General features: G+C 36.4%; 2 protein-coding genes and 1 long non-coding RNA gene across 6 annotated transcripts; 1 reads left to right on the forward strand and 2 right to left on the reverse strand.

Annotated features, from left to right (window-relative positions):
- The first annotated feature begins 9,733 nt into the window (after positions 1-9,733).
- On the forward strand, positions 9,734-40,807 carry LOC132631855 (uncharacterized). The gene is made up of 3 exons (XR_009579125.1): positions 9,734-10,554; positions 39,459-39,525; positions 40,401-40,807. It is a non-coding gene; the product is annotated as an uncharacterized LOC132631855 (long non-coding RNA).
- Positions 40,808-43,738: 2,931 nt separating this feature from the next.
- LOC132634015 (putative two-component response regulator ARR13) lies at positions 43,739-54,297 on the reverse strand. Of its 2 annotated transcripts, XM_060350345.1 has the most exons (14): positions 53,910-54,297; positions 52,763-52,915; positions 49,518-49,964; positions 48,894-48,970; positions 48,166-48,435; positions 47,788-47,988; positions 47,652-47,712; positions 46,757-46,975; positions 46,461-46,675; positions 45,804-46,335; positions 45,461-45,538; positions 45,192-45,257; positions 44,183-44,260; positions 43,739-44,093 (listed from the first exon to the last, which is right to left on the reverse strand). In XM_060350345.1, the coding sequence occupies exons 1-10, from the start codon at positions 54,052-54,054 to the stop codon at positions 46,228-46,230; spliced, it is 1,896 nt and encodes a 631-aa protein (XP_060206328.1). In that variant the 5' UTR covers positions 54,055-54,297; the 3' UTR covers positions 43,739-44,093; positions 44,183-44,260; positions 45,192-45,257; positions 45,461-45,538; positions 45,804-46,227. The 2 variants fall into 2 exon arrangements, with proteins under 2 accessions (XP_060206328.1, XP_060206327.1); XM_060350344.1 differs by having other exon boundaries at positions 47,652-47,988.
- An 11,974-nt stretch (positions 54,298-66,271) lies between these two features.
- On the reverse strand, positions 66,272-71,056 carry LOC132631856 (uncharacterized). Of its 3 annotated transcripts, none has more exons than XM_060347565.1 (7): positions 70,521-71,056; positions 68,734-68,849; positions 68,571-68,659; positions 68,392-68,466; positions 68,027-68,134; positions 67,293-67,388; positions 66,272-66,974 (listed from the first exon to the last, which is right to left on the reverse strand). In XM_060347565.1, the coding sequence occupies exons 1-7, from the start codon at positions 70,898-70,900 to the stop codon at positions 66,699-66,701; spliced, it is 1,140 nt and encodes a 379-aa protein (XP_060203548.1). In that variant the 5' UTR covers positions 70,901-71,056; the 3' UTR covers positions 66,272-66,698. The 3 variants fall into 3 exon arrangements, with proteins under 3 accessions (XP_060203548.1, XP_060203546.1, XP_060203549.1); XM_060347563.1 differs by having other exon boundaries at positions 68,734-68,888; XM_060347566.1 differs by having other exon boundaries at positions 68,734-68,856; positions 70,521-70,660.
- Between the last annotated feature and the right edge of the window lie 1,033 nt (positions 71,057-72,089).

Below are 72,089 nucleotides of genomic sequence, written 5' to 3' on the forward strand. Positions count from 1 at the left end.
ACCCGAAGGGCATGACATTATAACAGTAAGTCCCGTACCAGGTAATAAAGGATGTTTTCTCTTCATCCGCCCGGTGCATCCGGATTTGGTTGTACCCGGAGTAAGCATCGAGAATACTTAATATCTCAAGCCCGGCCATCGCATCGATCATTCTATCGATGTGAGGCATTGAAAATAACTCCTTCGGGCATGCTTTGTTTAAATCCTTATAATCAACACACATTCTTAATTTATTACCTTTTTTCGGCACCACCACTACGTTAGCTAGCCAGTCCATGTATTTTACCTCCCAGATAGAGCCTATTTTCAAAAGCTTTGTTACCTCATCCTTTACGAAGGCGTGTTTTGGCTCTGCCATGGGCCTTTTCTTCTGCATCACCGGGGGAAATCTCCCGTCAAGGCTGAGCTTGTGACTCGTCACTTCCGGTGGCACACCTGTCATATCTATATGGGACCATGCGAAACAATCGGCATTAGCTTGAAGAAACTTAAATAAATTGTTCCTGAGCTCCGAGGTTAACCCCGTGCCAAGGTATACCTTTCTATCCGGTAGATATTCGAACAAGATGACTTGCTCCAACTCCTCTATTATAGACTTGGTTGCATCCGAGTCATCCGGCAAGACGAATGATCTGGGTACACCGAAATCATCCTCTTCATTCCCTAGGTCTGACCCTTTCTGCTCCGCTGTCGAACCCGTACACTTTAGTTGCTATTTAGAGTCTTTGCCATCGACTGACTCATCATCTTTTAGATTCAGTTTTTTGGGAAAGAGTGGCGCTTCCTCGACCGCGAACATCTTCCTTGCAGCGGGCTGTTCACCTCGGATGGTTTTTATCCCCTCCGGTGTTGGGAATTTCAATAGCTGTTGTAATGTCGATGGCACAACCCTCGTGCTATGTATCCACGGTCTGCCAAGCAAATCATTATACTTCATATCCCCTTCGATGACATAGAACACCGTCTGCTGAATGGTGCCGTCAATGTTAAGCGGCAAAGAAATCTCCCCCTTCGTGGTTTCACTCGCCATATTGAACCCACTAAGCACTCGGGCTACCGGTAAAATCTGATCGAGTAGCCTTAGCTGTTCAACCACTCTCCACCGGATGATATTGGCCGAGCTACTTGGGTCAATCAAAATACGTTTTTGTGATTTAAAAATAAGAATAGAAATTACCAACGCATCATTGTGTGGTTGAATGATGCCTTCTTCATCCTCGTTGCTGAAGGAGATGGAACCCTCGGGCACTTAATCCCGGCTGCGCTTCTCACGCACAATGGTAAACTTTGTCCGTTTCATCACCGGCCCTCGAGGAGCATTTGTACCTCCGATTAGCATGTTGATTATATGCTGAGGTTCCACCGGTTCGGCCCGTTTGTGGGACTCCCTTTCCTTGTAGTGGCTTTTAGCTCGTTCACTCAGGAATTCTCGAAGGTGGCCATTTTTCAGTAACCGAGCCACATCCTCCCTCAATTGGCGACAGTCTTCAGTTCTGTGCCCATGAGTTCCGTGGTACTCACACATCACGCTCGGGTCCCATTGACCCGGATCTGATCTCAGTGGTCTCAGCCATCTTGCTTCTGCGATACGACCAATAGCTGAGACGAGATCCGAGGTATTGATGCTGAAGTTGTACTTCGATATCCTCGGTAGGTATTTATTGCTAGCTGAGCTCCCGACATCACTTCTAAATGATAGACATCGACTATTCGACGGGCGCTCGGTCCGTTTATCACCCCGACCGGAAAATTGACTGGGACCAACCCTTGATTTTTCCGACCTGAAGCTTGGCTTTTCCGAATGAGAGTATGGCCGATACCTTTCCCTCGATGGTCTTGACTCCGGATCGTAATTTTTCCTCGATTTCTCAGAGGTTTTGCTCATATTTATGGGCCCCGGGGGAAGTTCGAGTTGGTCATCCTCTACCCGAATCTTTGATTCGTATCTGTTATGGACATCTGCCCAGGTCACAGCCTCGTATTCCAGCAAGTTTTCTTTTAGTTTGAATGAGGCCGTCGAGCTCCAAGGATTAAGCCTTTTGGTAAAAGTTTGTGCATCCCATTCCTCCGGAACCGGAGAAAGCTCCATCCGTTCCCTTTGGAACCGGTTGACAAATTCACGCAACAACTCATTGTCCCTTTGGGCTATACGGAAAATATTCGCCTTCCGGGCCTGCACCTTTTTAGCTCCAGCATGGGCTTTTATGAATGCATCCGTGAGCATTTCGAAAGAAGTGATTGAATGCTCGGGCAGATGGTCGTACCAAGTCAATGCTCCCTTCGATAGGGTTTCCCCAAACTTTTTCAACAACACGGACTCAATTCCATCCTCTTCGACGTCATTGCCTTTTATGGCATAGGTGTATGAAGTCACATGCTCCTGTGGGTCCGTTGTGCCGTCATATTTCTGGATATCTGGCATTTTGAAACTCTTTGGGATCAATTTCGAAGCCGGACTTAGAGGAAAAGGCATTTGAATGTACCTCTTTGAATCCGGTCCTTTTAGAATAGGCGGAGCCCCGGGATCTGATCCACCCGAGAGTTATATGTTTCCACCCTCTTCTCAGTTGAGTCTATCCGCTTTGCCAATGTTTCGAGCATTCTCAGAACTTTGGTGGATGAACTGGCTCCCGATCCATTACTCTCGACTATCCGTGTTTCGTCCCTTCTTGGTTCGGCGATGCCTTCGACCTCTCCGGGGCCGCTTTATCATTTTTACTTTGCAGCTGAGCTATTGCGATTCCTTGTTCGGCGATGGCGGTTCTATGTTCCTGCAACATTTCAAAAATTAAACGTAAATTAATCTCATCCGGGGTATCCGGTACTTTCCGACATTGTGCCCGGGATAAAGTAATTGAAGTATGAGTATTTAAGGGATCAGTGGCCGGCTGGGTGGCATTCTCCTGGTTCACGGTGTTCTGCCGGTTGAGGCCTTCCCTCGAATCAACAGAATTTGGGTCGATGGGATCTGTTGGTAGGTCCCGTAGCCCATTGTTCTCGTTTTCGGCCACAATCTCATTATTGTTTACATGACCAGATTGCCCACTGCTTGCCATTTGGTCCGTTTTCACAGAGATCAGCAAAAGATTTCTTAATCCAACAGGTAGGAGATAGAAGCCAAGATTAAAAAATCACTATTATCCTAGCCCTACGGTGGGCGCCAAACTGTTTACCCCCTAATTTAGGTAACAATTGAATTTATAAGTGAGGTATAGGATATGTGGTAAACTTTAATCTATCTTAGGTTGATGTGAAATACTTATGGATTTGGATGCTATAATATGTATATGTGAATATATATATATATATATATATATATATATCGATGCCTTGAATGAATATGTTGTTATAGATGATTAAACTAATAAAGTTAAAAGAATAAACAAGCCACAAGATCCACTGATTCAGACTAAAAAAGGAAAGAGAGGGAAAGAATGCTTCAATATATTTTCTATTACAATGTTCTAGATCTCAAAAAACCAACCCATAAAAGTAGAGAAATGTCCTCTATTTATAGTTTTGCCTCATGGGCCTTTCATACTACACAAAGCCCTTTTGGAATAAAGAAACCCTAAAAGGATAAGATAGGACCGTACGGTCTGACACCCGTACGATTGTTAGTACAAAATGGCAGAACGGTCTTGACGCGTGGCTGTTCTGCAGCTGGTAAACTAGACTAACGGCCACGTTCAATTCGGACAGAGAAACCGGGCTAACGGCCACGAGAACTTGACTTGGCGAAACCGGGCTAACGGCAATGCAGAGTTTGGTCCGGAGACACCGGACCAACAGATTTACTTCTCTTTTCTCGGATCAGCAATATCTGGTGCAATCCCTGGTCTGAAGAAAAGACTGATCATACTGTGCTCATTTGATCTTACCCCCGGCCCCGGTGTCACTGGTCTTGCGTATATCTGGTTTTTATCGTGTACAGATTTAACAATTCATTTAAGCAAGCTTAACATTTTATGAGAAAATATTAGATCATATTGTAATTTTTTGTAAATTATTATAAACGTCATACCATAGTCTAATATTTTGTTTGTAGTGTCAGCGGCGTACAAGAATTTAAATGATAGTATAAAGAAGCTACATTTGTGTAAATCAACAAAAATTCACTATTGAGATACGCGCAACCCTAACTATTTCTTTTGTTTGTCTTAGTTTAATTGGGCACAAAGTTTAAGAAAGCAAATAAACTTTTGAATCTTGTGGTGTTAAACTAAAGATATTTTTAATGTATCATTCTTAAGGTCTTAGACATGTCATGTGCAATGTTGAAACTAAAGAGTTGCCACATTAGGGAAGAATCACTCTCTTTTCAAACATACTAAAAAGGAAAGTAAGACAAATAAACTGAAACAACGAGTGCACTTTTTATCTTCTCTGACAATTAAAACATCTTTTTAGACGTTTAAAAGGGAAGAAGAAAACTCAATGAGAACATAACGGTCCATAAATAATTGGATTTTCAGAGAGATGAATTTAGATTTTGAACTTTATGAGTTCGATATTCTATTAAAGCTCGTTTCATTGCTGGGTTAGAAATCTAGTTTTTATACCGATTTAATCATTTTCCAACACATAAATAGAGTATGAACTAAAGCTACTACATTTGCCAGAACCTATAGCTAATACACAAGGCCCATCCCTGGATACCCATCTATCCAATACCAGCAAAATAATGACATGCTGGTTACTGGACTATCTCCAAGGACATGAATAAACTCCCTCAAACATAAAATAAGTGTTGTTTACGGTTTTGGCAACATTAGAAAACTATTTAATAGCGCAAAAAAATTATGTGCTTAAATTGTCTTTTTCTATCTCCCTTAATTACCCTTTAGCTTTCCTCATAATTTTTAGAACATTTCCTGAAGTGAGAGTAGATCTGAAAAAGAAGAAATAACTATTGTCTTATTGCTTTTCTAAAACGCCATTTATTTTGGACCAAATTGGTTTAACTAAAATGATTCTTATTAGCTTTTTTGATCAAGCACCGAAATTAGTTTTTGAGAAGTACTTCTTACCAGAAGTACGTTTAAAAAAGTATTTTGATAGAGTCGCATTTTGTATTTGACTAAATCATTTGAGAAATGCTCTTGTTAGTAGTTTGTGTTCGGCCATATTTCCAAAAGTAATTTTGTATCAAAATACAAAAGAGAAAGTTATGCCAATTTTAATTTAGTAAATATGAATTTTTCATATGAGTAATCTTGTTCTAAAAAAAAATTAAAAACACTTATTTTTTGGAGAAGCTATTTTTTCAGCTTATGGGTAAAGTTGAAAAACAACTTCCCCTGTTACTCCAAACTACTTATTTCTTCACCAAAAGTTTGTCAAACATTTCGTTACCTAAATAAGTACTTAAAAAAAAAAAACAGTTTTGGCCTTTTAAAAGATTGGCCAAACAGATTATTTTGGACCGGAGGGATCAGTATTTAGAGTCAATTTCACAAAAGGCCGCACAACTTAGTGAACTTGACAAATAAAATCAGTTATCTTATAGTGGTATTAATAAAGCCGCTCCACTTATACTTTATTTTTCATAAGTAATTACTTTACCCGGAAAAGAAACTTTCTCCACCGGAAAGATAACTTGAATGGGTCCTACAAACTTAAAAGATTTTGACCCAATACCGAAACCCATCCGATACCAAATAACATGGGTTAACTACAAAAGCATTTTTTTGCACGGATTGCCCTTCTTTTGGGGGTGGTCTTTAATTTTGCCCCTCATATTTGTGTTATTTAAGTTTTGTCCTTCGCTTGGATACCTGAGGTTCTGGGTTTGAACCCCCGCTCAGGCATAAAATAAAATAATAATTTCCCAAGGCAGGGCTGGGGGAGTGTATGCCGGATGCCGGAGGGGGCAGATTTTTCTTTGCGACATATATTTTATTTTTTTTACTTTTCAAGGCAAACTTTTAATTATGCCTTAACGAAAAGTTCCGCCTTATGGGGCATACTTTTAGTTATGTTTTAACTAAAAGTGTGCCCCATAAAATATAACTAAAAGTATGCCCCATAAGACGGAACTTTTCATTAAGGCAACACTAAAAGTTTGTCTTAAGGAAAAATTCTGTCTTATGAGGCATACTTTTGGTTATGCCTTAATTAAAAGTTTGTCCCATAAGGCATAGTTCCTTATGGAAAAGTTTTGCCCCATAAGGCATAGCTAAAACTATGCCTTGAGGAAAAGTTATGCCGGAGGGGGCAGACTTTACTTTGAGACATATATATATATATATATATTTTACTTTTCAAGGCAAACTTTTAATTATGCCTTAAGGAAAAGTTCCGCCTTATGGGACATACTTTTATTTATGCCTTAACTAAAAGTGTGCCCCATAAAATATAACTAAAAGTATGCCCCATAAGGCGGAACTTTTCATTAAGGTAACACTAAAAGTTTGCCTTAAGGAAAAATTCTGCCTTATGAGGCATACTTTTGGTTATGCCTTAATTAAAAGTCTGTCCCATAAGGTATAGTTCCTTATGGAAAAGTTTTGTCCCATAAGGCATAGCTAAAACTATGCCTTGAGGAAAAGTTATGCCCCCTCCGGCATAACTTTAGTTTTTCCTTAAGGACTTTATGTCGGATTCAGCATACACTCCCTCCAACCCTGCCTTGCGAAATTGTTTTTTTATTTTATGTCTGAACGGGGATTCGAACCCAGAACCTCAGGTATTCAAGCTAAGGGCAAAACTTAAAGACCACAAATATGAAGGGCAAAATTTAAAAATCACAAATATGAGGGGCAAAATTTAAAGACCACTACAAAAGAGACCTTCAACCCATAGTGCAGCAAATAAAAGGAAACGGAGTTGTACAATTAGATTTGGTGGGTGATACGTACTGGCAATTACTAAAGTCAAGCAAATAGTGAGGCACTTTAATATTTTTATAATCATTTTGTATCCGGAATTTACCCGATTAATTTAAATTCACATCGCGCAAGATTCATTAAAGAAGAAAGTGCTCTGGAGGTTTAAAATATTCCCTTCACCTCGGTGGTGGAGACACTTTTAATTAATCTTACGTCATTTGTGCTCAGATTTAGATATCAGAGAAAGTGTTTGGAGATAGATTAAAGTATCGTGAAGAATTAAGCATACTCGATCCATACACAGGGGCAGATACCTCCTATGCTCTTTACCAAATGCACCCTTACAAACCCCTTGGGCTATTCTGTACCAATTGACATGGGGAAAACACTTTATGTTTATTTGGAGAAAATATTTATCCGAAATGGCCCTTTTATACGTTATTATACACTTTTATATATGGCTAATACATTGTCTACAGTATGTGTACGTGTGTATAAACATTATTGTCAAAAATAAGTTGGCTATGCAGATGTAAATAAAAAAATATGACCACGTGAATGTAATATTTTATGCTGGATTGATATTATCGAAATTATCCCTTAAATATTGGCACAAGAGTGAGGAACATTATCGGTGCTCTTTCCTTAACTATGGTAGCTTCTTAGAAATATCAACTTTACACGTGCTAATTAACTTCAAATCCCCTCGCACAGTCATGAAAGCCTCCAACTTCTGTCCATATATGGTCAGGGATTTTGATGCGATCTAGAATTTCACATGGCTAAGCTGAAGGCACTATTGAAGATGCCGAAAAATTAGGGTCCTTTAATTAAGTGTGACCTTTGAGTCTTTTATTTGACAAAAGATGACTCAAGTTTTTTTCTTATAGAGCAGTGGTGGCTCTTTTGAAATTAGTGTTAATGACGCTTATTTTATTAGTCCCAACTCCCAAAGTGTTCCTGAAATGCCCCTTAAGTCTTCTTCAAAGATTATTGGCGTCGAAAAGCACATATGCCGTTGTTTAAGGCTAAATACTTGCATATTCTCTTCGTAGAGTTGTGATTCTCAAATTTGCTAATCACACAGATCTCATCCGCATACAAAAAATTCACCCCCAGAAACTTTTCTAGCTAGATATGAGGTCTATAAGTATATGTTAATTTTATACAAGAAAAAGATTTACAAAAGTGCAGGTGATTCAGCTTGCAATGATCTTGCCTAAAATTATTTCGACTAATCAGTCAAGCTTTATCACAGATAGGTCTACCTTCTAAAACAAAAGTTATTAGCTCAGGGGATCAAGAGGAATGTGAGGGAAGAAAAGACAAGGAGATATATATATTTGATCTTTAAAATTGATATGGAGAAACAATTTTTTTATCAAGCAAATTCACTATGCAAGTTGCCTAGGATTAGTTTTTATTTTATATAATAAAAGCGAAACTCAAAGGAAAAAGTACAAACAAGGGGGTTAGGCCTTACCTTATTACTCCTATTGAGACGTAAAAAATCTCTACTAATTAAAATGCGTGTAAAGAATAAAAAGAAGAAAGAACTAAATATTCTACGGAAAAGGCTCAAATATGTCATTGAACTATCGGAAATGACTCATTTATGCCACTCGTCAATAGTTTGACTCATTTATGCTATCGAACTATAGGAAATGACTTATTTATGCCATCGAACTATAGGAAATGACTCATTTATGCCATCGAACTATAGGAAATAGCTCATTTATGTCACTCATCAATAGTTTGACTTATTTATGCCATTACTCTTTACCAAAATGACTCATCCATGCTATTTTTCATTAACGCCGGTTTTATAATACAAGATATGACATGTGACCTCCAATTAGAGGTCTACGTCGTTTAATTAAACCAACCCAATTTTAAATATCAAATTAAGAAAAAATTCGACCCATACACCCTGCCCACCCACAACCATAATCTAGTTGGAGACCACATGTCATATATGGTATTGTAAAACCAGCTTTAATGAAATATGGCATGGATGAGTCATTTTGGTAACAAACGATGGCATAAATGAGTCAAACTATTGATGAGTGGCATAAATGAGCCATTTCCTATTGTTCGATGGCATAAATGAGTCATTTCCTATAGTTCGAGAGCATAAATGAGTCATTTCCTATAGTTCGAGAGCATAAATGAGTCAAACTATTGACGATTGGCATAAATGAGACATTTCCGATAGTTCGATGGCATATTTGAGCCTTTTCCGAATATTCTATGATCATCACAGAGTTTATGATAATACTTGTTGACACCTAATTTTGACCCCTCCTTTTTTGTTTAATTAATTTCACTATGCTTCTCAGACGTGAAAAATTCTCAATAAATGAGTTTGGAATATTTTCACTAATTACTACACTATTTTTTTTAGATATTATTTCTCTAAAATTAAGAAAGGTTTCCATCGTTTCTGAAAAATCACCAAACATCATATTTATATATATATAATTAAAAAAAAAAGTACTAAACATCATTCTTTACAATTAAATCACTCAAAAATAGTGTTGGTATTCCGATATCAATATTGGCGTCGACATTTTCCTTTAATCCTATTTATTACTATGTTTATCATCTTCTTACTATATTTTTAAAACTTAAATACGTATATTAAACTAATTCTATTGTATTTTATATAGGTATACATTTTGTGGGAATTAATTAGTACCAAGGAGCATATTTTAATTAATTGATTGAAGTAAGAAGGGATGAGAAAATAATTCATCTATCTAAAATTTGGGCCAAATCCTATTCCTATCCTACAAAAATCTGTGGCCCAAAAACGCCCCAGCCCAAAATCCCCCGACCCGGCCCAAATCCACCTAAACTAAGTCCCTAAATCAGTAGGTTTCATCTCTAACCAAACAGCCCCCTTTCTCCCTAAACCAACAGCCCTAACCAAACAACCTCTTCAACCATCGCCGCCACCCCACCCCCCATCACGTCACTTCCGTCACCTCACCACCACCGCTTCCATCGGACCACCGAACCAAACAGCCTTCTCTCTCTTAAATCGAAAAACATTGAAATCCGTTGGTTTGAAGCTTTCATCGCCTCTACTGCTACCACGTCTCCTTTCCCTTTGATTGACGTGGTGGCAGAGCCTAAGGGGTCCAATAGGAGGTCGTTTCAACCTCTGTAGAAGAGGAACGCGATGAACCGCTGGTTTCAAGTTCGCCTCTCCTTCGACCCGGTGGGTATAAGTTCGTTCAGCCCTCAGGCCCGAAAACCATGGAGAAATCTCCATATTCGGAGTCCCAACGAATCTCCAGCCATCAAATCCTATCTGAAAAGGTGATTCTTTTCCTTCTGACCATAATTTTATCTTTTTCCAGTCATTAAAGATTTCCCTTTTTTTATCTCTCTTTCAAAATTCAAATTCAGCTTTTTTGAGGGAGCCGTTAACCCCATCCTTTGGTTATAAATAGAGCTCGTCTTAGGCTGTTGAGATAGGCAGAGAACTGGAGAGAAAACTTTGATTTACTTTAAAGTTGAATTGCAAACCCTTTTATTTTCATAAGCCTTCGTAACTAATAAAATCCGTAGTTCTTCCTAAGTTCTCAGAAAATCCTGTTTTAACTCTTAAGTTCTTTTGGCTGTATAATTTTGGTTGTTCCTGGCTAAGCAAGGACTGTTTGGAGCGGATTCGGAGACTCGACGATGACATTAGCCTCAGTTCGCTGTCTCGAAGAAGGTAATCACTCGTCTTTTCTTCGTCTTTAATTTCGTAGAAGTAGAAATGTAGTTGTTCAAGTATCTCTTGTCATTTGTTTGGTTTAGCGGACTGAAATGCGATCGGTCAGTGGTTGTGGCTGGTTGTCGATTTTGCGGACCTGAACCTGTTTATTGCCATGTTTGTTCTAAGTTCTAGCCTAAAAAAGGGTTAAGGAAAAATTTCCTATGCTTGAAGGAATTGCTAACTACTTAGTCGACTATGTGTAGTGATATTCATTTCATTTAAATAATACTATGAGATTATGTTTCTATTAGGGGGTCAATATATGGTCATATAAATGGTAGAATATGAACCTTTGAAGTTTGTTTACAATAGCATTATGGAAAATAAGCAGGTTATAGTTTTGAATATAAGATAAATATAAATCTGATTGAGCGTTGTTCATGTTCATGCTATAAAGGGTATGGTTAGTTAATGTTGTAGTGTATGTGAATAGTCAAGTCGTTTGTAGAGGATCCATCACACTCATGATAATAACTGTTTGAGCATAGTTGTTATTATTATTATTATTATTGACAATTGTTTGAGCATAGTTAATTTGGTTGCTTGTTTCCACGTGACTGTTTTTGTCACGATTTCGGAAAAAGGTAGTAGAGGCTCATGCATCTGTTTTTTTTTTTTTTTTTGTAGCATTAAGATCTTAACCTGTTATTACATTATCTACATGTGTATAATTTTGACAAGACCTTGTCACTTCCCATTTCTGGAAACTATCCTGCTGAAATTCCTATTTAGTGTAATTGAACTTCTGGTGAAATATACCTGTCCTTGGTAGACTTCCAGTGATAAATGATAGTGCGGTGCCTTTGGTCGTAAAACTTGTTCAAATCACACATCTTGTTCATGCTTAAAGAAATGAGCTAGCACATAGGTATACCATCTTTATATTGGTTTAGTTAACAACTTGAGATTTTCTTTTAAAAAAAGGGTGCCATGTGTTTCTCTTAATTAAAAACCTCTTCAGCTAGTTAAGCAGCAGGTTTTAGTCGAAATCTTTTGAACTAGTTGAGTAGTATGTTTATTTGAGGTCTAGAAATATATTATGTATGAAAACCTCTTCTTGTAAACTATCAAGTTGATTAAAGTCTAATCATAGTTAATAATAGTCACTAGTAACTTATCAAGAGGACTACATTTTTAATTTTGAATCGTTGTTTCAACTACTTCATATGAAATATGACTGAAATTTCTAACCAAAAGAATTTACTTGTTCATGGAAATGAGATGGGACTGTTCCTCAGTGTGTTCCTAACTGCCCAAGCTTATAATATGTGCTATTTTTCTGGTGTTTAATAAGGAACATTGGTATGAAAGGACAGTAATGTTTAATTATGGCTCGAGGTCTAGTTTGTTTGAACCCATCTATAGAGATCTTGTGTGCTACTAAGTATATAGAAAATTTATTTATACTCTTATGAATGACGTAAAAGCAGTAGATGACTCTTCTAGAGAATTTCTTTAAGATTCAGACTGTTGCATTTTTTGAAATCATGTTCGTAGAGACGGTACTTCGTCTACGTTAAAGTTGTGAATGTACTGTTGTTGAGAACTAATAGATGCTAATTAAGTTTTTCCCATTGTCTTAATCTTCTTCAAACCAGTTTCATCTCAATCTTCTCTAAAGAGTCATTTAGTTTACCCGAGAGATCTTCATCTTTTCATTATGGTTTAAACTTGTTCATACTAGCTACTGATATATATTATTGCTTTGGAGTCTTGCAAGCATATGTTTCAGGATTAGAAAGGGGATCAAAATTGGTTATCGTGTGCTTGTTGCGTGAGACTTTGAAATGATTATCCGGACTTGCCTTCTCCTTTTTTTTTTTTTTTAATAACTCAGATCCCAGGTTTATTCGTGGTACTCTACAATGTTTAAAACTGAGTAGGATCAAAGAGAAGGTAGTTATCCAGCTTGTTCTCTCAAATGACTATATACACATTGTGCTTTAGGACAGGTTATCAGGAGTCCCGAGTCTAGCTGTTTTGAGTTTCTAAATGAGTTTCAGGTGTTCATGGTTTCTTTACTCTATTCATGAGTCCAAAATATGGATCTAAGTGAATTCAATGATTGTTTTGCCTTCCCTATATGTCTAAGTTGTTGATAGCATGAATATGTCATCTTCCTTTCTAAGAATAATGTGAATTCTGAGGCATTGAAACAGTGGGAAACAATTGGGTCTAGGAAACGGTAGGTTGTCCCTTTGTTTTTATTTTTTTATTTTTTATTGTTATGTGCTTATTACGTGCATTCAGGAGTTTAGCTATCAAGCTTAGTCTGTGAATTAGCACATCGTGAGCTTTGAATGATCAAAAGCTATAGATGCAGGTCTTGAGGTCCTTTAAATGATTTTTTTTTTTTTTAGAATTATTAAAATTTTTATATTTGAGTTGTCTTTGGTTGAGGATTTGAAATTGGATTACTGGAAATTGTATATCTAGACCATCTTATTATTGTGACAGCCTTTGTGGTATTCTAGTTATGCTTTGTGGTTAACGCATCTAGTTATTTTTATTGTTGCGACCCTCTTTATTTTGAAATATTTACTTAAGTCAGGTTGGCCTCTTTCCAAAGTTGCAGAATATTTGGTAAATTATTTGTTCTTGATGGCATGTTTTACTCATTCGATTTTGGCGCTATTAAGATCAATTAAGGGTATCACTAATTCTTATCTTTATCTTTTTTTATTTTTTTATTTTTTATGATGCAACACTTGTGAGCGTTTGGAGTTATGGCAACTCCGGATTCTGCCCAAATCAGAGAAGAAACCAGTAGCAGCCTCCTTCGCTCGTGTCTAGCGTCTCCGTCTTCCTTCCTCTCTTTAAATTCCGTGTCTTCGTGTTATCATATATATACATGTTTATATTCTTGACTAACATTTTTTATGGATTGTATTTGTAGCACATTTGTTTCTTGCTTGTGTAGGAACTTATGGAAAAATAGTTAAGTATGATGGTAAATTTAGTCACTATTTTTCCTCTGCCCTTGGATAATTAATCTTGGCTTAGGCGTGTTAGAAATGATAATAGCTAATATTTTCAGCTTTTGTCTATGCACTGTCAGGTTAAAAAATGATTTCCAACTAAAGGAAATTAACTGGAAAAAAAAAAAATCTTTTTGAGTTAATCGCTCAACAAACTAACGTTTCTTTTTAAATCCATTTTAACAAAAATGAGTGATTCAAATAGGGGTTTCTAAAGGATAAGGTGTATATTTTATGAGCAATCATTTTCTATTTAATGCTAACATATGGAACAGGTCAGATTCATTAAAATTTAATGAGGAAATTATGTTAGGGTCCGAGTATAGTGGCTCAAGCTATTTTACGAGAGCTATAAGGTAAAATATTTCATTTTATATAAATGCATACATATATATACTATTTTATTTTCCTTTAATCATCTTTTCATCACGTGTATACATATATATTATTCCCATATCGCCAAAAATAGCTATTTTTGAACTATTGTATATCATTTTTCATAGGATATAAATATTGCACATATACATTATTTTTTCCAAAAAACATGCATTCCTAGTCCTCTCATTTTGTACTATTGTACACAAAATTTATCATGAATATATACATGTTTACATCTCATGTATACTAACTACTGCCTTTACAATAAACATATACATGTACCATCTCCATATACATATATATCACATATGCTATCTAATTCTTTTACATATCACGTATATACATTATTTTCTTATAAAAATATACCCCTCATTGTTCTATATCATACATACAGTTCTTATATAAAATAAAATGCCGTACATATTTTCCTCGTGCATGCATTAGCGATAACTACTTCCCTTATAAATATGCATTTACTCACATAGTTATAATTACTTTTAAACCCTCCTTTTTTCACAAATAATTTTGAGAGAGTAGTTTCTTTTCCGATATTCTTTAAATAGCTAATAATAAATAAGAAATAGTTAAATAATCCCCCTCTAGTGTTAATTATACTAAGTTTAAAGGCTGTCTTCGGATAGGCTCTGAGGGATGCTTAACACCTTTCCCTCGGGGTAAATAAAACCCTTACCTAGAATTTCACAGGTTTCAAAAACTAAAAAATGGAGTTTCAATTTTACAAATGGTTTCCTAATATTTCCTAAAATTAGGTGGCGACTCTGAAAATTTGTAAAACAAAAGGAAACATAGTCATAAGTTGTGAACTAGTCTTAATCCGTTAAAAATAGGGCATAACAATACTTAAATAGTGGAAAACTTAAATAAGCAAGAATCAAGCCCTCATTTCTTTGAAATTGTGAAATCTTCAAGAAGATGTAGCCAGATAAAATCTGATTGTTCACCTTGTCTTCTTCCTCCAATCGCTCCAAAATCTCTTGCTACTTCATCAATTCTTCTAGGATCTATTGGACCTTGTTAATGTAGTTGAACCTTGTCTCCTTCTATTGCCACTCTCATTGGTAGTTGCCTTGGAAAAACCTCCTTAGACACTTTACCATCCCAACTATGCTTTCTTTAATGAGTCTTTTTTGTCTTGAATCCACTCCTAGCCACTTTAGCAAAGCATTCATCCAATACTTCATTCTCATCTTCTTCATCAAATATGTTTATGCCCAAATCATCACCAAAATCTTCCAATGGATTTTCCACTAAAGCTCATGGGTACCTTTTGGTCACTATTCCAATAGGCTTCCTTTTAATAGGATTATCCACATCCTTCAAAGTTTCCATATCGTCTAACTAAGCATGATGAACGTTAGTAGGACTCAAATGGATACCCGAAACACTTACATTCAAAGGTGCACTTGTTTGAGCCACAAGCTTCCCCACAGCTAAAGATAGAAGAACCATGGCATGGCTAGGCATAAATGCAAGGCTACTGGACTCAACTTGCTGCGTGTTGGAGGGGATGAGATCCACTCCTCCTCCTCCGTCATGTCCGTCCAACTCTTCACACTCTTACCACCTTTTTGGTCACTCTTCCTTTCAACTTTTTGCTTGAATATGCTGGAGTAGAGGTCACAATCTTATTCACATCTTAGTCATTCCTTTGGACATATTTACTTATTTCCCAGAGTCATCATGTTGCTCACCAAATGACTTAATAGGCTGAGTAGGGATCTCAAACGTCGAAGTGTTCAATGTAACTATCAATGGCTTCAAGAAGAGGACTCGACAAACCAAGCTAGCAACGTGTTATTGCTTGCCAATTTCGAATGTGAAATTTGACGTTTAAGACAATCCGAACCAGATTGATGCTCCTCTCTACCTGAAAGAGCCTAAGAAGTGTTGGGATACACAATATCCTTTATTGCAAGGCTTGAGGACTGGCAAATTGTTTGTGTGAGACCACTGTCCAACCCTCACCTTCAACATCATCTCTCGTATTGTTCAAATCCAATAGCCTGCTTGAAAATCGTCGAACTCCCAACCATGACACCTGTACCCACAATACTAGGCAGCTCGTTGATTTTGGCCGGTTGCACCTCCTCTTGCACCTTTCCAACCAAAACCTCCTAATTTCATTACCACTAAGAGAAGGGGCTGCTATAGCTATACCCGTTCCAATATAGCGTTCTGTGATGCCAAAGTAATTGTTAAATTCGCAGCTTCCAACCCATGTTTGTTAATAACAACATCACCTACAGCATCTTCGTTTCCAATAGTTGGTCGCTGCCCAGATTCGACATTGGATGATACACTCTTTGGTGCATTATTTTGTCCATCAGCTTGTGCCTTTGTAGCATCTATGTTCTCATGTTGCCCAATATGTCTATCATCTGAAGGCATCCCCTACTCATCCTTGTCTTTTGCCTTTCTTCTTTCATTCCACAAATTCCTAGACACCTGATGTAGAAAACTAATTACGAGTACAAGAAAAAAAAAAGAGCTAAAGTTGAAAAACAGAGAAACTACAGCTAAAAACTAAAGGGATAATTCTCATTGATGATAAAGAAATAGAACAGCACAGTTCTATATAATTCCTAGCTCACTAACTATCAAAATAGCATAACTAATTCATATGGGCCTATGTGGTGTCTATGACCACTTAGGAGGGGCTACTTGACATATTAAAAACTATTAAACTAAACTCGATGGACTAAACTGTAAAAGTAAAACCTTCAGTTATATTCTTCACAATGTAACTGACTTAACAACCCTGTACAACTCTTTCAGCTGTGGGTACAATTCTTTTGATTTCATCATCTTCAAATGCGTATCATTCCTTCCCCCTTAAGAACTTCCTTTTCCTCAAGGAACAAAAGATGGAAACCTAACCAGTAATGCTTGAAAATCTTCCCATGTTGACTGTTCTATTCACAACTAATCCCATTGTATTTTTATCGAGCAACTGCCTTGTTGCCCCTTCGAATCATTCTAATTTCCAGAATTTTGAGGGGTTGAGGACAGTAGGGACTTGAGAGTGAAATAATAGGTGGATAAGAGATGGTTGTGGGCATTTTGTGACAAGGTTTTAGTTGAGATACATGAAAGGTAGGATGCAGAAAAAGTTGTTCAGGAAGTGACAACTTGTAGGCTACAGGACCAACTTTTTGTAAGATTTGGTATGGACCACAATACTTAGTAGATGGTTTAGTAAAATTTCCTCCAGATAGGGTTACTTGCCTATAAGGCTGTATTTTCAAATAAACCCAATCTCCCTTCTCAAATTTCCTGTCTGATCTATGTTTGTTGGCTTGTCCTTTCATTCTTTGTTGGGCTCTCTGGAGATGGTACTGCATTAGTTGGATCTTAAATTTGTTAGTAAACTCCTATCTACTTCTTCCATGGTAGATTCTCCAGCTACATAGGGAAAATGTAAATGAGGTGGTAGCCTATATAGTGCCTCATAAGGTGTTGTTTGAATAGAACTATGGAAGGTGGCATTGTACCACCATTCTGCGCCAGATAAGTAAGAAAACCTATCATGCTGAGAGTCAGAACAAAAGCACTTCAGATATGTTTCTAGACATCTGTTCACTACTTCTGTCTGTCTATTTGTCTGGGGATGGTAGGCAGTAGATGGGTTCAGTGGAACCCCTAATATTCCAAATAACTCGCTGTATTTTGCTTGTGAAGATAGGATCCCTATCACTCACTATGTCTTTAGGCATGTCGTGGCTTTTATAAATGTTCTCTATGAATACCTTAGCCACTTCTATAGCAGAATAAGGGTGAGATAAACCTGCAAAATGAGCATATTTTGTTAGTCTGTCCACAACCACCCACAACCACCCATATGACAGTTTTCCCTTTTGATTTTGGAAGTCCATACTGACGCTTCCCTAAGCAGTTGCTGGAATTTGCAAGGGTTGTATCAATCTTGGATAAGGAGAGTTGTCATATTTCTGTCTCTGGCATATATCACAGCCCTTGACATGTTTCTGCACATCATTCTTCAATTCCTTCCAATAGAACAAAGTAGCCAATTTCTTGTAGGTATGATCAATGCCACAATGACCTCCCATAAGAGAGTCATTCCACAACTGTGTAAGTTCTCTCTTCAGCTGATCATTAAGGCCATTACAAATTTCTCATTCTTCCTCAATTGTTCATGGATGAAATTATACCCTCTATTATCACACTTTCCTGCCTTGATTTCATGAACATATCTTGGTCCTAAATTTGCATAATCATGTCCACCATGTTGGTTTTCGTAGTAGACAGTGTCATAACAGTAAATTTTGATAATGACATCCTAGATAAAGCATCAGCTTCCTTATTCTCTTTCCCCTTTTTGTATTCAACACATAATTCATATTGCATTAGCTTTGTGATCCATTTAAGTTGTGGTCTTATATGCAACTTTTGCTCCAGAAGGAATTTAAGTTCCTTTTGGTCAGTCTTGACCACAAAGGCTCTTCCTTTCAAGTAATGAGACCATTTCCCAATAGCCATCACCACTGCTAGAAGTTCCTTGTGATAAATTGGTAAAGATTGGTTTTGGATTGATAGTCCTTTACTATAAAATGCCACTGGTTGTCCTCTTTGCATCAACATTGCTTCCACTCCTAGATTGCATACATTAGTCTCCACTACAAAACTGACTGAAAAAACAGGAAGAATCAGTACTGGTGCAGTTGTGAGTTCTCTTTTCGGTTTATCAAAAGCTTCTGTTGCCTTTGGATTCCAAATATAGCCATCTTTCTTGAGTAGTTCAGTCAGAGGTTTGCTAATGACCCCATAACCCTTAATAAACCTCATATAATTACCAACTAATTGAAAAAAGGATCTTAATTGCTTAAGGGAAACAAGCAGTAGCCACCCTTGTACGACGTTAATCTTTTTTAGGTCAGTAGCAACTCCTTCTGCTGATATATAATTAGCCAAATATTATACTCTCCTAATAGCAACACACACTTACTCCTCTTAGCTAGAAGTTGGTTGTGAACTAATATATCATAGCTAATTTTGAGATGAGTTAAGTGTTCTTCCATGTTTTTGCTATAGATTAAGATATCATCAAAGAAAACCAGAACAAATTTTCTGAGGTGATCTTGAAAAATGTGATTCATAAGGCTTTGGAAACTTGAAGGGGCCTTGGTTAGCCCAAAAGGCATAACCGAGTACTCATAATTGCCTACATGTGTTTTGAAGGCAGTTTTTGGTATGTAAGTTGATGCCATTCTTATCTAGTGATATCCGGCCCTCAAATCTATCTTGGAGTAGATTTGAGAACCTCCCAATTCATCCAATAGTTCATCTATAATTGGAATGAGAAATTTATCCTTCATTGTTACCTTATTCAAGGTTCTATAATCCACACAAAATCTCCATGTACCATCTTTCTTGCTTACTAGCACCACATGAGAAGCTTATGGACTAGAATTGTATTAGATTATTCTTTGAGCCGACATTTCGTGCACCATCATCCTTATGACATCCTTTTGAGTTGGGGAGTACCTATAAGGCCTAGAATTAACTGGAGGAGCACCACCCAAGACAGGAATGTGATGGTCAAAGACACCTCTTGGAGGAGGTAGTCTTTTTGGTTCTCCAAAGATTTCCTTATACTCTTCTAACAGCTGACCTACTTCCACTGGTTCACAGTCTCCACTCTTGTCTTGATCATGAAGAACTGAAAATGAATTACAAACATTTTTCTTATAGACTTAGCATCAACTGTTTGGAACTTAGGCTGTATCCCTTATAATGCAATTATCTTCCCTTAGTATTCAAACTCCATTATCAACTTCCTAAAGTTGAATTTAAAGTCCTCTAGTGGGCTTATGCACTGTATTCCCAACAACATGTCACTCTTACCTATAGGAAATACAACAAAGTCATCCTAAAACACATCCCCTTGCATGAGCCATTTGAACCCCTTGCACAACCTGTTAGTTGGTATTTCTCTTCCATAAGTCACTTGAACAAGATGCGGTTTGATTTGTACAATTTCACAACCGAAAACTCTTAGCAACATCTTCATCAATGAAATTATGGGTTGAGCTAGGGTCAATGAAAAATTCAATGGTTTTCTATTCACTAAATCCCTTGAGTCTCATGGTTCTGTAACCCATAGTACCATTCAGAGCCTACAGAGAAATGCCACAACTTTCCAAGACTTCAGTTCCTTCTTCACTTGTTTCTTCCATTTCCAGTACTTCTTCCCCTCCTACTTCCTCATCAATTGGATCTCTATTATCCTCTAGCTCAAGATAGAACAGTTTCCTTTTGGCCTTACATTTATGTCTTGGAGTGTACTTCTCATCACAATAGAAGCAAAGACACTACTTCTCATCACAATAGAGTCAAAGACACTCAGATCTTTTTTCATCCATCTCAATAGATGTTAATATTTTCCTTCTATGATTATCAAACCAAGTAGTGAGAGGTTTCTTGAATCCACTTCCACCACTCTTGTAACTTGAGTTAGAACTAAAGACAGTTCCTCCTCTAGACTGATGGTAGTTAGATCCTGCATAATTTCCCCTGCTTTACTTTGTGTTGCAAATTTGGACTCCTGCAAATTTGGACTCATGCAACTTGGAAAGATAATAAGCTTGGGGTAAATTATAAGGGTTACCAATTCTTACCGTATCACTAAGTTCAGGTTTGAGGTTATTTAAGAATATACTAATGGCATGCTCCATAGTAATACTATCAAAAGCTGATTAATAATCCTTCACTGTGCCAATGTGTGTGATTCTCATCAATTCTGCCATAGGCTCAGTGTAGTCAGCTCTAGACCTATCAACTAGAGCATAAATATACTCTTCCCAAGTGGGAAAAGGCAAGTGAGATCTGCTCCTTATATACCCTTGATGACGTTGTATAGTATCACTATCAAAGTGTATTGCTACCAATTTTAACATCTGATGGATTGATATATCTTCCACAGAGAAAAAATGCTCTTCCTAACATAACCAGGTTCTCAGATCTTCACCAGAAAATTTTAAGAAATTCAATTTAGTGCATTTTGTGAAGGTTAGAATGGGAAGGGAAAAATTAGTATTGTGCTGTGGTATTTGGTTCTGGATATTATGTGGTGATTCTTAGTTAATGAAGGGGGTTTGTGTATATGGTGCTTAGTGGTAGAGGGGAGGAGGAATATGAGTAGGTTGTTGTTGGTACTGGAATCCATAAGTGTTTGTGTAATGATTGTTCTGGTTGGAGTAGAATGGTACACCAGATCCAAATAAGGGTGGCATATGATATGAGGTAAATTAGGTGGATGGGTATTGTGAGTTCTGGATCATTGGGCTAGAAAAATTGTTAGAATATGTCCCAAAAGGGTTTATCAAAATTGTCACATTCCAACTGAGATTCGATAATTATCCCATTCCAACTGGGATTCGACTGTGTTGTCCCATTTCAACTGGGAATTTGAATGTCTTCAACCCCTATTTAAAGGAGATTTTCGGCCAGAGCATCAAGAAAAACTGGAACAACTATCAAGACTACACACAAGACTATATTCCACACTTAGGTTAGAGAGAATTTTCATTGAGAGAATATAATATTTCGTTTCCTTTGATCTCGTTGTGCTTCGACACCCTGTTGAGATCTTTTTGTGCTCCTCACCTTATAGTTGATTTCTCTGCTCGCTTCACGCCTCGTGGTTTTTCCCATCTTGGTTTTCCACATAAATCTTATGTTCATTAAGTTTATTGCTTTCTTGCATTATTGTTCTTGTGTTGGTGCATCCTAATCGGTTCCATTGCATCACTTGTTTAATTCTTAACAAGTGGTATCAGTGCATTCAAGACCCAGGATGTCTACTGTAACCAAGTTTAATATCTTGAAGTTCGACGGCAAGATAAGCTTCAGTATCTGGAAAGTTCAGATGCAAGTCATTCTCACCAAGAACGGATTAAAGAAGGCTCTTCTTGGGAAATTCAGGAAACCTGAGTCTATGACAGATGATCAATGGGAGGAATTGGGTGAAAATGCTCTTTCAAATATCCAACTATCTCTATCTAAAACGGTTCCCCGCGAGGTTATTCATGAGACTACTGTTGCAGGTATCTGGTTGAAGTTAGAGTGTCTCTACATGACAAAAAGTATCGCAAATAAAATTCATTTGAAGGAACAGTTATACACATTCTCTATGGCTGAAGGTACCCCTATTCAAAATCATCTTGATGAGTTCAACTATGTTATTCTTGACTTAGAAAATTTAGATGTTAAGGTCGAAGATGAGGATAAAGCAATATCATTGGTGGTCTCCCTACCCTCTGTGTATAATCACTTTAAAGAAATAATGATATATGGTGGTAATGAAACATTGAGTTATGAGGATGTCAAATTTGATTTGTTGTCCAAAGAAAAAATTATTTTTGAAGTGCGTTCTGAAGACAAAGGACAAGATTTGTCTATTAGAGAAAGATCCCATGATAGAGGGAGTAAGAGAAAGAATTTTAGGTCCAAGTCTAGAGGCCGTAAATTCAACAATGATAAATTCTACAAATACTGCAGGAAGACAAACCACTTAGTTGGTGATTGTCATAAACTGAAGAATAAACTAGAGAGAGAAGAAAATGACAAAATGCTGCAGAAAGCCGCTGAAGCAGGAGTTGTTGAAAGTGATTCCGAAGGTGATGTTTTGATGGCTATCTCTGTTGATAAGAAAAATTCTTCTGAATGGGTTTTTGATTCTGGATGTACATATCACGTGTGTCCTCGTAAGGACTGGTTTTCAACATATAAGAAAGCTTGTGGTGTTGTCCTAATGGGGAATGATGCCCAATGCAACATTGTTGGTATTGGTACTGTAAAAATTAGGACCCATGATGGTGTTATCAGGACCTTGACCAACGTTCATCATGTTCCTAACTTGAAATGAAACCTTATTTCTTTGGGTACTCTTGAGTCTCTTGGATGTAAATATTCAGCTGAAGGTAGAGTTCTCAAGGTTTTAAAAGGTGCTCTAGTCTTGATGAAAGGAACAAGATGTGGGACTCTCTATTACATGCAGGGTTCAATTGTAACGGGGTCTGTAGCAGTTCTACTTCATTATCCGACGATGATCTCACTTATTTATTGTATATGCGTTTGGGCCATATGAGTGAGAAAGGTATGACCATTCTGAGCAAAAGAGGTCTTCTTGGTAAAGCTGGTACAGGTAAACTTGACTTTTGTGATCATTGCGTTTTTGGGAAACAGAAGAGAGTTAGTTTTCCATAGCAAAACACCGTACACAGGGCATTTTTGATTATATTCATTTGGATTTATAGGGTCCCTCCAAATTCCTTCCCTTGGAGGAAAACGCTACATGTTGACTTTCATTGATGATTTTTCTCGTAAGGTCTGGGTTTATTTCCTAAGACAGAAAAGTGAAGTGTTTCCCTATTTCAAGAAATTCAAAGCCCTTGTTGGGAACCAGACTGGCCGAAAAATTAAGAAGTTCAGGACTGATAATGGTTTGGAGTTATGTAGCAATGAGTTTAATGAGTTTAATGAGTTCTGTGAGTTATGTAGCAATGAGAGCTCGTTGTATGCTCTCAAATGCTGGTTTATGGCACTGTCGTAATTTCTGGGCCGAAGCCGTTTCTAAGGCTTGTTACCTTGTCAATTTGTCTCTACATTTATCTATTGACTTTAAAATTCCCGAAGAAGTTTGGTCTGGTAATCCCGTTGACTACTCTATTCTTAGAGTTTTTGGATGCACTATTTTTGCTCATGTTAATGATGGGAAGCTAGCCCCCAGGGATGTTAAGTGAATGTTTCTTGGTTATGCTTTTGAGTCTAAAGGATATCGTTTGTGGTGCCATAGCTCGAAGAAAATTATTCAGAGTCGGGATGTAACTTTTAATGAGGCCGTTATGTTATCTTCTGAGAAAGAGTCTGTTGTTTCCTCTACGGGTAATGGTAATATAAAAGATGCCAGTGAGAAGGTGGAGGTAGAAGTAAACCATGAAGCTCACGAAGTTGGCCCTATTTTTTCTACAGTTCCTCATGCTAGCGAGGAGGCTCCTGTTGATGAGCCAAGTACTAGTACCACACGCCCCGTCGAGCCACAAGTAGAGGATGATCATGTTATTGCTTGTGATAGACCGAGACGAATTATAAAGAAGCCCGCTTGATATGCTGACACTGAGTATGATGGGCTTATTGCTTATGCTCTTGCAGTTGCACAAGAAATTCCTGAAGGAGTTGATCCTTCTACTTATTCTGAGGCAATTTCTTGTCCTAATTCCTCAAATGGGTTAGTGGCTATGCAAGAAGAGATGGAAAACTTGCACAAAAATAATACATGGGAGTTATGTGAGCTACCCAAAGGCCATCGTCTATTGACTATAAAATGGATCTACAAACTAAAAGATGGTATTCCCGGGGTTGAAGAAGCAAGATGGAAAGCTCGCTTAGTGGTTCATGGTTACCACCAAAAGGAAGGTATTGACTTTAATGAATTTTTCTCTCCTGTTGTTTGTCATACCTCCGTTAGAGTATTACTTGCTATTGTTGCTCTTTTTGACTTAGAGTTGGAGCAACTTGATGTTAAAACTGCGTTTCTTCATGGAGAGTTAGAAGAAGAAATTTATATGAAGCAACCCGAGGGTTTTGTTGTTCCTGCAAGGAGCATTTTTTTTGTCGGTTGAAAAGATCTCTTTATTGCCTTAAACAAGCTCCAAGACAATAGTACAAAAGGTTTGATTCCTTTATGATTGGGCAAGACTACACACGTAGTAAGAATGATAATTGTGTATATTTTCAACAGTTTTCTGGCGGTTCCTTCATTTACTTGTTGTTATATGTTGATGATATGTTGATTGCTTCTATAGACAAGTCTTTGATCAACAAGTTAAAATCTCAATTTAATTATGAGTTTGAGATGAAGGACCTTGGTGCAGCTAAGAAGATTCTAGGTATGGCGATTCACAGGGATCGAAAAGCTGGTAAGCTTTCCTGTCTCAGAGGAAGTATTTTGAGAAAGTCCTCGATAGGTTAAATATGTTTGATTGTAAATCTGTTTCTACTCCGTTTGCTATTCATTTCAAACTGTCTGCACTCTTGTCCTAAGTCCGATGAGGACACTGAGAGGATGTCTACTATCCCGTATGCTAGTATTGTTGGTAGCCTTATGTATGCTATGGTTTGCACTAGACCTGATTTAGCTTTTGTTGTAAGCATGGTAAGCCGATATATGCATAATCCTGGAAAGGATCATTAGAATGTCGTGAAGTGGATTCTTCGTTATATGAAAGGGTCTGTTGATATTGGTATGGTTTTTGATGGAGCCAAGGCATCGCCTTATGATGTTGTTGGGTTAGTTAATTCTGATTATAGTGGTGATCTCGATCGTAGGAGGTCTATTTCTGGTTACATTTTTTCACTGTGCTCTGGTGCTATCTCTTGGAAAGCACAAGTATAGTCTATTGCAGCCTTTTCTACTACCGAAGATGAGTATATTGCTGCAAGTGAAGGTGTTAAAGAAGCTACACGGTTGCGAGGTCTTCTTATTAATCTTGGTGTTCAACAGGGCACTACCGTTGTAATTTCTGATAGCCAGAGTGCTATTCATCTTACCAAGGCCGATTCTCATCTCACGAAGACCAAGTATATTAGCGTTAAATACCACTTTATCAGAGATACTATTGCTGTAGGGGAGATTGTGGTAAAAAAAGTTCACACGTCAGAGAATCCCACAGATATGTTAACCAAGCTGCTTGCTATTACTAAGTTAAGCAGTGCTTAGACTTAGTTGTTGTTCTTCATGCTTAAATTACCCTTCAAGGCTTTAAGGGGTGATGAGTGTTGATGTTGATGTATTTTGGTCCAAGGTTGAGATTGTTAGAATATGTCTCAAAAGGGTTTATCGAAATTGTCCCATTTGAACTGGGATTCGATAATTGTCCCATTCCAATTGGGATTTTGAACGTCTTCAACCCCTATTTAAAGAAGATTTTCGGCCAGAACGTAAAGAAAAAGGAGAACAACTATCAAGACTAGACACAAGACTATATTCCACACTTATGTTAGAGAGAGTTTTCATTGAGAGATTGTAATCTTTCGTTTTCTTTGATCTCGTTGTGCTTCAACGCCCTGTTGATATCGTTTTGTACTCCTCACCTTAGAGTTGATTTCTCTGCGCTTCGTGCCCCGTTGTTTTTTCCCGTCTTGGGTTTCCACGTAAATCTTGTGTTCATTAAATTTATTGGTTTCTTGCATTATTGTTCTTGTATTGGTGTATCCTAATCGATTCCGCTGCATCACTCGTTTAATTCTTAACAAAAACCTTGGGGTTGAAATATGGGAATAGGGTTTGATGGTTGTTGTGATGCTGGTAGTGAGAAAATAGGGACTGATTGAGACTGATTTAAGTTATTCATCATAGAAATTCCTTGTGAATACTGGGAAGGGTAGGAAGAAGTTTGCAATGTTGCACTAGCAAGAGTTTGAATAGGGTTTTTAGAGGAATTTACTCCAAGTAAACCAGGTGTTCGAGTTATACCTGAGCTACATCTAGATCTAGCAGTGAGGGTTGGTGTGACATAACCTCCCAAGCTCAATGGTGTATCATAAGGTGAGTAAAGATCCCCTTCTGGAATTATTAGATTCTTATCCCTTTCCACCATGTTTCCTCCATTGATGGCATCCTTAAGCTTCAGTAGTACTTGTCCATGACTGTGCTTAGCTTGTTCTTGTTTCTCCTCCATTTGATCTTATCTGTTGTTGAACTCACCATGTCATTGGATATTTTTTGCAGCAAGCTAAGGAGCTCTACAAAATCAGACGCCATGGATCCACAGATCCAAGATAGTGCTCTGATACCACTAATGCAGAAAAGGAATTACGAGTACAAGAAAAAAGAAAGCTAAAGCTGAAAAATAGAGAAACTACAGCTAAAAACTAAAGGGATAATTCTTATTGATGATAAAGCAATAGAAGAGTACAGTACTATATAATTCCTAGCTCACTAACTTCCAAAATAGCATAACTAATTCATATGGGCCTATGTGGTGTCTATGACAACTTAGGAGGGGCCACTTGACATATTAAAAACTATTAAACTAAACTCGATAGACTAAACTATAAAAGTAAAATCTTCACCTATATTCTTCACTAATGTAACTAACTTAACGACTCTGTACAACTCTTTCAGCTATGAGTACAATTCTTTTGATTTCATCATCTTCAAATGTGCATCACCACCAAAGCATCACCATTGCTATTATTTGAATTATCTACAACCCTCCTTTTTTCATCAAAACTAGTTCTCAAGTCCTCTTGGTATTTTTGACTCTAGAATCTTCCTCCGAAGTTTGTTTCTTCTCTTTACCATTATTTTGTCCCAATAAATTCGATAATTGTTTTCCTCATGGCCTTGATGGTTACAGCATGAATAAAATAAAGGAAGATTATCATAAACAAGTTCTTGATAGGATTCCAAAATCTGCCCAGATTGTTCATCAACATAATAACCTCTAACGCGATTTGGTCTTTTGTAAAGAAAATCAAGTTCTACTTTCACCCTAGCTGTACTAGGTCTCAATTGTTCTTGAGTAGCTTTTTCAATAGCTATTGGTTTACTAGCTGCAGATGCAATGGATTACAGGGAACGTTTGTGTTAGAATCGGTACACCAACTATGGGATGAACAAAACTTATCTTCATTCATGAAGTTACGTTAAAACTCCACCACGTAACTCCATGTAGTAAAAGAACAAGAGTTATGAAACTCTTAATGGAATTGGAGTTATGTTACATTGAGAGAATGTATCTCTCGAATGAAGGAGTTAGAAGATCGCATTTTCTTACCTATAAAAGGGAGTGTTTTAGTCATTCTCTAGACACCGCAAAAAAAGAAGAGAGAAGACATCCTTTGGAATAGAGTGTGATTGTCGTGAAAATTTACAAGACTCCACAAGTGATCTTGTAAGAAACCGTTTGGCAATTGGTGGTATAGTAACACACATCGATCTTAGAGAAGAAGGTATGTATTATTCCGCATAAATCTCCGAGTTCAATTCCTTCATTGGTATCAGAAGCATCATGGTTAGATGTGTTTATCTTTCACCATTGCATGATTAATGTTTAGTGAAAGACGGATTTTTTTTTTTCTATTTTAAAAAAAAAAAACTGCATTTCAAATATTTTTTTTGAAAACTATGATAAACATAATGACTTTCTGCTAAGTTATCTCCTTGTGTAAGATTCCACAGTGAACTAACTTTATATTAATGGAAAGATATCTTCAATAGCTGTCCAGTGATATATTATTCATAAAATTCCGTTATTGAATAGAGATATGAGCTTCAGAAGTTGACTGCTCAAATAGGTAGAAATTTTTGAAAAAATTTCAGATTTCTAGAAAAACATTATAGCATGTGATAGTGTGCATCCAGAAGTAGTTTTGGGTGTTATACATATCATTTTGAAAGTTTATCTTATGAGCTTTGTTTTGATGTATTTGGCGCATGTCATGAACTCAAAACTCTTTAATTTTTTGTTTTGAAAGAAGAAGAAAAAAAATCATGATAATGTTTTTTTTGGTAACTGGTTCATGAACGTGTTTAATTTTAAAATAACAAAGTGCAATGTTCATGAATATAGTTTATGTCACTTTTATGAAAATAATGACATGATTTATTTCCGGGTGGAACTTCTAAATTGGTAGACAACTTGCTCATTTAGAACTATTCTTATTCTTCTTCGATTTGCTCATAATTGATCTAGAAAATATTGGTATGCTTAAGGTTATATGTGATGAAAGTAAGACAAACGTAGACTTTTGAACATGGGCTTATAGTACACCGATATTAATCAAGATGCAATTTTTGAAGCAAATATATATATATGCTCACATATGTTATGTCTTTTTATGTGCTTACAAATTTTAAAATGGCATCAAAGATATTCATTGCTGAATTGAATAAGAGTGAGAAACTCAATGGTGACAATTATGACATTTGGCACCGTAAAATTCAATACGTCCTTGAAGAGCAGGATGTTTTGGAGACTCTGAACAATGTTATGGTTGAGCCATCTAGTGGAAACACATAGCAACATAAGAAAGACAAAGAGGCTTTTCAAACTTGGAAGAAAAAGAATAGCATTGCTCGCATAACTTTGTTGAATCGTATCCAACGGCTCAAGCAACGTGGATAGCACTAAAAGATAAGTTTGGTGGCACCTCTGCCACAAAACTTAGAAGGTTGACCATAAAGTTTGACACCTATAGATTGCGCCCTAACACATCGATGGGGCAGCACTTAAGAGATATGTCAAACATGATAAGAGAGCTAAAATTAGCTGCTCATAATCTTTCTGATGACAGCAAGTGAAAGTTGTTATTAGATCTCTTCCTGCTAGTTGGGAATATATGAAAGTTCATATGACCCACAATGAAAGTATCAAGTCTCTTGAAGACATTGAACAACATCTTGTTCTTGAGGATGAGCGTCGTGACGCCTCTAAAACAACTGAACAAGCTTTTCTAGCTGAATCTACTGAACTTCTAATCCTTAGCAAAAGAACCCGAACAAGAAACCTTAGAAGAAGAAGGGATCTGGTAAGCCAAATCAGAAGGGTAAACCTCAATTTAAGAAGAGAGGAAAGCATGGTAATAAAAAGGTTGATATAACCAAAGAGGAGTGTTATTCCTACCACAAGATGGGTCATTTTGCGCGCGATTGCCCTGAGTAGCATAAGGTAACACAATATACTGAAAAATTCTCAATCTGTTTATGTCTCTAGTACATCATTAACGGCTGATGCTAATTCTTTGTGGACTGTAGACTCAGGTGCCATAGACTACATTGCCAAGGACAGAGGATCATTTGTTGAGTACCGCCGGATAACTTCGGGAAGCAGATGGCTTTATGTAGGAAATAATGCTTCAGTTGAAGTAAAAGGGATTGGTACATGCAAACTAAAGTTGCGTGGCGGTCGAACCCTACTTCTACATGATGTCTTATATGTTCCAGGCATTCGGCGGAACTTAGTTTAAGTTGTTTCTCTTCTTAAATTAGATTTCAGTTTAAATTTTCACAATAACTCTGTTGACATTATTCATGGCAATAATTATTATGGTTCTGGTTATTTATCTGATGGTTTTATTGTGTTGGACACAATTTGTGGTTTTAATTATATATCTAATAATCATGGTTGTTTTGCTTTAACAGCAGCCCATATTTTAGATGTAAATACTTGGCATACTAGACTTGGACATATAGGTCTTGAAAGAATGAATAGATTGGCAAAAGAAGGATTGTTAGGGTCCTTAGCTAAAATTGAAATGCCAATTTGTGAACACTGTCTAGTAGCAAAAACAACTAGAAAACCATTTGGAAAGGGAACTAGAGTTGAGTTTTCATTGCAACTCATTCATTCTAATATATGTGGTCCTATGAGTGTGAGGGAAAGTCATGGAGCCTCATATTTCATTACATTCATAGATGATTATACTCGTTATGGTCATGTTTATTTGATCTCCCATAAGTCAAAAGCATTGGAATACTGTAGACAATTTATGAATTTGGTTGAGAATCAATTAAACTTGAGAATAAAACATTAAGAACTGACCGTGGACGTGAGTATTTATCAGATCAATTTAAGGATCTATGTGATGAAAAAGGAATTGTAAGACAGGTAACAATTCCATACACTCCTTAACAAAATGGAGTAGCCGAGCGAAGAAATAGAACTTTGCTTGAAATGGTTAGGTCTATGATGGCGCAGGCTAACTTGCCAATTTCCTTTTAGGGAGATGCATTGATGTCTGCAGCTTTTGTGCTTAACCGTGTTCCCTCTAAATCTGTTGCTTCCACACCCTATGAATTATGGACAGGTAGAAAACCTGACTTAAATGTATTGTGACCTCGGGGGGGGGGGGGGGTCTGCAGCATACGTGCATGATTGTTCTCATAAATATGGGAAGTTGGGCCCAAGGGGAAAGAAATACATCTTCATTGACTATTCAAAGAAATCAAAGGGCTATATCTTCATAGGAGAAAATGAAGATAGAAGCATAACAGAACTTGAGTCACGAGATGCTACATTTATAGAGACAGAATTTCCCTGTAAGGGTGATATTGATAGAACTGTGTCAGTTTATGAAGTTGTGGATCAACAAGAGAATCTTAAGACCAAAGAAGTGAGGAACAAGAAGTTGTACCTTCTCCAGCTGATCCAAGTGGGAGAATTATTCATTTAAAGGATATTCCCCAAGAGACACAATTACGCAGGAGTACACGAGGAACTATTCCCCGATGTCATTTTGAGATCGAAGGGGAAGCATTAATTGTTACTCCCCAAGATAATGAAGAGCTTAACTTAGTTCAAGAGGCCCTTTCAGGCCCTACTAAGGATAAGTGGATGAAAGCAATGGAAGAGGAAACAGAGTCCATGAGGACAAACCATGTTTGGGATTTGGCTGATCTTCCACCAAGCCGAAAGGTAATTGGGAAAAAATGGGTTCTCAAAATTAAAAGAAATGCGGATGGCTCTATTAAACGCTACAAAGCTTGTTTAGTGGAAAAGGGGTACACACAACAAGAGGGTATTGATTATGAAAATACATTCTCTCCAGTTGTGAGATTCAGCTCTATTAGACTAATTCTAGCTATAGTTGCAAGCATGAACTTGGAATTACATCAAATGGAAGTAAAGACCGCATTTCTCAATGGAGAACTAGATGAAGAAATTTTTATGGAACAACCATTAGGTTTCATCCAAAATGGTCAAAATCACAAAGTTTGCAAACTCAAAAGGTCCATTTATGGACTTAACCAATCATCTAGGCAGTGATACTTGAGATTTCATCGAGCTATTACGTCTTATGACTTTAATATGATTGATGAAAACCATTGTGTTTATATGAAGCAGACTGAAAGTGCTTTTGTAATGCTATCCCTTTATGTGGATGATATACTACTAACTGGAATAGCCTTAATTTTGTAAACAATATAAAGAGTTAGTTGTCCCTCAATTTTGAAATGAAGGACATGGGTGAAGCAGATTACATCCTCGAGGTTAAAATCCGTAGAGATCGCTTTAAGAATTTAATAGCTCTGTCATATATAGAAAAGGTTCTTGAGCGATTTAGGATGAAAGACTGCAAACCAATAGATACTCCTGTAGTTAAAGGTGAAAGTTTGAGCCTTGAAATGCATCCCACAACTCAAAGTGAAAAAGAAGCCATGAAGAGGGTTCCATATTCAAGTGCAATTGGGAGTTTAATGTATGTAATGTTGTGTACACATCCATACATTTGTTATGCAATTGATCTTGTAAGCCATTATCAGTCCAATCCAGGACAAACACATTAGAAAACTGTTAAGAGAATCTTGAGATACTTGAAGGGCACTACTGCTTATAAATTATGTTACCAAGGGAGTGACTTACAATTGGTAGGTTACTCTGATGCTGACTGGGGCGGATACTTAGATGAAAGAAAGTCCACTTCTGGTTATATATTCTTGCTTAATAATGGTACTATTTCATGGAGTAGCGAGAAACAAACATGCATAGCTTTGTCAACTATGGGAGCAGAGTTTGTGGCATGTTCTGCAGCAGTACAAGAAGCTGTGTGGCTAAAGAGATTCATGGAACACTTAGGGACCGTTGACAAGCCAATGGATCTAGTGAAACTCTTTTGTGATAGCCAAGCAGCCATAGCTTATACAAAAGATACTAAGTATCATAGTAAGACTAAACACATAGATACAAAGTATAATTTTGTTAGAGATATCATAGCACATAAGGAAATCACTCTACAATATATTTCAAAACACAAAATGGAAGTTGATCCCTTGACAAAGCCAATACCTAGGTATGTATTTATTGAGCATGTGAAATCTCTAGGGTTTCACAAATTGTAGAGTGTTGTATTTCCTTATTTGACTATTTAAATACAATACTTGGATATTTCTTCTTGGAAGAATACACATATTTTTTTCGTGAATATTTCAATCATATTTGTTAATTGGAATATACACAATATTAAAGTATGTCGTACAGGATGATAAGGTTGGCTTTCTCACACAAGCAACCCCTTAGGCGCTTATGGGGAGCGAGCCAAGAAGAGACATTTGTGTTTCTTATAGCTAAGGCAGTTGACAAACATTATACTACGAGTAAGAACACATCATTTAATGTCGCTCTAGTGGATGACTAGGATGAGATCCTGAAGAAATGTCAAACAGAAAGGACCGAATTATGGATTCCCACCATCCATAATACCTGTAGCTAGATGCGAGATCTCCTCTTGAGGCCATGAGAGGCTAGCAAAGTGGTAGAACTCAGATAAGGTAAATATTTTACCTGGATCAAGATCTATACAGTGTAAGCAAAGAAAATCGACATACGCTCTGGAAATCAGAGGTACACTGTAGCATGCATTTCATACTGCATGTGCTTTATAACTGCAAATTGGGAGGTTAGTGAATGAACCCTGCTTCATTACTCACTACAAGAAAATGGATAATTTGTGGAGGTTGAAAGTTGCAAGTTGCGGATGTTTTAGCCTCTTCTATCAACTAGCGGAGGCTAAAACCTCCGCCAGTTGTAACTTTCAACCTCCACAAATTACCCCTTTTTTTGTAGTGACTGTGTGAGACCCAAAAAGATATGAAATCCTTTCATTGGTGCTCTTTATGAGTTTGACAATATCATAAGGTGATGGGTTAGTGTATGCTGCTTTAATATGCATCCAAAGGTTGTGATAATATGACCTAAAGGAATAATGCTAGGAAAGCAGCTAATCTTGACCTTAATGATATGTGGGCGAAAGGGAGATATGTCAAATGTATACATATTATGCCTGTGTCTTAGACCGGTCCATTATGAAGCCTATTTTAGATGGCATCATAAGTGTGAACGCAAAGCATATATGAATGAGAACGACACAAAGATTAGAGAAGGCGTATGTATATAGACATGTCTAGGGCATCTGAGACACTTTATATAACATGATATGATATCATAAGAGATTAAAGGGTTGTAGACTCTTCTACTGATCCCGAAAAAGATTTCTAGTTTAAGAGCTCCTAAAATTAGTGTCCAAGCAATGATGACAACACACTATGTATGGAAATCTAAAAAGATGTTTACTTTTGAAAAAGGATTTATGTGATTTATTCCATTATGTGTGAGTGTGAGATGTTAGAATCGGTACACCCAACATGGGATGAACATAACTTATCTTCATTCATGAAGTTACGTTATGACTCCACCACATAACTCTATGTAGTAAAAGAACAAGAGTTATGAAACTCTTAATGGAATTGGAGTTATGTCACATTGAGGGAATGTATCTCTTGAATGAAGGAGTTAGAAGATCACATTTTCTTACCTATAAAAGGGAGTGTTTTAGTCATTCTCTAGACACAACAAAAAAAGAAGAGAGAAAACATCCTTTGGAATAGAGTGTGATTGTTGTGAACAATATACAAGACTCCACAAGTGATCTTGTAAGAAACCGTTTGTCAATTGGTGGTATAGTAACACACAGCGATCATAGAGAAAAAGGTATTTATTATTCCGCATAAATCTCCGAGTCCAATTCCTTTAGTTTGTAAAAAAGCATTAGAGACAAATTAGGAAAGGGATTCCACACAAACGTCCTAGAAGTCTTTTCTTTAGGGTTGAAATCAATGGTCCATCGGTCACACCATTAACAACCATATGATTAACAGTCTTAGCAGCAGCTAATAAATAGTCTTTATATCTATCAAACCTCATTAGGATGTGCCGACAAGCCAACCAACCTATCAAGCAATGACCTTTAATTCTAAAGTCTTTCGGAATCGACTTGCGAAGTTCTTGCATATCTATTTGTTCGAAGGAGAACTTTAGTATAAGGACTTGATGAATTTCCTCCATGGAAAACTTAACAGTAGGCTCTCCATGAATGATCTCAATAGGTTTTAAAGTTGTTTTTGTTAGAGATTGAGTAGGTTGTTTGTGATTAACAAGACCAGCATCTTGGGTTTTTATTGTTAAGGTACAAATGGCCTATGCCTTGGCTCAAACAATGTGATCCGTTATTCCCTTTACTTCTGTGATACGCGGTAAGTTTCTCTCAGAAGTTCTTAATGGATTAATGGTCAACTTTAATTTCTCATCTTTTTATAGAGCTCAACTTGCACCTAAAATTAATCATCTTGCTTGCAGGGGCGGATCTACAGTGTTCAGTGGGTGTTCCCAGAAACCCAGTAACTTTGGGTAAACGTTATGTTTATATTGTGAAACACAACCAAAGAATTCTATTGGTGGCGCATGAATAAGGAACCACCAAAAGCTTTAGCGCTTAAAGATCAGGGATGAATTCCCCCTAGTCACTTTGTAGAACTTCAGTTGTTTTGGTTTTTTTCCCCTCAAAACACCACACGCGCAGATTTACTTTGTTTCATTTTTAAAGGGGAAAAGGGTTCAAAACACACTCAAACTATGGCCAAAGTTGCCATAACACACCTGAACTTTGCAGGGGTCCCATGACCCCCCTTGTCACGACCCGACTAGGGGTCATGACGGGTACCCAGGGCTAACTATCGAGCACCGCTCATACCATTACCCATCGTACTCATCAAGTGTTCATTCATTAATCTTATACTCAAATCATAGGAAAACCATTTTTTTTCACTTGGAAACATAATTACCTTTATATGCATAAGCCCTTCGGCTATCAAAATAATGTACATACAATAGGGACATCGTGAGACCATGCTACCCACACATACGTATCTACGAGCCTCTACTAGAGTACTAAACATATGGACAGGACAGGTCCCCGTCATGCCCAAAACATATATATATATATATATATATATATATATATATATATATATATATATATATATACACAAAGGATAAATCAATGGCACCTCCGGAATAATGGGGTGCTCTCAAAGTCTGCTAGTAGCTCCTACGAGTCTAGATCACCTCCCTGCCTACCTGTGGGTATGAACACAACGTCCAAAGAAAACGAACGTCAGTACGAACATTGTACTGAGTATGTAAGGCATGGATGAAATGAACATAACAGAGAAATCATAAGACATAAGATGAAAATATAACCTGCTTAACTTTTAAGAGTGGATGCATTTCATACTTATATCATATATATTCGTGGTACATGTATCATATATATATATATATATATATATATATATCATCGTTAGCCCGCGTCCGAGTAAATCTCATACGCCGCCCACTAGTGGTGATTGTGTCCGGCCTTCTAGGCGCGGTGGAATCATAGGCAGCCCGCCTTAGCGGTGACATGTCCGGCCATTTGGGCACAGTGGAATCACAAGCAGCCCGCCTTTGCGGTGACATGTCCGGCCATTTAAGAACGGTGGAATTGTAGCATCGTGAGCACATCATAAACTTAACATTACTGTACATCTCATAGGCATATCATGACCTTATCATAGCTTAGCATCATTATACATTTATTATCAAAAAATACATTAGAACTTGAAGATAACTATGGCGATGTCACGGTGACATAAGGTCGTGAACCCCCGATTACATTATGGAGTGATCATAATCATTATGTCTCACCTTGAGGGGACTAACATTTTAAGGTGAGTGTACACAAGGAAAAACATCAGTGGAACCGTGCTTAGGATCATAAACCTCATGGACATCGTATATTACTCGAGGATTCTCTATACTTAAACTCATCATCATCATTATCATGCTCGTATCATATCTCTTTTCTTTATCATGTGCGTATGTAGCTCTTTATAGTCATGGACTCGTAATTTCCGTTATTTAGGAAGATTATGGAAAAATAGGAAGATTCATGCCATAGGAGTCATGCCTTAGAAGGAAAGGATTAGCCTTACATACCTCTTTCGTTTAGCTATTCTATCGTTTGATCGTTCTCCTTCAATGCTCACGTCTTTACCTTCAAGGGAGTTCGTATTAACATTAGCTAAACGGTTATAAGAACGTGCTTACTAAAGCTAGAGAAAATTGGGAAGCATTTCCTTTGTTTATACAACTTTCCTCATATTGCATATCAACTCCCAAACATCCATAACAACATCCACAATATTATAAGCAACAATCATCATTCATCTACATTATCCACATTTCACAATCTCACTTCAATTCCTCCATAATCATGGTCATAGTAAACTATTACGTTCACTCATATACAATGTTTATCCCATGTTCTTAATATCATTTATAACGTGATCATAATCATAACATATCAAGAATCATGACTCAATCCAAGCTACTACTCAAAATTGATACTATTCCCACATTTATGACCCATTTTCTATCTCCTTCTACAATCCAAGTCTTTCAACCTCTCAATACCTTAAATAACATGGAAAGACCATAAAACTTATCTTAGATGGTGTAGGGATAATCCTTGGGTGGAAATACTTCACTTGAGCCAAAACCCTACTTCACCTCCAATGAAATTTCTTGACTTGGATGATCTCTAATGAGTTTCTTACACTTGGTTTTCTTAGTTTGATGAAGTTGATCATAAATTTCTCTTGAGTTCTTATGGATGAAGAGTGGAGAGAGTTCTAGAGAGTTCTTGAAGTGTTGGGTGAAAATGAAATGAAATAATGAACTTGGTCCCCTTTTTAATAACTTAAAAATCTGATCCGTAGGGAAAATATACGGACACTTATACGGTCTGTATAAGTGACCGTGAAATCACCGCTTCAACATCTCGCTTCTATGACCATTATACGGCACATTATATGGTCCGTATAATTTTATACGGTCCGTATAAGTGACTGTATAATCCCATCAATGAGGGACCTTCACTGTGATGATTCTGCGGACCATTATACGGACCGTATAACATTATACGGACCGTATAATCGGTTGTGTAACCCATCTTTTCTCTGATCTTGTTCTCATCACTTCGTTTGATCTTCAATCCTTATGGAACCTTCTTGATACTTGTTTAACACCTCATTACGATCTAAGAGACGTCATAATTCTTCTCTAAGACACTATTAAATCATCATTAACTTATTACTCGTAAATCCTTTCCGATACACATCGTATGTGTTAGAACCTGTATTTTTGTACAGTGGAATAATCTGGATTTATTACGATAAGTTAAGGACAAAACTAAGTCGGGATTCTTGACCTTCGATTTTATTTTGAGATATAAGTTGTGCATGAATTTATTGGTATGGAACAATTAGGAAAATTCGGGACCAAAAGTGATAAAAATTGGAAGATAAAAATCCTCCACAATTTCCATGGTTGGCCCACACAAATGGTGTTCAATTTTAATTGGGACAACACATTAGTGTGGGCCAAGGGGCAAGTGTACAATTCATTTAAGTATTAAAAGATGACCACAATTTTATTTCACTTCATTTGCTTCATTCACCACACCTGAACAAAAAAAAAAGTTGAAGACCCTCCATTGAAGGCTCTCGGCCAACAGCCCTGAAAATTCACTTCCATTTTTAGCTCTCCAAAAATGAATTTCTTGGTGTTAAACCACTAATTAGAGGTCCCTAAGTAACTTGGAAGCATTGTTGGGGTGATCAAGTCCTTCATTCAAGAGATTGGAAAATCCTAGCCTATTAAAAGTTGAAGAGAGAAAGGTAAGATTTGATCTTGTTTTTGTGTTATGAAGGTTCTATTCATGTTGTAGTATCTTATTATGGTTGAAAATCATGAAATAAATAATGGTGAAGTGGATGCCATATGTATGAGGGTTGGGCGTGTGATGGGTGTTGTTGTGTTGTGATTGAAATTATGAATTAATGTTTAGTTAGTTGATTAGGATCATTGTAAGGTGAAGAACAATTGAGAATCATCCATATATGTGTATATATAGTGTTGATTGAAATGGGTCACATTATATGACGATGAACGAATGAACGTCGCTTAATGTTTTAATCGCCGTCGCTATGAATCTTATGTTGGAAATAAATGTTTGTTGACTCAAAATGATGTTGTTAATGTGCGGACTGCTTTTGGAGGTTATTGTATATTTATTGTAATTGGTATATTGATGAGATAGCATTGTTAGAATGTAATTTGAGGATACAAACCATGATTTGGAAATGAAGAAAAAAATAATTTAAAGGGCTGTCTCGGTTGGGGTTGTTTTCGGCCAGCTTGGAGAAAAACAATCCGGGTTGTTGGAAATGTGGTATGAATTGCTTAGAATTCCCTTGAATATTTTTGGTAAGGATTCGGGTTGTTAATTGAATGTATAAGCGTCGATTTTGGCTTGAAGGTAAGTCGTCGAATTGAATTTATGTAAGTTGTCGAAAAATGGAAAAGAAAGCGATTATTGTTGTATTACCTTTCGGATTGATTATTAATGTTGTTAGGTTGGTTGTTGTTGTTGTTGTTGATTGATACGACCGAGTTAAATTCTCGGGGTAGCCTATTTACAGGGGAAATGCTGCCCAAATTTCTGTAGAATTAAGGGCGAAATTGGAATTTAATGCCCAAAGAGTCTTTAGCTAATGTTTGGCATTTTATGGCTTGTTTATAGATCGTGGGCAGCTCGAATCATAGGTTGGATTTAGCTTGAGTTTGGATCGTATTGGAGAGCGTTTGAGGTATGTAAAGTAATCTTCCTTCTTCGGCATGCCTTAGTTAAAATAGGCTATGATATAAGCCTCGAGGAAACTCTATTCTCACAATCCGAGCATGTTTATGAATCGCATTTGTTCTTTGGCATCCTTGCCTTGTCATGGCAAAACATTGATCCTTATGTTCTTGGAATCCATAATTTGTAAAGATTACATGAAAGCTGATTTTTATTTTAAAGTTCATTCTTTAGCGATTCCAAAACTTCAAACGCCCATAATTTCCTCAGAAAAGCTCAGTTCGGGTCTATACTCGTCCGTGGGTCCCGCGACACCCTTTTTGAAATTCGACAACTTTGAAACAAAAAGTGATAATTATTATCCCGATTTCGAATATGACTATTTTACTTATCCTTCAGATTTATAATAATGATTTTTTTTGCATATGATTTCTCACTACTCCGCTCGTGCCTACTGTGATATCGTTCACCGGTTCCCGGGCCGGTTCTGTTATCGTGCGCTTTGTGATACATTCCGGTGTTATGCTGTGATTATGGTTCACCGTGCTCCTCGCTCGAGGGCCGGGTTCCACTTATGTTTGGCGTTATGCTGTGTTTGGCGTTATGCTGTGTTGTGATGTGTGACGGGGATTCGGAGATTTGAAACTTTCTGGTGTTATGCTGTGTTGTGGCGCCATCGACAGGCGGGCGACCACATTTTCCTGTGCCCTATGCATAATTTATACTTTGGAAATAAACATTTTGATATTTTTTTTTGATATGTATTATTTTCTATATATCTGATTCGATTATTGTTCAGATTTATTTCTGTACCTTCTGCTTTGCATACTCAGTACATATTTCATACTGACCCCCTTCTCCGGGGGCTGCGTTTCATGCCCGCAGGTACGGACGCACAGCCTGGTGATCCACCTGTTTAGGACACCCTTTGTGCTATTCGGAGTGCTCCTCTCTTTCCGGAGCTTATACTTTTGGTATATATATATTTATTAGTGCATTTGTATATATTCGTTCATGGGTACGGCGGGGCCCTGTCCCGTCATATGATTCTGTCGGTCTGTTTAGAGGTCTGTGGACATGTTTGTGGGTTAGGGTCTTTCTGTATGGATAGGTGTATATGTTGTTTGGGCGATCCCATACGCCGAGGCGGCCGGTCCGCATATGTTTATACGTTGCTTTGCTAGCCCTGTGTGGCCTTTGTTGGTGTTTGCTGTGTACAGGGTTATTTTGGATAGTCTGTAAAACAGAGGAAACTCTGCCGAAATTTTTCTGGGAGTTGTCTAAATTTAGAATATAGCCTCGTCGGCTTCTGGTATATACTTGAATACATTTGATAGATGGGTTTGGGTGCCCAGATCGGGCACTAGTCACGGCCTACGGGGTTGGGTCGTGACAGTATGCCTTGACCTCTCTTGGCAAACTTTCTCCTCTTACTCTGAATGTCTTTGTAAATCTCAATTAGGGTCATCAAATGTCATTTCTCACTTATTGCAATACTGTATACTTCGTGCCTTTCGTTAGTCTATTCACTGTGCATCAACGGGGAATTTTCCGGGGTGTAACACCCCTGTACTTATTTTTTATGTATTTTGTACGCCTTTATATAGTGACATGTACAAGCGATTGTATCTACTCTCTTTGAGCGCGTAAGATTCCATATAAAAGTGAATATAATACACAAAAAATAAGTCCAAGGGGGTCATAGGACCCCCGCAAAGTTCAGTGTGTTATGGAAACTTTGCCAAAATCTAGGTAGCAAATTACTGTTCATCTTCTTCATAGAGAACTGGACTGAAATTTGATCCTAGTGCACTTCAAATCTCAACCAAACATCACCAAATTTCAGATTCGAATTCCTCTCGATGTTCCAGTTCTTTTGATATATCACCCACTCAAAATGGGGCTCATTTGCGGCAACCCGAAAATTCGAGTTCGAAGCTTCAAGCTTTGTTCATGGCAGTCATGGAGTCGATCAGTTCTTCTTCACATTCCAGACGTCTTCTAAGCTCGAGTTCAGCTTCAAACAATCAGCAACTAAGAATTTTTTTCATCAAATCCGGAATTTGAAGACCCAGATCTGAAAGCTTCAAGTCGAAACTCGACGTCCCTAATGGAGTTTTTGTTTACTGGTTCTACTATCTTAATCCACTATTATTAATCATGTTTTCAATGTCGACAATGTCACAAATCCTATATAATATCAAAAAAGACCTGTTTGATTGGTCGTTACAATGGAGTTTTTTTGGGTTTGAAATTTTGAAAAGTGGAGAAATGAAAAATACCCAATTGAAGAATAATTAAATCTTTTAAACTCAACACAAAGGAAAGCAAAAGGCACAAATTCTTGAACAGGCAACACAAAGGAAAGCAAAAGGCACAAATTCTTGAACAGGCACAAACTCAACACAAAAGGCACAAAGCAAAAGGCACGATAATTGAAACAAATATTAGCTCTAACGACTGGAAAAAAAAAATTGGTCACTATAAGTGCACTTATAACGACTGGATTCATCTCCCTTCGTTAAGAAGTGGTCGCTAAAAATCAAATTTCCTGTAGTGGAGCGCATGCATACACTCAAACGAGTTTGGGTGACTTTGTCCATTTGAAAGCGTAGATAATACACAAAAAATAAGTCCAGGGGCTTCATAGGACCCCCGCAAAGTTCAGGTGTGTTATGGCAACTTTGGCCATAGTTTGAGTGTGGTTTGAACCATTTTCCCTTTTTAAAGTCAAACTAAAAAGAAACCACAGCAAAATTAGAACTTGCTGCATTACTTTTGCCCAAATCTCAGTTTTTTTAAATCAATTTTGAAACTAAAAAAGAAGAAACAGAAAGTAAGAAAAACTTAGTAGGCATTTGGCCATGAAAACCAAAAAATTTCCACTTTATTTGAAATTTTGAAATTGGAGTTGCGTTGGTTATCATTTTTGCAAACAATATTTGGTTGTTTGAATGTACTGAAAGTGAAAACAAGGTTTTGGGTGTTTTTCCAAATTCCAAATACAACTTCAAGATATATTTGAAATTTTCATGGCCAAATGCCGATTATCAAATAAAATGAGAAAAAATTCCGGAAAGAAGTAAAATATTCTCATGGCCAAACGGGTCCTTAGGGTTCTAAAATATTATTGTTGGTTCTTCCATTTCATGGCTGCTGCTAGTGCCAGGTGCTTCATTCTTCTAAGTTTTTAACCATTGTCATGACATATATATTGTTTACTCATTCTATTATCCGGTTATAAATAATTTGTTGATTGTTGGAAGCCATAAGTTTCAACTTCTGAATCCACCACTGCTTGCTTGTGCAGATGAATTGATAATTTCCTCAGAGGCTGATATCTAGTAAGTCGTTGGGTCTCATTAGAAATGTACTGGCAAAATATGAGGTTATCCATGGTGAGAAGGTGGACACATAAAAACTCATAAAGTACCTTGGATGCCTAATTTATATTGGGAGGGAAAGGATAAACTACTCCATGTCTTTGGTGCAGGAAATTTCGAACACGTTAGTCGATGGAAAAGATAGCTTTCTCATGGTAGTAGAACGGTTCTAACAAAAATATATTGCAGACCACAACAGTCCATCTATTATTGGCTAGCGATACTCCAAAAATTGTTTTTAACATATATGATGCAGAAATTACTTTATACATTCTTATGGCCTACTAGGTGCTCCGGGGAAAGTTGGAGAGGCTTATGCTATCATTAAAATGAAGAAGGATTTGATTTTAAAGAATGTAGCTAGACAAGGCGCTTATGGAAAAGAGCCCTATGGAATATTCCCACCAAACAATCTATTTGGTGCTCCTTCCTCAAGGCCAAGTATGGTAGAAACGAATATGTATGTGCAACAAAAATGGAGACGGGATTGTTCACATATACAGACCAAGCTAACTGAATTTAGGGAGGATGTAGAGCAACTTCTATTTTGGCAAGTCAAGGATGGTTCAGTATCATTTTGATGGGATAATTGGAGCACGTTAGGCCTGTGTTGGGAAATTTAATTGAAAGAATATCTGAGAAAGTGCACCTTCCAACTGAGGTAAACACCCAACATACGGTGAATTTGTTGCCTCACAAACTTGATATCCAATTTGCGTTGGAATATCCTCTTGGATGAAGGCTCTGATCTTCTTCAACAAGATAGATCGCAAGTTCCATGTTTAGATTCATCAATTCAAAATACTAAGGTTGAAGTGTAATATCATGATGTAAGCTGCTTTATTTTCAGTAAAAATTAATTGGAATGAGTTTATATAAAGGCATAAAGCAGAGTTGATAATGCAAAAATAGAAAAGGATGAACAAAAACGCATAGTTGAACATATAGGTGGATGACCAATTTGTCAAATGAAAGTCTGCTTATTTGTTCCAAGTCATTTGATTGAACATCTATAAAGAACATAAATATGTCAAACTTGTTTTGTTCTTATACTATCAATGGCAACTGAAAAGCTTGTCACATACTAGCCAATAAATCTTCTTTGGATGTTAATTGTAGATTCCCTCTAATTCTGATCACCATTATCAGGGCTTGAAGAAAAAACTGATTTCCAGAAAATGTAATCCTCTCCCTGCTGAAAAAATGTTAGAAGGCAAAGCTAGTAAATTACATTTTCAGAATAGTGCTCTACAATCAAACAAACACAGGTATATTGTAAACTACCTCAGGTTCGGGGTTCAAGGGAACATTACGGAGTTGAGAGGATCCTTCCCCTGCAGTAACATCTCTGTGATCTCCTTGCTACACCCATAGTAGTGAAATAAGATATCAAGAATTTCTAGAAGAACGATAGTGGCTTGTAAGAGAACGGAAAGTGAAGAAAACAATGATTGTGTACAAACTTTCTTAATTCTCTTTACTCCGTAATCTAGAAGAACTACATAAGCTTGTAAGGGAACACTAAACATTAAGCCGACACATTGAAGAGTGTCTAAATACATTAGTACTTTCAAAATTTTTAGCCCCCCAGTCTAGACGGAACCACTGAACAAATTTGAACAGAGAAAATGATGCAATCCTTAAATCAAATTTGACGATATATGACGGTGTTTGACTAAGTTTATAAGCTGGTTGAATTGGCTAGGATGTTTTAGCTAAGCTCATGAGCTGGTGGAACTGGCTTATAAGCACTATTTGATTTACTTACATGTTTGGCAAACACTCAAGTGCTTCTGAGATAAAATCAGTCAAAAGCCATAAGTTGGTCACTCTCAAGTTATGAGTTTTCAGCTTATAAACACTTTTAGTTTGACCAAAATTTATTGTTTTATCCTTAATATTTTGTCTAACTCAAAATACTTTTTTTCCAAAATAAAATTCTTAACAACCTCTCCATTTCTTATCCGTTGTTCATCCTTTTCTATACAAAGATGTTTTTAAATTTATAATATCAGTAAAAAGAAAAAAAAGAAAAAAAAAACTTACTAGCACTTTTTTACTAAACACAACAACTGCTTATTATCAGTTTTAACATTTTTATCAACACATGTAACTGTTTATTTATAAAACTAATTTCAGCACTTAAAATGTTATTCAACACACAATGTTTATCAGCTATTTATCATCACCTAACCCAAACGGGCTCTATAAACTAGAGTATGGAGCTGAGACGATCCTTGCTACACAATGAAATAAGACATAGAGTAGATTATGGAGGTATATGAGAAATTACCTCAGGTTCCGGATTTGGGGGAACATTATAGAGCTGAGACGGAGTAACACCTTCGCAATCTCCTTGCTACATAGTGGAATAAGACACCATAAGTTTTAAGCATATTTGCTGACAAGTATATTTTACACTATCTATTTGCAGGTTATGGTAAAGTCGACCATTTGTGTTCTATAAAAATGTACGAAACAGCTAAATTGACAATTAACCAGCCGAATTGTATTTTTGGAACACAATGCTGTATGATCAAACACAAGGACATGAGAAACTACCTCAAGTTCCGGATTTGGAGAAACACTACGGAGCTGAGACGATCCTTCCTCTGCAGTAACGCTTCCGTAATATCCTTGCTACAGAGTGAAATAAGAAACCAGAAGTTTTAAGCAAAGCATATTTACTGACAAGTAATTTTCACACTATTTATTCGCAAGTTATGGTATAGTTTTGATTTTCATTATTGGATAATCTTAACACATATTTAACCTTTTTATAACAAAAGTCGGTCATTTTTGTTCTACAAAAATGTCATAAACAACTAAATTGACAATTAACCAGCTGAATAGTATCTATGGAACATAATGCACTATGGTCAAACACATGTTTATGAGACCCTACCTCAAGTTCCACATTCAGGGAACCACAAGGGAGCTGAGAAGATCCTTCCCCTGTAGCAAAATCTCCGTAATATACTTGCTACAACCATAGCAGTGAAATAAGATACCACGAAGTTCTAAGCATATAGTGAATTATTGACCACAAGTATTTTCAAACTACCCATTCCTATAGGTAATGGTGAATTTTATTTTTATTGTTGGCTTATCTTATTCAACGTATATAATTTGTCTTTCATATAACAAAAGTCAATACTGTACTTCAAATATATTACTAAAAAATAAATCAATTGTGTACTAACTTGCTTAATTCACTTAACTCTGTAATCTGGAATAACTATAGGGGCTTGTGAAAGTTAAGCTGCATTATAGAAAAACTAATACTACTAAACTGTGATGAGAAATCCTTAGTCAAAGGCGATATAACTTTAACTTGCCTCTGCTACTGTATGACCAGTCCACGGAAAATAAACTTGCTGGTACTGATTGATACCATCATTGAAGTTAAGAGTTGTCCCCTCATCATCCTTGTTTTCCTACATGTACACAACAATGTGTTAAGTTTGTGTACTAAAATGTACACTAAAGATCGCCTAATAAATACTTTAGAAAGATTGCCAGAAAACAAATAAAAATAGGAAAAAGGTCAAGAAGTATATACCACATTATAAGGTTGAGCATTCAGTTGGCTTGACAAAGTGTTTGTAAGATCACCAATTCCACTTGAATTTGGTCTAGGATTAACGCTTCTATACATAGAGAAGTCATAATATGGATTAAGTGTAGTACCACTTCCTCCCGCTCCACCCCCGAAACTCTCTGGTAAAGGAGGTAACTCCACTGTAGCCTTTTGATTAATATGACCAGTCAAAATGGCTGCAAATTCATTATCTCCTTCAGATCCAATACTAGGCTTCTGATTAATATGACGAGTGAACAACTCTGTAAATTCTTTACCTCTCTCATTTTGCTGATTAGTCTCTCTATCAGCAGCAAAGCTATAATGAAGAGAGTTCAAATTTCCTGTGATAAGTTGTTGATCAGCTGAAGTTACAGCATTCAGGAGCTGAGTTGAAATATTGTCAGTTGCTTCCCTTGCAGAAAATTGATTTGCATTACTAAATGTGACTTTACTTGAATCACCTTTGTTTGAAACCAACTCTGGTTGTACATAACCTGGCAAGTTAAAAGATCAAGAAGAGAAGAAGTAAATACTACATTAGAAGGTTGAACATTCAGTTGGCTGAGGAAAGTACTTGTAACATTACCAATTCCAACTCAATTCGGTGTAGCATTAATGTTTCCGAGCATAGAGAACTTAAGCCTCTTTGGACAAGCTTCTCCGAGGCCAAAAGTGTATTTTTTTATATAAAAAAGTATTTTTTTTCGAAGTTGAGATGTTTAGCTAAGCTTTTGTAAGAAAAATGGTGCTTTTGGGAGTAGCAGAAGATGTAAAAAGTAATTTTTCACTAAAAGTACTTTTTTGGAAAGCACTTTTGAGAAAATATAATCAGAAACACTTTTTAAAAGCTTGGTCAAACATTAATTGCTACTCAAAAGTACTTTTCAAATTGATTAGCCAAAACATGTTTCTCGCCAAAAGTACTTTTATGAAAAACACTTTTGAACAAAACACTTTTTAAGATAAGCTGAATAAAAACGCTTGGCCAAACAAAAACAACTTTTGAAAAGCTTGGTCAAACACTAATTGTTACTTAGAAGTGCTTTTCAAATTGATTATTCAAACACAAACTACTTCTCACCAATAATTTTTTGAAAAATCACTTTTTTAAAATAAGCTGATTTTAGAAGTTTGGCCAAACAAACTAATAATCTGGATAAAGTATAGTACCACTTCCTCCGGCTCCACTCCCATCATTATTTGGTAAACTGGGCAATTGCGTACGAGCCTCCTGATTAGCAATATGATGAGTCCACATTTCCACATATTCCTCATCTCCTAATTCAATAAAAGAAGATTCTCTTACAGACAAACTTTGATGAGACTTGAAGCTCGTAACCCCTCCAGCAACATAGTCGATTCCCTGACTAGGCTCTGTATCAGCACCAGAGCTATTATGAGGAGAGTTCAAATTTCCTGTAATAAATTGTTGAGCTGAAGTTGCAGCATTTAGGATGTGAGTTGAAATATTATTAGTTGCTTCCGTTGTGGACAATTGATTTGAAACCTGCTAAGATATTGTCAGAGAATATTTCAACTATTAGATTCTAAGTCAGATAAATAGTCAAATATTGTCGGTAAAAGGCGTGATCACAGGAATACACTCTTGACCTATTTTGTCTAGCTTTGTGTATATATTTTAGGTGTAATCTATCACTCTGAATATGAAATGAAATACACTTACATCATTAACATCTGGTTGTCCATATTCTGGAAAGGTAATAGCAAGTCGATTTAAGAACGATGAACTTCCACAATTCGAAGTCTCTTCCGGTGACTTGTACAATCTATTTTTGAGGGACAAGTGCTGTTGCAATCCGGAGTTTTCTGGAGGAAACTGGCTAGGCCTGTTTGATGGTGAAGTTGATTGACTGGTACTATTAGCTGCGTCTTTGACAATGGTTTGATTTCCAAAACTTTCTTGAGTGACTTTCCGCAAGAAAATACGATATTTCTGCAAAATTTGCAAGCACGGGGTAGTTACTTAGTTCTAATAAAGAAACAATAATGATGCAACCGATTGCTTTCAGTAATTTTCTACACAAGATTTATGTAACTTTGTAATTTGTTCTCAATAGATATGATAAGGAGTGTCTAAGACGAGCATGAAATAATATAACTACAACTTCCAACTTCAATGGCCTTTATTCAAGAAAAATACTCAATTAATCTCTAACTATAAGAATCAATGGATTCCTGCATGAGTTCCACTTCGGAAAGTTACAATATCTTAATACAGTGAATATGGATCAAGTTAATTACTGTTCTCTGGTGTGCTGAGAATATGCATTTTCACAAAGTTTAAAACAACAGATAAAGAACTCAAATAAAAGTTAATTGATCAAATATCTAGTGCTAAAGCCATGTTACTGAATTTATTTTTAAGCATACATTGAGTTAAAAGTAGTGAACCTGCAAATGACTAGCGACATTTTCTCTAGTCAAATGTGGGACATTCATGACCTCAAGAATTCTCATCGGATAAGCATCTGCAGAAAAAATTTCATAAACCAAAACAATAAAATGTGTTACCAAAATTATGTTCATTTCCTTGTTTGGCTCAATTGAAATACATAATCTAATGAGTTTAAGTTAAATATATTGTCGGTGTAAGAATTTTTTACACCACCAGGTCACATTTATCAGTTGTAACAGGTACATGTCTTATTTTCAAGATTACAAATTGCACATTTTAAGGAATCTTACATGTAGATAACCTTTGGATGACCTGATAGAATAAATATTTTTATACTAACGGTGTATATAACTTAAACTCTATCTAAGTATACTAGAGTTTAAGTAACATACACTGCCAGTGAAAATAATTTATGCACCATTAGATCATCTTTACGTGTTGTATCATGTACCAAATCTTTCTTTCAATATTTCAAATCTCATATTTTAAGGAGGCTTACCTGTAGATATCATTTGGATGACCTGATAATGTAATATATTATTTACAACGACAGTATATAAAACTTAAATTCATTATACTACTTCTCAAATATTGTACACTATATGTTATGGAAAACTTACTTTCCAAACCAAGTTCACTAATAGCTGCCAAGAATTTGTTGTGAAGGCAACTTGTCCAGACAAGCTTCTTCTTTGATGTTGTAGTTTCATTGTCTTCTTTTTTGTCCTCCTCATGTTTTCTTGCAGACTTGTGCCTCTCACTAGATATTTCATTGTTGGATTCTTCATTTCCTTTTTCATTGATCGACGCCGAAGACTCCACAACAATTACTTCATGATTAGGGCTTTTCAGACGAGGGCCACTGGCACTTTTACCTAAGCTATCAGTGTTATCGTGAATTTCTTTAATAACAAGTGATTTGCCTTTTATCTTGTTCCTCTTTCGCCTGATTGCATATTGCCATATGTCTTGCACATCATCTGGTGATATGGGCTTCTGTATGAAGAACACAGCTCCACCTTCAAGTCCTTTTAGAGTTGTACTATGTTTTTCATCAGCTGACATAACTGGTCACATTCAACAATACAGATATTTAAGTCATACATTTTGAGCAAAGAAAACAAAGTAAAAAGGATTGATCGAGGCATCATAAACGTGAGAAAATAATAAAGGTGGTCATTTATGTTTGGGGTAGGTTTAAAATAGTCCCTTAAATATATTCCCAAACAGTTACGGTCATTTAAATTTGTCAAAAGTGAGCACTTTTGGTCTCCATTAGGTATTTAACAACTCTCTGATTACTAGATCTAAACAAAACTATGAAGATAAAAGGTTTAGTGGAAACTCTCATTTGGAGGTGTTTTTTTTAATTCAGTGTAGCTTTTGAGGTACAATTTTTACTATTTTTGGTACACTTCTAGTGTCCGGTGTAGTTTTTGATGTTGCAATTTCTGAGATTTGATAGGACATTCCTAGTATTTCTAATTAAATCTTTTTTTTCTCTCACAGTTTTTGTAAAAGCTAATGGCCAAAGTTTGTTAAATAATTATGGGACACTAAAAGTCCTCACGTTTAACACACTTACAGAACCAAAACTTCTCAGGAAGATATTTACAATATAAGTGATAACTTCTGCATTAGCGCTCATGCTAAGGAAGATTTTCATGTCGATATCAAATCCTTGAAGTGCTACAAAAGGTGGTGGAAATCAAACTTTCAAGTCAAAAAATCCGAATGAAGAACAAAGAAAGCTTCCCCAGAGTTGTGCATCACTAACTGTGGCTGGCTTCTTCAAAGTTGAGAATGATCACAAGTAATTTAGGTAGTTGAGGAAATGGTCCATGATTATTGGAATTGATGATTTATTTTGGTGTTTGATGTGACCGTAGGTGTGATGATTTACTTCACGGGCGAGGTCTCTAGTTCAAGCCCAGGATGGCCCAGCTGCCCTAGGGAAAGGAATAGAATATACTGTGTCCATCAAAGACTGTTTGTGGAGCTAGACAAATTGAGAGTAGTGGAGGCATGTAAGGAAATGTCTCCACGATTTATACCGCAAGACACCTCTCCACGAATATAAACGTGGAGACACATTGAAGAAGAATGCTCCTTCCCTTTTCTTTCTATTTTTGGCCAAAATGTATAAATTAAGGGCTTAGTTTAAGGGTGTTTAAGACTTCTATTGCTATTTCATAGGCCTAATATAAATATCCTTCTATGGATTGGTATGAGTACTCTTCCTCCTTTCTATGAATTGGTATGGATTGGTGATTCATGTATGACTACTCTTCCACCTTTCTATATATGGATTGGATTTTTAGTTGAATGATATTCTAATTAGTCTCAAGTTCTCTTTTGATTGCTTCTATGCTATTCTTTGCATCTTAATTATTTGATTCAGGCCTTCTTTGTTCTTAGGTAGCGATAATTGCTAACTCATCAATGTGTTTAACTATCTCTTAGTTGGTGCTCGATAGTTCTAACCCTAATCCCTATTTTGCATGTCTTTAATAGCTTTCCATCAATCTTTGATAGTGTTCTTAGTATGAGTTATTCCATATACAATCTGTTGAATCTTCATGGGTTGAGAGTTATCCTTTGGTATCAGACTTAGATTATTGATTACTTCTATAATTTTTGTGTTTCAATTTTCAAAAATCACCAAAAAAAAAAAAAATCAGAATACTCGGGAAAAAAACTAATCACCCGTGCTCGAAGTTCTTCGGTTGACAATTTCTCTTTTTAAAGTCGGTGGTTAAATTCAAGATTTGATTGTGGGCTTTTGTTGAGAATCGTTTGGTGACTTAGTTTGAATCACTTGTTGTTGAAAACCATTCCAGATTTGAGTTGGAAATTTGATTTTTTTTTTTGAAGATCTTAAGTTGAGTTTAAAAAATCCCAATTTTGTTGATAGGAAGTACTTGGGTGTGATTGAAACTTGTTCTATAATGTTAAAGGAACTTGAATATGAAGTTTGGGCTTGATTTGAGTATTTTGGGTTCGAAAATTTATTACATCACTATTGAAGAACTCAAAATTCTTGAAGTGAGTATCAAGATATGGATTCAAAGATTGTGTTAGAATTGTGTGGGTGTCGAAGAAAACTCTTAATATTGACTGAGGATACCTTGACCCAAAATGTTGAGAGTATTTGGAAGTGATTTGAACAAGTTTGGAACTGATTTGAGTCGATTTGAGATGAAGATAAGGAGCTGAAATTGCAAAATCGTAGATCAAATTGTCTAGATGAATATTTTTATTGAGCTAGACAAAATTGAAATACAAAAACTCGGCCAAATATTATCTAGAAATTTCAGAATCGTCTAGACGTTTTACCCAAGACTTGGGCAATTTCATGGAGTTGTTTTCTAAATCGTGTTCACGTTTTTGTCGGCACCAACAATATTCAACGTTGGATTTGGAAGATTTTGAGTAGTTTTTGGGTAAAAAATTGTGTGTTTTACATTCCTAATTGATTCATTTGATTGTTCTAAGCTAGATTACACTTAGTAATAGTCCTACTAAGTATTCTCTAGTCGATTGTTTGTCTAATTTTGATTTCGTGCCAGTTATAGTGCTTTTCTCTGTTGTTGTGTTGTGAGTTTTTTTGATTCCTTGTCTATTAGTTTGACTGTCCTTTCATTTGAACATAACTTCTATGTTGAACCGATACTTGAATGCCTACTTTGAGTTGTTTGAGAATATTGGTTGTTAAAACAAATTTTGGATAACCATATGTGGAAAAAGGCTAGAGTGTTGAGTTCAATCGAGCGACGTCACAAAAGCATCTAAAATATATATATATATTTATCTCGTCAAGAATAAAGAATTTATCTTTTGAAGAACATAAAAATTAGAATCTCACAGACGACAGGAATATCAAATTCTTTGGCTATCACTTGTTGAAGCTCAAAGCCGTTCATTTCAGGCATGTGCACATCTATGACCACAAGATCGAATGAGTCGCCTTTGATCCGAAGGACATACAATGCATCTTTTGCGCTCTTCACTGTGACAACTGAATTAAACCAAGCACTTGATTATTATAATTATAAACATATATAAAGGTAACTCAAAAAGATAAAATGATTGCTACTCCATATAGAAACATTTCCAAAATCATATGAAAATATAAAAGAAAAGGTATTAGATGAAGTAACTATATATACAGATGCTGAGATTTAGTTACACTGTGGTTATCATAAGTAGATAATTAATCCCTTAAACATGAGTGTACTTTACTTTCATTATTTGGTTAAATCGGCTTCTTTATAAGCTTATATATATATGACCTAGGTTATAAAGTATGTTAATTTATAGATTTGATGACTTCATTTATTATAAATTATGCCTAGATTGTTAAATCTGTTTCTGTACATTCTCTTTTGAAACTGGCACAATTTTCAATATGTTTCTATAATTCTTTTAAATATATTTTAATCCGTTTTAAGAAATCATTCTATACATTAAATAGTAGAAAATATATCTAGAGCTCACGAGTCACGACACATGCCTTGATGCGGATGTCTCACCCTATGATACAAAAGAAAATTCGCGCCTTACACCTCACCCTATGATACAAAAAAAAAAAAAAAATCGCGCCTTACGTCTCACCCTATGATACAAAAAAAAATCGCGCCTTACGTCTCGCCCCATGATATGTAAACCGTCTTGCCTTATAACTTCGCCTTTTAAAACACTTGATTTATTACAATTCACAACTATCATGACTAGATTAGCAAGTAGCATTCCTTTTTCACTAATGCTTTTATAATAGAAGAAACTTAATTTTATAAAGATTGAAAATCAAATTCAAAAAGCCTATAAAGATTGAAAATCAAATTCAAAAAGCCCTTTCATTTGATGTCAGTTTTCGCGTACACAATCTCAGAGCAAGAAAAGATAAGATGAAAAGAAAAGGAAAAAAGACCCTACTTTATGCATACAAGAAAACACTCACCAAATTAGGAAAATGAAAAAAAAATATTAAGGAAATTTAGCATAGCTAGTACCTTTGTATTTATACTTCTTGAGTAAAGCAGCAGTAATGCAAAGGCAAGTAGTATCATCATCAACCACCATAATGTTGGTTGTTTCAACAAATTCACTGTCAATTATTTCACGAGACTTATTTGCTACTAGCATTTCACCTCCCATTGATTCTTCCCAAAGAAAAAAAAAAAAAGATAAAAGTAAAAAAGGTTAACTTGAATGATGACAATTGATTGAAGGTGTTTTAGATGGTTTTAGTATTGTGTTTGTTGAACGGGAACACAAATTTATAGATGATCAAAACCCCAAAGCCGAATAAGGAAAAAAAATGAAGACAATGCTCAACTTTATCATATTTTATTTTTTTTAAAAATAATCAGTTCATTGTATTTAGAAAAAAAAAATGAAACTCCATCTGTCTTATTTTAAGAGAAGAACACACTCATTTAAGAAATCATTACAAGGTATAATTTATCAGGTTATTCTTTTTTTTTTTTATTATAAAGTGATATTATAAAAAAAAAAGTAATAATATCATTAATTACTTTTTACCTCTTTATGAATAAGGGTAAAGCCGAAAAAAGGGGCAGGGGGAGTAGAAAACAGTTGTTTCCAAAGTCTTTATAATTAAAAAGAGCTTCATTTGAGGATTTGTGTTTAATTAATGTATAATATAAAGTACCTAGATATGATAATTATTATTTAATAGTATTACTCCATCCATTTAATTTTACTCGTTCACTGTATTAAAAATATTTTTTCACTTTTACTTGTCACTTTTAGCATATCAACAGAAAACGTCTTTTTTTCTTCATGGTTTACCCTTAGCATTAATTACTTGTTCCAAATCATTTCTCAAGGTCTAAGACTATACATCAATTAATATAGTTATTGTGATAATATCAACTATTATTTCTTATAGGATGTTCAAAATCTAAATTGGACAAGTAAATATGAGCGAAGAGAGTCGAATATGACTTGGCTAGACATTAGAGTCAATTCTTTTGCACGAAAATTTGCAACGATATAGTCCTTAGAAGTTTTGGTTGTTTTCTCAAGATCTTTTCTTTTCATCTTAGATTTTCTTACTAATTAAAATAACATTCTAACATTCTTTCGAATTCTGTTACTAATAGTTTTAACCCACCAGCACCCTGTTTTCCCAATTCCTTTTAGCAGCTTATTCATTTTGTTTTTACATTTTTTGCTATTATGTTTATGTTATCAGACTTAAAATTAGCTACAACAACTCACTATAAATGTATATATATCCAGAGTCTATCTACTTGTGTCCAGTGTTTATGATGATCTCAAACTACGTTTTGATGACCTCCTATTGACGTATGTACGTAGTTAGCGCATTTAATTTACAGAAAAGATTCAAAAATATCCCTAACGTATGTAAAATGGCTCACAAACACCCTGCTTCCATCTTTTGGTCTAAAAATACCCTCAACCTTTATTTTTGGTTCAAGAATACCCCTCCTTCCACCTTTCTAGTCTAAAAACATCCCCAAGCTTGGAAATTTCAATATTTAGAGGTTTGAAAATTTTCTCCCTTTACTTTTTATTTTAGGAATTGGTAAAACTGATAAGAGACTGGCGGCAGTACCAGCGTTTCAAAAGGCATTTACGGGGCGAGCCTTGGGGCGAGGCGTATCAAAAATGCTCCAGGGCGATGGTTCGAGGCGAAAGTCTTAAAAGGCGTACGCTCAGCAATTCGGGGCGTACGTCTGGGCATTTGAGACGAGTTTTTTTTGTTGGGTCGTGTTGGGGCGTAAGCCCAGAAAACTTCTTTAGATTAAAACAAAATTTGTTAAACAAGTCCTCAATATAATGCCCAAATTCTCAAAAGTTAACTACTAATTACTCAAATATTTTAAAAAGGAACCGAAACATTAAATTTAAAAGTCACGACCTTTTTTTATTGCTAGAATGCCTAATATATGTTCTTTTCCAATTATTTTTCTTGTCTTCTACTATCTCAAAAAAGTAAGGAACAATCACTTGTGCTTGTAAGTAGCGTATAATAGATTGTTCTGATTAGTTTTTTTGTGGGGATAGAGCATATATTTATAGTTTTCTTCAAATTTTTACGCTATTTTGTCTATTTAAAAGTATTTATTATAATTATATCCTTTTATGAAATACTAAAAATTAAAGTCCCATGAGGCTTATGACCCGTGCCTCGGGGCTTACGCCTCTCTGAAGCAGACGTAAAACGCCTCGCCTTATGCCCCCGCCTTTTAAAACACTGACTGGCGCCACACGTGAATTGAAGTATAATCGAAAATTAATAAGGTAGAATCGAAATTAATATACAACACTAATTCTGCTTAATAAATGCAACATTAGATACACATAAACTGATGCCTCGTGTTAAACGTGAAACAAAATAAGGCATGATTAGTGTTATCCTCAAAAAACTTGTTTGTGCCAAGGAAAAACACCTTTGTTGCATCAAAGCAGGTTAATATACTATTGTTGAGTAATATAGTTAGGGGTATATTAGCAATTATAGAAAAGTTATAATATAGCCGTAGTTTTGTACGTTGAGATTCATGAGTGTTGATTGCTTTAAGTATAGACGTTGGAGTTACCTTCAAGAATATATGAGATTATATGCGCCAATCTTATGATTATGAGGGTTTAAGTTCATATAATAAGCTATGGAAGGATTGAAGGGCAAGTGAATCAAAGAAATTAAGTTTGTTGGAACTTTGAAGAAAATATGAGGGGCAATTTTGGCCCAACTTGGAGGAAGAATATCTTTTAGTATATGAGGATTTTTTAAGCAAAAGAGCCTAAATTGAAGTTCAGGAAGTCTAGTTTCCAACGCAACAAACCGCTCGTCGATACGACGTCGGAGTAGAGAATTATGGATGTTACAAGTTAGGCGGACAGAGCAGGGGACTACACTGCACAAACTCACAGTGTCGCGCGCTGCTACAGTGCCACCAACTTCAACCCACTATATAGGGGTTAAAACCCCCATTTTTCTCCATAATAATTCCCTAAAAAGCTCTAGAAAGTTCAGCAAGCATATGAGAGCTTATATATCACATAAAAGTGAGGATTTTGAGTAATTTCAAGTTACGGAGTATTAATCGAGGTCCGGACAACGTGTAGTCGCGATTATAGTTTCGTTTTTGTTATGGAGTTGGCTTGGAAACAAAGTAAATATTGAAGATCCTCTTATTCTATCAAGGATAAGGTATGAATCTCTCTTTCTTAATGTTGATTTTGGAATAGTTATGAGAATAAGGGTTATAGATTGTTGTGTTGGCGTTGTTGGCGTATAGATTGAGATTTGAAGATAGTTTGGATGTAATTATACATATTTATCTCGTAGAATCTTGATAATATTGTTGTTAATGTTTTTGGTATTGTTTGGGAGTTGTTTTGGTATTTGGAGGAAGTAGATAATATAGGGGAGATGCTGTCCAAATTTTTATAACCCAAACTAGTATTTGATAACTAGTACAAGTGAGTTAATGGGAAGTATGATTAAAGATGTACTTCTCGCCATATAGGATCAAGTGAAGGGAGAATATTGGAATAAAGGATCATTTAAGTGGTGGCTTGACGAATAAGGTATGTAAGGTGTTCGTTTCTCTCTCTTCCCTTTTCACGAATCCAACTAGAACATGGACATGACCGTTCCATAATGAATCACTCCATTCCTGTGTTATGTACCTTAAATTTTAATGCCTTAGTTATTCGATTGATTCTTGGTATGTTGTCATGTTTATCGTCATTAAGTTACTTCTTTGGATTCGATACGAATTTTCATAATTTATTCGGAGGTCACCGACCCTATGTCACTCCGATTGAGTAATGGCTTCTAATGGGCTCTCATGCATGCTAGATATATTATGCATTATACATATGATGATTATGGATCGGGCCGTACGTTCCTCGGCACTAACATATGATGATTATGGATCGGGTCATACGTTCCTCGACACTAACATATATGAATTGGGCTGCACGTTCCGCAACAATATATATATATATGGATCGGGCTGCACGTTCCGCAACAATATACTATATTTATGGATCGGGTTGCACGTTCCGCAACACTAACAATTATAATATATGTATATGTCCTCATTTACATATGATTTTGGACTATGCATGCATTCCATAATGCACGTTCTCTGATGACAGGTTTCTTTTATTTTCTTTGTACTTCCGCCTTACTCATGCTATTGCATCCCGCCTTAAATACTCAGTACTTTTATCCGTACTGACGTCCCCTTGCACGGGACGCTGCATTTCGTGTTGTAGGCCCTGACAGAGTTATTGGAAGCAACCGCAGTAGGACTCTCAGCTTCAGCAGTGTCAGCAAGTGCCACTACTCCGGACTTGCTATCTTTTGGTACTTTTCTACAAGTCTAATACATGTTCTTATGTACACTCTTAGAGGCTCATAGACATAGTAGGGTATGTAAGTATTATGTATGGCCTTGTCGACCTTATTTTGAGCTCTTGATACTTTTCTGATAGCCTTGCCGGCTTTGTGATTTTCGTGATGTTGTAGCGACCTTGTCGGTTCGCATATGAATATATATGTTGGATTATTGGATATTTCTATGTTGGGCCTTTTCTGCATGCAGGTGTTCTTTGAATTAGGGTATATGATGCTCAAAGTAACTATTAAGTTAGGTGGTCCCGGCCTATGGGTCGAAGCCCGTCATACCCCTCGGTGGGGTGTGATAGCCTGATCCTGCTATCCAGATCCACTAGAGAGGTCGTCGGATCTCCTATCCAGATCCATATTATTATACAATTTTACATAGTGTAGAAATGTGTATAAACACCTCTTGTATAATATTATAGGCGTATCAAATGCGTCACGACCCAAAATCACGAGTTGTGATGGCACTATTCCCACCGTATTAGTAAGCCAATACACCCAGAATTAAAACGAAATCTAAGTGCAGAAATAAAGCATACAAGTCATTTCATAAGTCTTAATAAATCTCGAATAAAATACTAAGTGGTTATTACAATTAAACCCCCCAAATCATATGTCACCGTAATACAAGGACCAACTAAGAGTAATAAGAGTCTAATACATCATAAGCTGTCTGAAAATAAGAAAGACAGTGAAATAAAGATAAGGAGAAATCCGGAGTCATCTAGAAGCCATGGAGCTCACCCCGAATATCAACGAGCAGCTCTAATGGGGAACCTAGTAGTCGTGGCCTCCACTCATGCTAGGGATCGAGTCTGCACACAAAGAAATGTGCAGCAAGTGTAGCGTGAGTACAATAAACAACGGGTACTCAACATGCATCTTTGACCGACCCTTTCCAGAACAGAGGTGAGGGTTGGTCTTCAATGTCACAACCACACTTGTCCGTGATTAGTCCAAATACAAGAAAATCATAATAACAGCTAAACTCACGTAATGGACAAATTTTCAAGATAAGGCCAACAAATACCAACAATAGCAACAATGTAGAAAATAGATGAATGAAATGCAATACACTGCAATGCAAGGCCTTTGTTTCCACTTCCCGATATACAGATGTTCGAATATTAACGATTCGTGACCCATGGTGGGCTTATGAGGCCCATATATCACCGCTCCGGTAATTTCCTCGGATCACGGCCTCAATCACCTCATATCTCAATAACATGTCTCTTAGCCAACCGGGCTCAAGTACCAATAGATCGTTCCAAACATCATCACTTGTCCAGAATAAGATCCAATTGGACTCACAATCATATCCTCAAATCGCATGCACGAATACATATAAAGCATGAGTATGGCATGTATCAAGTCAGGAACAAGTATAAAAGCATGAAATCCATTCTCATGTTCATAGTACCATAAAGGCTTCACCTTTTCACTTATTTTCGTTTCAACGAGGATATATGTATGACTGATATGCACACGAACAGACAAGACATGCAAATAATAATGATAAGAGACATAAAGTAAGGGCATCGGACGCCAATCACAAATCCAAAGGATCATACCATTCTATCAGCTAGTACCCAGACATGACATGTAGACCAACTATACAATTGAAATGGCACAAATATCCATAACATGATGACCGGTATCCGATACTAGTTCTCTTCACCTCACCAGTATCCGAACCCCATTAATTCGCCCCAATCCCTCTTATTAGGTTCATTTTAGCCAACACACATATTCAAGAAAGAGTTCAAGGTCTCAACATACTTGGTATGCCGAATCTCGAGTCACGACGCCCTTTGCCACTCCGAGAAGTCTCCAAACGAACAAAGTCTAGTCAAATACGAAATATACGTTAGAACACGAGTACAACAACATCCATATTGCTAAATAATCAAAAACCCCCAAAATAAGCCCTAAAATTAGGATTCCGAACCCAAAAGGGCAAAATAGTAGCCTAAACTCACGATCATTATAATTCACATAACTCATATACCAAAAATCATCCATAAACAATTTTCAATTCATGCTCAATTGATCAATTCTCAATTTGAGTTCCTAAAACCCTTTCATAAACCTCTTAATTTCAACATTCTAAGTATCGATTAAGGATCTAACTCATTGAGATAGTCATAAAACCAAGTTAGGATACTTGCCCAATGATTCCTCCCTAAATTTCCTTCAATTCTCCTCCAATAATGCTATCAAACTTAGGGATTTTCGAATGAGATTCTAAAGGAAGAACACACTAAAAACCACATTCTATTTAGCGATTTGCGCACATGTACACTTAAGTTCGCACTGGAGAACTCGCACCCGCGAAACCAACCTCACCTCGGCGAGCCCCTAAAAAATATCTCAGCTCCTCAACGGGAGCCAAGCTCGCTTCAGTGGACGCTGTCCTGCGGGAAAATTTTCTCAAGGAGGACCGTGACCAAGTCCACAGGGTCTCCCTCCTACGAGCCTCCACTCACTGGAGCATATCCGCAGGGGTGGGACCCTTTAGCACATGAGTATACACCAGGAACCAGAAAAATCTGGTTTTTGACTCTCAACACCCGAAATCACGATACTCTCCCGGAACCTCCCTGAGAAAAAACAAATATGCGGACACCTGTAAAAATGCGCTACGAACTCACTAGCGCTCTCGGAATCCCTAAAAGAGGTCTCGTTGACTAAGTCAATGTCACGCCCTGAACCTAGGCCTGGACGTAACACGACACCCGGTGCCTGACTGCATGTGACCGAGCGAACCAACTGGCTGGCTGAATCAACATGTGATACCAAAACATAACTAATTTATAAAATAAAACTAACACATGCTGATTAACTAAACGTCTGACTGAAATATCATAATGCGGAAATACTTAGACAATCTGAACATATTTGACAGTAGCCAACATGGCTAAACCAAAACAACTGAACGAATGAGTATAACTGTGTACAAGGCTAACATAACAAATATCTGACTGTCTCAACTGTGTCTATGAAGCATCTAAGAGTACTGAATAATAGAGCTGTCTATAAACTGAAATAACTGGATAGCTAACAACGCCCCGAAGGAATTTGGGGCTCACCAGTAGCTGATACGTGCACTCCTAAATAGCTGAGTCGTCAACCTGTATATCGTTGCCTGCATCGCGAGATGCAGGCCCCCAAGCAATAAAAAGGGACATCAGCATATTTGAATTGTACTGGTATGTAAAGCAACTGAAGCAATAAAATACTGGAACTGAAACTGAAACTGATAACTGTAACTGTAATAGCAAGAAAGTAGAGATATGAATACCCCCTGCTCTGTATCTGAATCATCTGTATTATCTGTGTTTGTATATGTGGGGCCTCGGCCCAATAATAAATGCACGCTATGGCCTCAGCCTAGTAGTGCGTCAGTCATTGGCCTCGGCCATGTATATGTATACATAAGACTGTGCTGTGCCCTCGGGAAAAATCACATATGTATAATTATGGTTAATTAATAAGGACTGAGACCATAACAACAATGAACAATGCTGAACTGAAATAGACATGCTGGACTGAATTGAAAACACTGACTGTTTCTGAGCATACTAAATTTCTAGACTGAGACTCATGTGGTAACAATACATAAGTCTATAAAGATTACGTGCTGAGTTCATGATATTCAAAGTGACAACCATGAACGAATTCTGTAACTGCAACCCTAGAAGATAACAGTTCTACAACATATCATGAAACTAGGGCTAAACTGTATTCTGAGTCAAATTACTGACAAGTATGAAGAATGAGGCGTAGGGAGAATCATGAATATTCCCTAACGTAGATAGTTAGCCTCACATACCTTAATTCCAGCCTTTGAGCGTAATACAATGTTCGTCAACCCTTTCAACTTTGATCTATATCAATACAAGTCAAAGGGATTCTATATTAGCAATAATATTCATGCTTTGGTCATCTAAGCATTTTATCAAACACTTAGTGGGCATAAAGCTCCACAATCTCCATTAATGGTGTTTCTTCACCCAATTCCCATTCTATTACTTCTAGGTGATTCTAAAATCTCAATTAGGTGTAATTAACATCATTCTCCATCACCCATATCATTATAACAATCTCAAGTCAACAATCCAAAATCCTACTATAGTTCGTATAATTCTCTTTACTAAACCTATTTACTATTCTCCCAAGAACTCATCAATTCACTATTATGAATGATTAAATTGTAGAAGCATTACCTTTTTGACGTTAAATCCTCTTGAATACGAGGTCTAGGGTTTCCATGCCCAACAATAATGTTCCACTCACAACTCTATTGATTAGAAGGATTTACTCAAGTTAGAAAGAGATTAGGGACTTGAATTCAATCTAGAATCATGATAAAACTTACCTTGGAGGGTTCTTGAGGCTTGGAACTTGTTCCCTCTGACTTTAGGGTGATTTTTCATGACTAGGGGTGTTAGGGAAATAAACCCCAAGCTTAAATATAACTTAAAACGCGAAATCCCGACTTTTAACCCGAAACCCGACCTGTTACGCGATCGGTCCGCGATGCACGTGCATCGCGTGACATTCTGCAGGTCGATACTCAGAGTTGTGCGATCGTCCCGCGATGCGGGGCCATCTCACGCGCCCTCACGCGCCCAGTGTGTCAATTCTATGCAGTGTTCGGTAAAATGGTCATAACTTCTTGTACAGAGCTCCTTTTGGGCTCCAAAATATACCGTTGGAAAGCTATTTCAAAGGGCTACAACTTTTATGTTTTAAGTTTTCTCAAATGCCCAACGGATTTTCACGAAATTTGATCGTAAGGCAAACGTATGGAAAACTTAGCCGATTCTATCGAATTTTAAGTGCCTTACTATTAGCCATATTGAGACAATCATATCTCCTTGCTCCGATCTCTGATTGGCTTGGTCCTTATATCGTTAGAAAGTTATTTCTACATACTACAACTTCCATTAAGGATACTTTCCCGAATTCCCAACTAATCAAGGATTTATGGCTGCCCGAAGTAGGCCTATCAACCATTTTCGCAAAACGTTCAAACCTTCAGTTTTTCCACTAAAGATCTATTGATATGAGTCTAACCTTAGTTCTAAGATACGGGGTGTAACAATCAACCCCGAACGGGCAAAAACCAACTTTCCAACCAAATGACCAAAATGCCCCCCAAGACCCTTGGAAACTGAACCAAATACTCAAACAACCTATATTCGACGTTCCAAAGCTAATGAAACCAACAAAAATTCCAAAAGAAAAAATTATCCTCAAATATGCCTAAAGTCAACCTAACACTTAAAGATTACTCAACTTAGCAAATTTCAAAAACAAGCAAATGGGCTGTTTCACAAGGGCAAAACAGGGGAAATACGAAAGCAAACAAAATGACCTACGGGTCATTACACAATGGTACGGTTCAGGCGGTTATTTTATAAAATTTATACTGTATCAATTTTTCGATTACATCATTTTTTAGAACCAAAAATAGACTTTTCGAAATTGTCCTATCATGTCGGTTTTCTCTTCGATATCGGTACGGTTTAGTTAAATATCGGTTATAAAAAAAAAATCATGTTATAGTCACTAGTAAAAGTTAAGACACAATATCATACATACTTCTATAGGACTTTGACAAAAACTCTCTAGATATTTTTCCTGATTAAAAGGTGATTGAATCAAGAAAACATAAAGACGACACGAATAGATATTGATCCCATTATTTTTACGGTAGTGCAAAATAATGTTAAACAAAAAATAAAAATATATTTTAGATCGCACGAGGGGGAACAAATCAATCAAGACGAGACTCAGAACTGAAACTACTAAGACTGAGTATCCAATAAGAGAATTTAAAATCATACGAGAGGAAAGATATCTAATACTTTGTATCTTTCTATCTAAGAGCATTGGAATACCTTGTAGCTTACTAGTTATTACTCGAAATGCTAGAACTAATTTAATTTCAATAGGAGTAATATAATAGGTTTCAGAGTTGGAACTTTAGGTGTTAATTATGTTGCCGGCTCGTAGTCATTATCATCATCCCAAACCCAAGGCGAAAATTTTAATATTTTATTATATTGAATTTAATGTATAAAAAATATTATATATATATATATATAAACTAATCCGGTTTGGTTCTGTTCGGTTCCTTTTTGTTTTTAATAAAATTAAAAACCTACATAATTATTCGGAACAGTTATAAATTTATATAAAAACCGTCGATTTTATAAAAGAAACCTGAAAATTGGTTCAGTACGGTACGGTCAGTTAAGTCAATTTTTTGAAAATCTTTGATACTCCTATAATATTGTATATCGGTGTAAAAGTGTGTATAAACACCTCTTATACAAAGTTGATACATTATCTACAAAAGGTGTATAAAGTTGTACATTGTTGTATTATACTGTAAAAAAAGTGGTTAAGCGGATGTAAATTAAAAAATATGGCTATGTGGGTGTAAATTTGTATGGTAGATTGACATTATAGAAATTTCCCCAAAATTGGGTGTTTTTCAGATTTCTCGAAGGTTTGCCTCTTCGGAAAATCGACGGGAAGGAAGCAGATTTCAAAGATGGTTGTCAATCTTCATCTATTCATGTAAATAAGGACTCTAATTTTGTTTGGTTATATCATATTTTGTTGGAAATATCTTAGGGAGCTTGAATATTAATTCTAGAGGTGTTTGAAGACGATTTGAGATGAATTTCTTATTGAAAAGTCGAGGTTGAAGATGACTCCATCAGTATGTCACTCACTACATCCCACATATATTGGTGTATATCCCACTATATATTTCTAGAAGAGTATGAGAAAGAGAGAATTCTCATAAGGAAATATCGGAAATTGAATGTTTAAAAAATTGTAAAGGGAAACTTTTCCAGTTTATATTTACAAGTATAAACCGGGTAATCTTTGTAACAATTTCAATATAAAGATTATGATATAATGATAGAGAGATTTGGGGAGAAGATTTGAGAGAATATGGAAAGTAATTGGATAGAGTCTACATACCAGAGAGACAGAGATTTCGAAATTTTGAAGGGGAAATTTCAATAATGTACGATCTAGCATACAAAATTACATTTGCGTAGTCATATTTTTAAATTACACCCCGCATAGCCACTTTTTCACAATACACAACATTATATAATAATATACAACTTTATACATCTGGATTAAACAATATATTAACCTTGTATAAAAGTGTATAATATTGTATAGAGTGTATAATAACGTATAAGAGGTGTTTATATCCAAGAAAATTCAATTGTATACAACAATATACAACATTTTTTCAATTGTAGTGCGAGTACAAATATACAACAGACTTTTGATGAAGAGGGTACAAATTGGGCCATTTCGGGTGATTCTACAAACATGAGCTATTTTGGGTAATTATTTTTCCTAAATAGTCATGGAGGGTTATTTTTGCCAATTTTGAAACTATTTTAACGGGAGACTTTAACAATCATGCTATACCAAAACTGCAGCAAAAATGTGGTTATGAGCTAATAGGTGCCAATATTTTTAACGTGGCTTGTTTTATGCCATTTAAGATTTCTACTTGTCACCCGATGCCAAATTTCCTTTTAGCTATATAATAAATCAATTGTAAATATTATTCACGCCAGATGTTTACGCCAAATTAAATAAATTTATCTTAGTAATTACAAATTAAATTGCGAATACACATTACTTAACCATATGATTAAGTGCAAAATGTGCGCAAGAAAGATACATACTTCACTCATTGATTCAGTGTAATATTGGATGCAGTGAAGTTTTTACCATACATCATACCCCTATAAAACTTGGCTCCATTTATCCAATGCACACATAAATTAGGTAAATACTTATCTTCACCGGGCATTTATACCAAACCGTATAAACTTACTATGATTTAACAAGGTGAAAATGCATGTTAATTAATAGGAATAGAACTAACATCTTGAAATTGACAAAAAGAAGTTAACCTCTACAAAGCATCGTGTTTCAGATTCATCAAGTATTGTTATGATCACTAAACACTTATTAAAATGAAGAATTTTGTGGAAGAGTAATCTTCCTTATCAGTAATCCAACCAGCATCGATGAATTTTTCTAGTATAGGACTCCCACTAAAACATATATTGTAGCGCATTGTCTTCCAAAGTATTTTACCACTCTATGTACATTTCCTTGAAAATATATTATATTACCGTAAAGAGCTTAAAAGGAACTGTTAAACTATTCCATTTTTCATAACTCATAGATGACTTATCAGCAGCCTTGCTTGAAAAGTAGTTTCACAAAATGGAGAACCAGAATAATCTCCTATATTCGTTCTGGATGGCTGTCCAGGTAGGAGTATTCTTTCCTCTGTGTGAATTAACTCAAGTCTGGAAGTCGGTCCTGTTTAATCAATCAACTTCAATCCACTGGTTATTTGTTCATATAATAGCCACAAGAGGACACCGATTATCGTGTCTCTAACCAGGTTTCCAAAGAGAGTAGTGACCCAACCAGAGAGCCCCCCTGAAGGACTCTTCCCAGCTAGATCTCGAAAGCGCAAGTTTCCTTGGTCAGACACTAAGGAATATATAACTCCATTCATGTGGCCCTTCCCGATGATTCCTACCACTTGCTTACTCTTGTTCACAGCTTTGCTCCTCTTCAGAGACCAAGCAAGAAACTAAAGGACCAATCACATGAAAAAACAGAAAAGACAGTCACAGCAAAAGGGAAAAAAAAGAAAGAGTTTCATCTAGATGGTTTTAAATCATAGAAAGCTGCGAAACTATCTTTCACTGTGCAAATACTATTTTAGATCCCAATAATATTTATATCTTTTCCGATGATCGCGAAAGAGATGGATAAATTAAGCTTCAATTTGATCCTGAAAACCTGGTGGCTATTTTTGCCATGATACCCATCAGTAAAAAGGCGTTCTCTCAAATGAAACGTTTGTTCTACGTTAACAGAAACTTCTCATCAGGGAAGAGCAACTGACCATGTCACGTTCATGTAGGAGTGGTTGCAGAAGTGATGGATACGTAAAGCTTAATTTCTCATACAGCTGAAAGTTACTATCATCAGAACTTGATTCCTGCCACAACATAGAATGGAAAGAGAATCAAGAAGAGATGAGTTAGAGGGCTCCATATTGGATAGAATGGTATTGCATGTATAGTTAACCAGCATTAGTCCCCCCCTGAAGAGAACAGACAACAGGTAAAGCTCTTAAAATAGAGTAACAACAAAAAGAATGTTAAGAAAGGTATTCTCTTTCCTTTATGTTTTGGCCCTTTAGGGTGGTGGTGTCTGGGAGAGGAAGGACTGGTCCTTCAGGCATCTGAACTGTAAATCATTTCTAGAGAAGGCAATGTCAAAACTCATAACAGCACATGCACCAATTAATCCATTTTGTAATTGCTATTTAAGACAATACGGACGACAATTCATTTATAATGATGCCACTTAAGTTGCGTCAGTGTATAATTTAATAACTGATGTCGAGTTAATGCTTGAAAATGTTGATGAGTAATAATAATGATTAGTATCCAGAGAGATCTCATAAATACAACAACAACAACAAACCCAACATAATTACAGAGGTGGGGTCTCGGGAGGGTAGTGTGTACGTAAACCTTACCCTAACCTTGTGAGGGTAGGGAGGCTATTTCTGGTAGACCCTCAGCTCAAGAATAGATTAAAAAGAAGCAGTAATAGATATGAGGGAAAAACCTTCAATTCCTTTGTTGATAGGTCGGCAGTTGAGGTTATTCCACTAAAGACAGAGACTATCAGGCTTGTCTTCTCCTTCCACTTTAGTGAAGTCCATGCTCGTTCAAGCTGAACAACACAAGTGAGTAACAATCAACTTTGTAGCATTACATGTAAGACCTAATAGCGCGCCCCACACACACACTTAGAGAAACAATAAGTATCAAATAGATTAACTTGTCTTGCTCGATCCATCTAATATATAAAGGTGATGTCATAAGAATCGTTCCTTCTAGAAATTGGAAAGTAACTATACCACTTCATTAAATCTAAAAGTATCCTAGGAAAAGGAAATTTGCATTGGACTAAGTGTAAGTGCAGCATACAGTTATTTCTATTGGCCGATCCCCCAATACTATTTGAGCACCAATATCCTCAGCAGCCTTTCGGGCAGCACGGAACTGTAAACAGAAACAGCAAACTTCACTAAGAAACAGCAAACTTCACTAAGTCCTTGAAATATCCTAATTGTAAATGAGGAACATATTCCATTAAACAGAAGTACCTCATCTCCAAAAGGACGATTAGCACTTGAAGACATTTTTGAAGAGAAAAGTGCCAGCAAGACACGTAATGCTAAAGCAGTTTGACCTCCTATCACATGAAACAACTTGATGAATCATATTTCAGAGGCATAGCTGGCATAAAAGCTAAAGGTTAGTAATTACCCAAGTTCATGCTACGACCAAGAGCACCAAAAAACCCGGTCCCGCTCAAAGAAAACATGTTTGATTTTAAGGGCTGATTGAGATCACTAGTGTCAGAAGTGTACATTATGCCAGCCCTGAACTCTGCAACAAGTGAAGTTAAGCAAAAATGGAGACTGAACAAGTTTTAATCACCCTTGTTATATGTTGGATGTTGCATCTGGTACAGCTACAATTTTCTAAAATAATTAGTTGTTTACTTGTAGGACTCTGATTGTTGATTTAGTATAATTCAATCTCTTAGTTTAGGAAGAGTGTAATACATAGGAAGAGTTTGCTACTTTGTTTATGTGACCGTATAAAGGCCTATGATTAATGAAATTTTTAAGAGAGATTTTCATTCATGTTTTCTGTCTTGCTGCTTGCATCTCTCTTCAAAAAACTCATTACATTCTAAAGCAATTGACAACCAAATGGGGCAAGAATAACATAGTCATAGGCTCATAGCTCATGGAAACGACACAGTAACCCCATATAGAGCAGCTTTTCAAAATGTGATTGTTTGAACGAAATAAGATCAGTTCACTTTCCAGAGCATGGTTGAATATAAAACTCAGAATTATACAAACAGTTAGAAGAAAAACCAAAGTTCATGAACAAAAAGACTATGTAATTGTATTGGTAAAATATGGTTTCGAGACATGGGCAACTCAGAGGACGATGCATGGCAGAGAAAGTCTAGCCAGAATCGAGTCAGGAAGGACCATTTTGACACAGAATCAAGACGATGTTGCTCCGGAGTCAAGTGGACAGTTAGCCATCAGTGACCGGATTCACGGATGAGCTAACTACGAGAAAACTGGGATTCACTAGGGCAATTACATATCAGTGTACATAACGTACGCAACATGCCCATAATGGTCATTATAGGTAGGGCAGTGATGGGGTAACGTTACCCAAAAACAGTACTATAAATATAGCCCCTTTCCCTCACTTGTATCCCGTTCAGTGGCGGAGCCAGGATTTTCATCTAGGGGGTTCAAAAATTCTAAAAGGTAAATAAACGAAGAAGTCAGGGGGTTCAACATCTACTATATATACATAATAAAATAATTTTAACTTTGAAAATACATTGTAATTTTTCGCCGAGGGGGTTCGAACCCCCTGGACATAAGCTGGCTCCGCCTCTGATCCCGTTTAAATGTGACTACTATTACTGCATAAGCTTTCGAATTGTAACAAGTGATCTTGCTTTCGTCTGGCCAAGCTGTTCATCAGCTCAACAGAGACTCCTTAATCAGAACTCTCCTTCTCTCTTGTTCCATTGTACTCATTTACTTTTTGTGGCCTATTTATAATTTCATAAGCAGGTTCACAGTTCAGGAGGTTAATTGTGATTATTATAACTCACTTGCCCTTGACCCTATATACAAATTCAATTGTTAACCTGTAATCCAGATTTTAGGTTTAACAGTAATCACAACTTACAACCAAAACGCAAAGTCAAGAAACACTAAAATCAGGATAAAGCAGAGAGCATGATTTACAAATTGAGATAATGGTTAAAAACACAGTTGACAACTATCACTTTTTCATGAGTTTCCTACTGAACTATCAGGTGTGTGAGTTTCTTACCTTAGCTATCGGCTACTATTTATTCAACTATTAGTTGTTCCTTTCCTTTTTCCTACCTGAATACTCACACATCTGGTAGTTCATATAGGAAACTCATGAAAAAGCGATAGTTCACTTGTGTTTTTTATCATTAACTCTTACAAATTTGAATTTGTTCAGGGATAGCTACTTGCCTGCTTCTGCAAAGTTCCACTACTACATTTTGAGGCCTAACAGTACGGATGACCCTTTCAACATCCAAAGCCGATTCCAAAGAAAGATGGGATGTTCCAATCAGCCAAATGGCTTCTGGTTCCGCAAACTCGCTTCTCCATGATGGAACAGGTCCATATTGGCTCTTCTTGATCAGAAACAGAGTTCCATTATTAGCCAAATCAAGCAATTCTGGATGACTTTCTTGAATAGCATCCCGAGAGGAGCTGAAATATTCAGTCTTGAAATCGAAGTTGGGTGGTGGTGGCTTTATGGAAACTCTGCACTGATGATATTTTGTTCTTGGGATGATGTATTTGTGAGGGGCGAAGATTGAGAAAGGAGAAGTAAGGGTTATCATGATTCGGAGCAAAAGATGAAGAATAAGCTTTGGTGTTGAGAAGTGGAGAAAGCCGAGTTGAGAGATGATGGCATGATCGGACGTGTGGCTCTCATGGAGGCCTTGTTGTGAACACTGGTGTGACAACGTTGCAACTTTTCCTTTATGTGGTTTCGTTTCACCCCCACTATTGCAAATATCTTTGGAGTTTTTCTTTAATTTTTTACATAGGCCGAATACATTCAGAATCTCGTAAACTTATCAGTATATTTTATTTAGACACTTCAATCACAACCTATTTTAATTGAGCACTTAAATATATGTTAAAGTATTTTTATTAAACACTTTCGTCATTTTTTTTTTTTTGTGCATGTCCTCAAGGTTCATAATATAGATAATTTAACTACTTAAAATATAGCACCTCCTTAATTACATGCATTAGCCTTAATAAGTTGTAAAATTGCCCGTCGTTTCAATTAAGGCTGATTTCTATAACTAACAAAAGAGATATATTTTATGTATCTACATAATTTCAGCTGAAAGCGTCTAATATGAACAGAGCAATTGGCACGAATGCCCTTTAAACGCGCTGGTCTTTAAATTTTTCCCCTGTAAATTGTGGTCTTTAAATTTTGCCCTTCAACTGTATTACCCATAATTAAAAAGATAATTTTACCCCCGACCCCGAAACATATAAAAGCCTCAATGTCAAACAAAACCCCAACCCAAAAACAGATCGCAACTCCAACTAAACGAAGCCTCAATTCTTCAAAGTTTCACCGGTGAAATTCAATTTTTTTGCTGCTACATCGTCGGAAAAAGGGTAAATTTTATGATTAAGTTTTAATTGAATGTAAATTCAATTGAACGAAATTCAAATTAATTTAGCGGTTTGATTAAGTTTATATTCGTTAATATTTGAAAATATTAACAAATCACGTTTGTTTAGTTTATTATGACCTAATTGTTCAAAAACAACTGATATTATGATGAAATTCAGTTGAAAATAAACATTGCGAATGATGATTTTACTCAACATAGAATTCGTGAAATCTATTGCTTTATTGTGATTTTGATTACTTTATATATTTAATTTTGATTAGTATACAATGCTTATTGAGTTACTATACTGAAATTATAGTAACTTCAGTTGATAGAAAAAAATAAATAAACATTAACTCCGCCTAAAAAGGCGGAGTTAACAGGCAGA

Source organism: Lycium barbarum, chromosome 3, assembly GCF_019175385.1.
Source record: "Lycium barbarum isolate Lr01 chromosome 3, ASM1917538v2, whole genome shotgun sequence".
Lineage (NCBI taxonomy): Eukaryota > Viridiplantae > Streptophyta > Magnoliopsida > Solanales > Solanaceae > Lycium > Lycium barbarum.

Coding starts and splice junctions, on each gene's coding strand:
- LOC132634015 (XM_060350344.1), bottom strand. CDS start 54,054: ATGGGAGGTGAAATGCTAGTAGCAAATAAGTCTCGTGAAATAATTGAC. Junction 52,916..53,909: donor CAAGAAGTATAAATACAAAG/GTACTAGCTATG, acceptor GGTTTAATTCAG/TTGTCACAGTGAAGAGCGCA. Junction 46,976..47,651: donor GAGTGGAGCCGGAGGAAGTG/GTACTATACTTT, acceptor TTAACTTGCCAG/GTTATGTACAACCAGAGTTG.
- LOC132631856 (XM_060347563.1), bottom strand. CDS start 70,900: ATGATAACCCTTACTTCTCCTTTCTCAATCTTCGCCCCTCACAAATAC. Junction 68,660..68,733: donor TGGTCGTAGCATGAACTTGG/GTAATTACTAAC, acceptor TTCATGTGATAG/GAGGTCAAACTGCTTTAGCA. Junction 67,389..68,026: donor TATCAACAAAGGAATTGAAG/GTTTTTCCCTCA, acceptor ATGTTGTGGCAG/GAATCAAGTTCTGATGATAG.